Source organism: Amblyomma mixtum, chromosome 10 (assembly GCF_055824585.1).
Source record: "Amblyomma mixtum isolate Tamu chromosome 10, ASM5582458v1, whole genome shotgun sequence".
NCBI classification, from domain to species: domain Eukaryota; kingdom Metazoa; phylum Arthropoda; class Arachnida; order Ixodida; family Ixodidae; genus Amblyomma; species Amblyomma mixtum.
The window spans coordinates 13744024-13816112 of NC_143021.1; the positions used below are offsets into that span (position 1 = coordinate 13744024).

Below are 72089 nucleotides of genomic sequence, written 5' to 3' on the forward strand. Positions count from 1 at the left end.
TCTCTTCATTTAGGGCACTCAGTAATCTGCCGGAAACAAACAATCCGTATACTCGGTATGCTTATTGACGAGGATGGAGGAGCCAAAAGCTGGCTTCATAACACGATGCATAGCTGTCATCAGGCTTTACACCTTATGCGTCGCGTCTCTGCGCGTGGATGGGGAATCAAGGAGGTGGGGCTCCGTCAGATTACCCTGGCACTCATAACATCAAAAATCCTGTACGCATATTCGTACAAGCGGCTTAACGCAACCCAACGCCTTCAGCTTGAGCGAATCAATCGCAAGGCGATGTGCCTGGTTACTGGCCTGCCGCAGTACTGCCCAGTAGTGAACCTACACGCATGCAGCAAAATCAATGCCCTACATGATCTGGCAGAGCAGCAATCGCTAGCCCAGCGAGTCCGTCTCTCCACAACGGCGGCTGGCCGACAGATCCTGCGGGCATTAGGCTACAACGCTGACAACTTAGAGCCACTTTCGTCCGGTGCCCCGCCATGGGAATTGATCGACTTAGTAGATGGTATGCCATTACCAAAGATTATGAGTTCGGCTAATCCTCAAAGGCGCAAAGCTGCCGCCAAACGGCACGAGAAGACATACAAGTTAGCCCAGGAAGGAGCCATTCAACTATACACAGACGCCGCTCAGTTTCAACATTGCGCCGCTCTAGCTTGTCACGATTCTGTGTCAGATACCTCTGTAGTTCAACGTCTTTCCGAGGAACACACCGTCACCAATCTCGAACTCATGGCCATACGACTTGCCATTACTCGAATAGTAGAAAGACAAGATCCGGCTCCTTGCACCTACCATGTTTACACAGATTCACAAGCAGCGTACACCGCCTGCCGTGCAGGGTGAGCTGACTATGCCGTTCTCAACACTATTCGAACCGAAGCCCGTCGCCTGCGAGAGGAGGGCTACACTGTCATTATCAAATGGATTCCTGCACACGTAAGAATCACTGGAAACGAAAAGGCACACCAGGCAGCGCGCGCAGCAGCTCTTTCCGCACCTTTGCCTGGATCCACATTCGTTTCCGCTTCTTGGCCCCCTGATGACGTTGCGCACCCGTCGTCGCCCCATATGGATAGGGCGGAGACATGGCATCGCGCACAACGCTATCGTCGCAGCATACTCCAGCACTTGGCCAATCCTGAGCAACTATATCGCCGTCCACATAGCGCATTAAGGAGAGTGGAGGCAGTGCTCCTTCACCGAGCCCAGACTGGCCAACTTCTATCACCAGCGAAGTTGCACCTCATAAACCCGTGCTCATATCCGACTCCTCAGTGCCCGACGTGCCCTGCCAGAGGCACGGCCGAACATCTCCTGTGGAGCTGCCCTACCTTTGACGCAGTACGGGAAAGAGCACTCAAGTCCCTGGGCGGGCTTCGACCTGGAACCCTGCAGGAATGGGTCGATCCGCCATCGCACATCGGGCCATCAGACGCACTCCGGCTCTGGCGAACTTTTCTTTCCTACTTCAAGGAAGATGAAGGGCCAGGCCATCACTTCGCGGAGCCGACCTCGGGACGACACTACCTCGAGGAAGAAGCGGACACCGGGCCCCAACCCGCACTCCGACCTTCACCCTCACCCCCATCCTCACCCCCACCCTTAACCACTCCCCCACCCCAACCTCCATGAAGCACCTTAGTTCTGCCGCAAGGTATCGGCCTACTAAATGCAGAAATAAAGACGTTTAAAAAAAAAAACTTCAGAATATTTTAAGGCAAAGCCTTTAATGCGTCCTCGCTGTCGACAGAAGACAGTCAGCAGAGGTGTCACGCTTTTCTAGTTGGACCAGAAAAGAAATCTTTGTGCACGATAAGATTCGAATCACCATCCTTTCGTTCCGCAGGTGAGCATACTAATGTCTACGCTACTTCCTCTCAACGCATATGCAGTTCTCTTTGTCTAGAACGCTCGAGAGTGTTTGCAGAAAGGCGTCGAATCAGACGGATGCCTCCCAAACGCAAAAGGCTTTTTTGCCTCACCGCACTTTAGGTCAACAAAGTGCCCCCTGAATTTTTTCTCCAGCGCCCCAGCTGCAGACGACGGACGCAACGCATTTTGATTGCGTGCTGATCTGCCACACTTGGATCCGTGCTTTACTGTTAAGCAGTTTTAAAGGCGCTGGTTTTTGTTTATTATTTAAAACCTGGAGGGTGCATATCTTGCTCGCCGCACGTGTCAGCCTATATTACCATTATCTTTCTTTCTGTATGACCTGCTGTACTACGTGCATATTTTGTTATTATTTTTATTCAACGACGTTGTGACCGGAGGCACCCGTCTGTGTCATGCTTTTGGAATTAACCCATCTGGATGCCCTATCAACTGCTATGTCACGCATATTTTATTATGTACAAATTAGGTGAGAGTGGCTGGTCACATGACCTTGCGCAATATGGTTATTAGAAAGCAAGCGTACGTTGATTTTCGCATTTCCAAGCTGCGACCAAAACTTCCGGAACAAATCACCATTTTAGTTCGTGCTGCCCTCTGCTGTGTCTATGTATATATAGCGAAGTATGCGCTTCGCTAAAGATAACCTTTTTATTTGACTCCACGTTTCGATCGTAGGACTATCTTTTTCGAGAGAGATTTAACTTCGCTGGTGTTTCCCCTTTTATAGGGGTTAAACAGTGAACAGGTGAGCGAGATACGAATAGAGGGTGCAGAAATAATCACATAGAAAAAAAATAGAAGTAACAATAAAGATATAAGATGGAGAGGAAAAAGGGGAGTAGGACGCGCAGGAAAAAAACCGAGAATGCGCTGAACATATAAGGAGTCAACATCGTCTACCGATCCTGAAGACGTGGCTGAAGGGAACGAAAAACTTGCGAATAAGTGACGCATACGTCAGGCCAAGTTAGCGGTCAAACACCGAAACAGCCAGCCGTTCGCCTTGAGGAACAACGAAACAGTAAACAAAAGTTAGAGCAAACCAAAGACAAGCCAAAAGAACCAAGCCAAACCTTGCTCTCGCAAGTCTAACTCGCTTTAGCCTTAGTTGAAAGAAATGAAATCCTCTGATGAGGGAGACATAAAGTTATCCGAGTGAGTGGCGTGACTTGTACTTTCAGGTTTTTTGTTTCAAAGTAAGGATTCTTCCATAATTTTTATTATTTCTTGTGGGCGTGGAAGGAAGAAAGCAACCATAGTTGGCTCGTTCGAAGTGAATTAAAATAAAACTGGTATGCTTAAGAAGTTGCGCACACGACGGAACCATGAATGTGTCCTTCGAAGCTGGATTAACAGATGGTACATGAAATAGGGACCCTTGTGTACTGAAAAAGCCTCACCTTGAGGACGTCCACAGGCTCACAAGTTTGTGTTGAAACCATGGCAAGGAATAAAAGCAGCACGGGACAAACGGCACACCGAAAACGGACTCCCATAGCGAAAGTGGAAGTGCGTCCTATGCTCTCGAACGTTCAGTCAGAATGCTCGCCAGGCAGTGCAGCGCGTACGCCAATGCAGCTGCGACACACATGCTTTTACGTGATCAAAACGGCGCTTACGACCCACCGCACCCACTCTCACGGCCGCGGCGTTTCCGTCGGTATCAACGACGAAGCGGTTTGAAGGAAACAGCATACCGCTACACTGATCGTCCCTCTTAATCAATATCAGTATCTATATATTCAGAAAGAAAACGCTGACAAAACATGAATTTAAAAGAAGCATAGGAAGAACAGCAATTTTTGTATCAAATTGATGATGACTCCTACTTTCGCGGCTCTCCAACAGGAGTAGTTAATTGGTAACATTCGACATTTCAATCACGAGGAATAAAAAGCAAAATAAGGTGTAAAATCGAAGCACGCATGTGTAAGCGAACTACCGAAACTTCAAGCGCACAAACTTCCAGGCCCAAAAGAGCTGTAAGAATATTAAGTGAGCTACGCACAAAGCAGTTTTGATAGAAGACCACTGGAGAAATGCAAAAGAACATTTTAAAAATCGCGACCGGCTTAGCATGGTTAGGCCAAATCAGAATCGGTTGTTCTAGCACATCGGTTCTCACTTCGGTTTCACTTCGAAGCTCGGTTTTCTAGGTCAATCCGGCTTCAGACAAAGATAGACGAAATCGGACTTCCTTTGCGTTAAGAGTATGACGCGTTAATCGGTTAATCCTCGTATATGCGGAATGGGTTATTCCCTACTGCAATAATGAGTGTTGTTGGGCTAGTTGATGCATAACATACTTGGAAAACGAGTCCTTGTTTTTTGTGCGCTGTTTCCCACCTGAGTTCTTCACAGATAGCTGGGCGCCCTTGTACCACTCCTGGCGCTCTGATGAAGCGGCTAGGCGACGCGCCACAGCCCAGTGATGGGAGCTGCTGCCACCAGTGGGTACCTGTGACAGGTAAGCGCTGCCTCTAAGGCTATGGCGCGATAGTGTTAATTGGAGGTCTAGGGTAGCGTGTCTTTAAGGTTAAGGAGTTCGACTTCCCACTAATTGTCGCAGTTTTGTTTTGAGCCCAGAGCATTTATTCTCACACTTGTCTGTACTTTGTCCTGCAGTGGGTGAGGTCAAGCTGATGATGATAACGTCCACATGAGTTTTTAGTCATGTTGTGACGTTAAACTCATTTTTGTAATGTTTTCATCACTTATCATTGCACAGCTCCGCGTGTCACGACCATCTCGACCAATCCGGCTCTCCCGCACACATCGGAGATGATTCCAGCTACGCGAGCTTCTCTACTGAACGACACCTTTAACGATACCGCGTTAAAACATCATCACAACTGCCATGAGGTTCTGCTTTGTTCTTAAAATTATTTGCTTTGCTAGGGCGTGTTCAGTGCGATCACAAACGTACACTAGACCCAACGGACATGGCAGATTTCTTGTTAGAAACGCCAGCTGTTCGCTGCAGAAAAGAAACAAGCACACTTAAAAGTGCGCAGTCCACTCTCTCTCTCTCAATCGTGAGACATGTGAAGTGCCTTCCCGCTGCGAGCACAGCTGGAGCTTATGTACCGTGATCTATGTAATCGTCCTGGGCGAACAGTGCGTTTTGTCCAATCCTGCAGTAATAGTAAAAAAAAAATGGGTTGTGACGTTTTAGGGCAGGGGTAGCGAGCTGGAAGCGGGCACAGGCCGGTTTTCTCAGTGTTTCTGCGATCACGTGGACCTCCCGCTTGAGCCAGGAAAACAACTTCTAGTTCATTCTAAATAGCAGTGTCTTTACTTTTCAGCGATATGCGCTTCTAACAACGCTTAAAGTTTCTTCTTGTAGAGTGGTGAAAATGCCATGTGTAAATTGTCACAAAAGGATGATGGGAGTCCAGGAGTGAGGAAGAGAGGAAAAGGGCTTCAAAAAAAAATAGCGGTAACACTTAACCTCCACCTTAAGTGCCGCGATAAATGTTATTTGCTGTATATTTTCTTAATTAGTACCTATTTCTAATCGCGCAGACTCATAACCATACAACAGTAGTCATATTAGACGACAAGATGCGCCACAAGACGCAAATGTCTCTCTAACAATGGCGCGGTGGTTTGGGCGAATTGGCTGGTATCTATAACGCAGAAAAGATTCACAGCACAAATAAAACGCACACAGGAACAAACAAGACAGGACGATGCAGCACCGTCCTGTCTTTTTTGTCTGGTATTCTGTGTGCGTTTCATTTGTGCTGAGAATCTTTTCTCCTTTAACCAATTCGAACGAACGTATTTCAATGGCCTAGAGGCAGCCTGTCTGGCTCACAGCTGAAGGGCCATGGGCTCGACTCCGAACTGATTGGACCAGTTTCTTTTCAGCGTACTTAACTTAATTTAGATCCGTATATGTCATGATAATTTACTTATTCTACGACCCCATATCAACAATCCCTCATGCGCACACAACCCCTCATCACCAACCAGAGCTACGCAATGTGATATATCCTAACAATTAACAAGAGGTATGGGCGAGATTTCTGTGAATTCATTCATCCCAGTTATCTTTACAAACATCCTTAGCGCCATGAAGATGCGAGGACAAATAAACTCGGTTACCTGCACAACTGGAGCTGAAATCGGTGTTGTTAATTTGAAGTTGCTTAGCGCAAAAGTTTGCGGCACGATAATTTTATCCTGATCAATGAAAATAATGTATAACGCAGAAATCAAAAGTCCCGACACTGCTGCGTCACAGTATTAGCAGTATCGAGAAATATTCCCCCTTTTCTAATTTTTACAATCTGTGATCTCCAAATAGTCTGGGTGTGTATTACTGTATAGAATGTCCTAGTAATTCTGGGTTCCTGCTACCGTCTTCTGTACGCTCCTGAAGCTTGTGTTGACAACTTTCACGACGGCGCGAATACAGTGGTCTCTAGATATCCCTCACCCACATTGGACTTCTCGGCGGTTTTAACTTGCCTAGCATCACCTGATTTGGTCCTTATCCTTTTGTTAAAAGAACGTCTTCGTAGTGTCAAAATTTTTTGATTGCATATTCAGCTTTTCACCTTCTCCAGGTCATATCGTACCGAGCCAGATATAATACGCAGTCACGTAACACTCTGAATTTAATCCTTTCTGTACGCCCGGGATTAGTATTTCTATAACTTGCCTACCTGAGAAGACGAGCTGAGGGGATTGATGGTGTTGAATTTTTTATAGAGGAGTAATTGAGCGCTGCTTATCTCCGCCGCGTAGACAGACATGGCAGCACCAATCCTGTCACATCTGTCTCTGTGCTTGTCCCTGAATAAGAAGCGCTCAATTACCCTTTCAGAAACGTGCCGACCTTGTTTCTGTGATCACAAACTGCTGAATTTCGATCTTACCATTTCTGCCGGACGTGTCATTTCAGTGGTGAAACCAATTCAAGATTACAGAAGGGGAGATTTTTATGCCGTAAACTCCAAACTTGACAATTATTTTATTTGATACTTTGCAGCATTGAACGAGCAGAGTGTTCAAGAAAACTGCGCCTTTTTGCCGCAAAGTAAACGAACCAATGTTTGGATATGTACTGTTCAAACATATCCCATACAACTTAAATGCACCATGGCACACTAACACACTAAGACGCTAACTAAAAAAGAAAGAATTTTTGGCTCAGTGAAGCATCTTAACAGCGCAGATCGCTGGGAAGCGCACTCGACGGCTGGATGCTGTTTCGCACCACAGTTTTTCTCCGACGCCTCCCATTGTCATTGGTACTGCTGGAGTTGTGAACTCAATTGATTTAATAAAACGTGCTTTATCGTGTGGCATTAACAAATTCAAGCAAAATTTCTAGAAAGAAACGATAATGTATTCAACAATTTTTCTTATAAAACTTCTCCAGCAACAGCTCGTTGAAAAGATTTTCTCGAGAGGATGGAAAACCAGGAAGGTAATTTTTCTTATTTTTGACCCATATCGTTTGCCAGTATCTCGTGGAAATTATAGCACCATAAATTGCATTCCCATATCTATCACTTTTCTTCTTCTTCTTCTTCCTCTCCTCAGTAAACATGGCACATACCCCCGCTGGGGCATTGACCTGTTTAAACTCTTGACTTCTTTTTTCTCTCGGTTTAGCATAGTCTTCAGTCTTTCTTCACGTGCCAAAGTCAGGGCCTTTGGTTCGCACACTCGTTACACGACATACGTGACCAGAATTCCCGAGAAAACTGCATATTACTAGACTTTTACAAGGCTTTTGATAGGGTTCATCATAAGTTACTAATGAATAAATTCTGCACTGCATCTTGATCCCGCTTTACTAAACTGGCTCGAATATTGTCTCATTATTCGCTTCCAGTTCTCCTGTATCAACGGTTACAATTATCCCTTAAGCTAAAGAAGATCATCCGTGCCCCCAAGGCTCTGTTTTAAAGCCACTTTTGTTTTGCTGTTGTACATTAACAATTTGAGAGTTCGATCTCTTCTTGCATGCGCTTATGCGGTGACGACTGTATCATTTATCGTGAAGCTTGTAATAATGATAACACACTCATACTTCAGATCGATATAATGAACGCTCCTCTCTGGTGCGTGAAATGACATACAAAACTAAACAATAATAAACTTAAAACAATGCCTGCCTCTCGACGAGGTGAAAGTGCCTCGGTGTACTCAATGACACTCTGCTTCTGCCCGTGTGCTCAAGAAGATTCCTTGGCATAACTATTTCTTTTTCATTGAATTCGAAATCTCACTCTAACGAAATTGCTAGCAACACCAATCACACGTTACGATACTTACGACGTATTTTCATCAAAGCCCCTATTTCATTAAAATAAATTTTACAACGCTTATCCGGCCACGCGGACAGGCACGCGGACAGCACGGCAACGAACATGATTTTCAAGCTCCCGTTTTCGCTGCTACAGGTTCTCCTCCCGTTCCTGACTTTCGGTGCCAGTCAACCTACCAGCTTCATCGACGGCCCTACACCTGCGGTGCGTCCTGTACAGCTCAAGGCCGATGCCCCACAGCTACCAGGGGACGGGCGAGTGGCCCCGGAAATTCTTGGCTGCTCCTTCTTCACGAGCCAAGCCGCATCGTCATCGACAGGCTCAGCTGCACCGGATATAAGCCTTCGGCAACGCCCCACCCGCTTCAGTGGGCACGCGGACAGCACGGCAACGAACATGGTTCTCAAGCTCCCGCTTTCGCTGCTACAGGTGCGTAACTGTGTTTCTTTACATGCAAAAAAGAGCGACAATCGTTGCCTACTGCTGTTCCCGTGCCCACGGGTTTACTTCGATATTATGTCTGAGTGCCTCAACAATTGCCTTTTGCTACTGATGTCTGGGGATGTCGAATTGAACCCCGGCCCCACTACGCGCGATGATAAAACTGCCAAACCCGGAAATCCTCCGCCTGCGGCAGAATTTTCCGCGGCTAACACAGCTCAAGAAGATTCAAGTAATGGCGGAATCTTGCGCATCCTTCGCGAATTACAGGCCCAGTCAGTTGCAGCCGCTACCAGCAATCAGGAATTGAAAAAGGGTATCGATGAAGTCCGCCAAGGTCAGCAAAAAATTGAACTTGTTCTAGAGAATTTAGGCTGCAGGCTTGCTGACATTGAACGTAAAGTCGAAACTATAGACACGTTTAAAGAAGAAATGCAATGCACTATCGATAATCTACAGAAACAAAATGAGCGCTTACAAACACGCCTGGTTGAGGATAGGAGCTGGCAAGATAACTTGCTACTCCACGGTATCCCAGACGACCAAGAAACGTGGGCACAGACGGAAACGAAAGTGATAAACTTGTTATCCACATGGCTCGACGGCAAGATATCTGCAGCTGATGTTGTACGTGCGCACAGGATAGGACAACAACCGTCCAAGAACCATCCCGTTATTGTTAAATTCAAAAGCTTTAAAATAAAACAAAAAGTACTGCAAAAACAATATAAACTTAAAGAAAGCGACGTTAGTGTAACTGAGGACTTCTCACCGGATACACGCCAACTGAATTTGCCAAATCCCAACCACACACTTCTCCCTTCCAGATTAAATATAATACGTTAATCATCAACAACAGATGTTACATGCATAGTTCCGTCACTGACAGGACATTTGAGGTAACACGCGCTGGCTCCAAAGCCCCACTCGCAGACCATTTGCGCAATACCCACACATCTGAGCCAGCCACTCCTGTAGAAGAAACCGCGTTACCATCTAATTAACAATCACAGAGGGGTTGTGACTATAAGTCTTCCCAAGAACATGTATCCGTCTTATTCACGAACATAAGAAGTGTAGTCAAAAAGCGTACAGAACTGTCATCTGTTGTAGATTCATGCTCCGCTGATATTATTGTACTAACCGAAACATGGCTACATAGGAACATTCACGATTGTGATATTCTTGATTCACCTAAACAGTTCCAATTCTATCGATGCGACAGAGATGCGAGGCAAGGCGGTGGCGTTCTTGTAGCTGTTAGCGAACACCTGGAATCATTCGCCCTTAACATTGCAACCGACCTGGAAGTTATATGGGTATCTGTCAAACTAACCCACCGCCAAGTCATACTAGGTGCTTGTTATCGCGCTCCTAATGCATCATCTACATTTATCTCCGATCTTCATGACGCCGTTAATTTCGTAACGGCACGTTACCCGTCAGCACATGTGTTCTTACTCGGAGACTTTAATTTTCCCGGCATTGATTGGCCCTACTCTGTTAATCCTATAAATTCCAATTCCTCTACTTGCCAAGAATTTCGAGATTTATGTTCGCGCTTTAACTTCACACATATTGTCACTGAACCTACACGAATAACTGACACTACCGCAAACGTACTAGATTTAATTCTCTGTTCTAGCCCTGAACTGTGTTCACAAATATCATACTTGCCAGGACTAAGCGATCACCTAGGAAGACTAAAACTTTGCGCAACTATCATCGTTCTGATTTTAACAAAAACAACAGTGAGCTTGGCTGCTTTCTCACGGCGCTTTTACAAAATTATGATTCGCGCCTCGTTGAAACTAACTGGTCATTGTTCAAGCATAAGATTATTACTCTCACTAACCGCTTTATACCAACCCGGACCATCTCGTATAATTCAAAAACCCCTTGGTATAACACCTGCATTAGGCGCCTCGGAAAAAACGGAAAAAAATCGGAAAAAACGCTTGTATCGTCAAGCAAAAACAGCGCATAGTCAGTTTCGCTGGTCATTATATTGCTCTGCAAATGAAGCCTATATTTCAGGTGTTAAAAACGCTAAGAAACTGTTCCTTACTAAGACTTTACCCCATATGTTGTTAGAAAATCCTAGAAAATTTTGGAAAGCTATTAATCCTTCGGACACAACTAGGATTGTTCTAACAGACTCCAATGATGAAGTTGTTTCTGACAATGAATGTTCAACAGTGTTAAACAATGTATTCTCCAGTCACTTTACAAAAGACTTGACCACTGACTCACCAGAATTTCGCGCCCATAATTATTTTCCAATGTATCCTGTTGTAGTAAATCCGGAAGGAATCTCTAGAATTATTGACAACTTGAAATCCTTTTCAGCCGCCGGCACTGACGCAATTAACGCAAAATTTTTAAAAAGCACTGAAATATACTCATCGATTATTCTGACTAAAATATTCTAGCAATCCTTAGATAATGGCACGATGCCGGAGGATTGGAAGACCGGGAAAGTGGTTCCAGCACATAAATCTGGAAATAAGCACTCGCCTCATAACTATCGCCCTATTTCAATCACTAGCTTCCCCTGTAAGATATTCGAACACGTCCTTTCTTCACAAATAGTAAATTTCATAGAATCAAACTCATTTTTTCACCCTGTACAACATGGTTTTCGCAAGTCATACTCATGCGAGACGCAACTTCTTTTATTTACTCATAGGTTACATACAATTCTTGATCACCGCTCTATCGCTGACTGCATCTTTTTAGACTTCGCCAAGGCATTTGATAAGGTGTGTCATCGGCTTTTACTGCTAAAATTGCGCATGATTGGGCTCGATACTAACGTACTAAGGTGGCTAGAGTGTTTTCTAACCGGCCGTCAACAATTTGTAACTGCCAATAGCGTTAACTCGTGTCCACATCCCGTTTTCTCCGGCGTTCCGCAAGGAACCGTTCTCGGCCCTTTGCTTTTCTTAATGTTCATTAACGACCTACCTAACTGCGTTACCTCATCCATTCAGTTATTTGCAGATGACTGTGTTCTTTATCGCGAAATAATAAGCGAAGACGACATACAGGCAATTCAAGCTGATATTAACAACATTTCCTCTTGGTGTGAGACATGGAAAATGACGCTTAACGTAAACAACTTCTCGAACAACATCTCGAACAACTTGCGACTTACCTACGTATCACCTCAACAATATTGCTCTTGAATCTGTCACGACATATAATTATCTGGGCATTCACATCACTTCTAACCTCAGCTGGAAAACGCATGTCGAATTCATCATTCGCAAAGCTAATCGCATGCTAGGGTACTTAAAACGCAACTTTCATGCAGCGCCTACTGACACTATTCTATAAAACACTTGTTCGTTCACAACTCGAGTATGGATCATCAATTTGGGACCCAGGTATTAAAATCTTCATTAACCAGATCGAAATGATCCAAAACAATGCAGCTCGCTTAATCTTTTATAACTATAATCGCACATCCAGCATATCTACAATGAAATCTAACCTAAACCTTTTATCACTGGCATCCCGGCGTAATATTGCACGGCTATATATGTTTCATAAGATCTTTCACCATAATATTCTGCATGATCAATTATTGATTCCACCTTCATATGTGTCATCACGTTTAGACCACATTCACAAAGTTGGCGCATTTATATGCAATACTAAAACATTTTCCGATTCATTCCTTCCGCGCACATCAGTAGACTGGAATCGCCTTCCCTCCTCTGTTGCAATGATCACCCAGCCTTCATTATTTCAGTCAGCCATACGCAATATGTAGCTACTAACAAGTTTTGTACTGTATAACAGATCACCTTCCTAGTTTCTTTCATTCGAAGTTTTGCTGTTTTTCGTGTACTGACCTGTGATATTACAATTAGAAACTGTCTCTTAGGTTGTAATCATTCATCCTGTTGTATGCCCGCACACTTAACACTGTTCCAGTTATATTCCAGACATTCACGTTATTTGTTACTTGTATTGTGAAATTTTTGCTGTGTTCGTATATATCGTTGTATTAACCCACTCCCCTCTGTAATGTTCCCACCCTGAGGGTATCAATAAATAAAAATAAATAAAATAGAAACATGAATACGCTGCTGCCATCTGCAATTTTCATTATAAAATTTTAAATAATCCTGTTGTAATGGTGGAAAAGCACGCATTTTGATTTGTATTTCCGAAATGGAACCGAAAAGTGAGCACAACGTAGTGATGTTAAGCGTAGGTTTACCGTGTCGCTGCGCCGCAAAACATTTCGAATTTTTTGGTTTCATACAGTATAGTACCGCGGGCCTCTACACAGAAAATAATAACGTTGCATAGGTACCGCCCCTCATGTATCGACCATTGGCACGAACTTTCTCCTCGTCACTGTCACACAAACAACAATTATTAATTCTAAGCAAACATATCTGAAGACTCGATGCATATTCCCGCAGATATCGAATCTACAGGTTGTTTCACCTAAGTCCTTAAAAAATCTTTAAGAATAGGGTTTTTCAGTTAGCAAAACGCTTTTTCTTCATAACATTGTCAGTGATGTAGTACATCGGAATACAGCTAAGACGTGCTGACTACCAGGCTGGTTAGCTAATACTCAACCATTAACTTTTTATCTTTTACAGTTAGGTTTCTTAATTATTGAAAGACGTGGAACCCATCATAAGATCTGTCTATATCAGCTTTTCTCTTGATCATGTCTGCTAGTTTTAGCAGTCACTTGTGCTTTTATATTTTTGCTAGAGCTATGAGTTTATGCTAAAAGTCGCTGAACGAAAACTTTAGTTGTCAGTCCTATGCATAGCCTTGTATGACGTCTTTCTTCACTCTGCAACATGCATTATGCTTCATGAAGTACTTTGAACTTTTGTTTTCTATGAATGTTCTTTCCCATTATTCTGTCTATTCTTGTTAATTCTGGCTTCAGCTGCACTAAAGTTATTCAGATTCCTGATGGGGAAGCAAACATCGCTGCAATACATCATACACATTAACTGCCCGGATACTTCGTTATGTTTGCATTGTTTAGATAAGTGCTGTAGATACTGTGATGGAGAATTCATTAACACTATCACGTTATTCTGTGTCAGCGTGGCACCAATGGCATTACACTACGCATGCAAGAAATGTTTACCCAGCGCACCTGAATGAGAACGTGCCATGTTCTGTGGAGGTTTATCATCCGCAAGCAGCACTGTGGCTACTAGAGGTGATGTAGTGGAAAGAAAATTTACTTCAACCACCTCTGGCCTTTACTGTTCACAGGATGAGTTTACATCCCTCTGCCGCTGTAGTACGGTTGCGATGAAAGGGGTCAGATGCGCAACGAATGCTGTGCAAACGAATGCGTTCGCCTCTTTCTCGCCATGGGCTATGAATACCCATGAGTGACGAGTGCGTAAAACGTGCTCGACACATACTTTTGTCACGGTAGCCCATTATTTTACTACAGCACTGATATATGCCACTGACGGAACGGGAAAATGTTGGGTATTTTCCTTTACATCGTGGGAACAAAGAAAGGGTTAATCTCATGGGACTTTCACGAACCGAGGAAAATAGTGTGAGTGGTAGGAAACTTCATTCTATTTTTATTGAAAAAGAAAAGTACAATCTGCTTTATAATGTTGTCGCTTACGCAAGTTTTCGGTTATGTTTCGTAGAGATGACTTCCAAGGTAGAGTTTGCAAACCAACTCGTAAATAGCTAATCTAAGCTACAAATTTTCTCACGCTTTTTATTTAAACAGTTTGCATAGCTTTCTACCTTCCAATATAGAAAATATGGAGTTAAAACACGTAGCCTATCACCCGTATTGTAAACTTTGATCCCTGTTGGCTCTTTTAAACAGTTTAATAATTGTGCTGCCCAAGTAAAGAAGTCTGGCCATTTACTTCATCAACAGTTAGTGTAGTTGCTCATTGAGCGAGACGTTGCTGGCAGAAAAAAATCTCCTGCGTCACAAAATTCAGTAGCGAAGACGAGGCATGCATTCCTCTTGGCAGTGTTCCTTTGAGTAAAATCTGTTCGTGACGGGCCAAAAAGTCTTCTTTCGTAGGAATGTCTCGGTTTTCTTGCATTCATCTTCATCGGCGTCATAAAAATAGGACGTGTAGAATCGAAAACTATGCAGTTGTGTTTCCTTCAAGCACGATGATTTACCTGGAGAAAAAAAATCATGTACAGAGTGTGATCTCATACTCACGGAATGTACGAGCAGTCACTTCATTTCATGACAAGAATCACGGTTAGTGACAGCTGCGCTCCCACGAGCAGCTCCAACCTACTTAAGGTGTTAACAGCCTAGACACTTCCACAGCACTTTTTGCATTGAAAAAATTTTGCATTAATCGTAAAGATCAATTTACGATGAAATAAAAAATTGGGAAGAAATATTAGCGTTTTTATTCCCTGTTCCTAAGCAGTAAGGTTTGGGAAAAAGCATGCAAATAATTCCTCACGATAAATCGACCACTGAGGTCGATTTTAGCATATTTGCAAATCTGAGTTTTATCCCTTTAAATGCATGTAATTTTTATTTCGTGATTGAAATTTCATTTTTGTTTAGAAATTGCGAAGGAGAGAATCCCGGGTTATTTTATAAAAAATGCACGAAACATTAGGTGGTTTATCATCCATAAAGCTCTTTCCCAGATATGAGCTCAACGAAGGGCCCAGTTTAAAAACTACATTTTTGCTCTACACTCGGCATAGATGCATAGGTTGTCGCTTAAATCATCCCTACTGATTTAATGCTCCGCGTGGACATTGCAAGAAGCACAAAGGTGGTAGAGATTTAGCTGCACTGTTTCTTTAGGGTATTTTTTTAGCAATAGAGGAGTGAATATTCGGCATTGTGGAACATTGGAGGGTTCCTTTAAAATTTGCCTGACGGTCTGTCGGATCATCTGTGTCGACTGTCTTTCTTCTTGGCACACACCAAACAAAAAAATAGAAAACTTACTATTGCAGGTGAGAAGGCATTCTTTTCGAGTAAGAAAGCTGTTTCCATTTCCGCCAGGACAGGACATAAACTTTTCGCATTTTCCACTGGAGGAGTTGAAACCGTACCGGGCTTGGGAATAACTTCCGTTGCATTTGAGTACAGGATCTATTCTGTTTTCGCAGGCATCGAGACTGAGTTCTGTAAAATTGAACGGTTCTTCATCACGATTGGGGCCTTCTATTCTTTAAAGGTCCCCGTATTGGGAGTACTAAAAGAGGGGTGCGTAACACGTGTAAAACACCTTACGCACAGAACAAACATTTCAGCTACAGGTATGAACAGTCTTTCTCAAAAGTTTGGAGCCCAGGCGTTTTCTTCTGAAGCACACTGTCTGGTTCGTAATACATCGCCAGTGCTCCAAATTTGCTGAAAGTAAGAAGATTTCTGTTCCTGCCTGCTCCAATGGGTAGGACTACCACGAATGTTACAGGAGTCCCACTGCGAGGCTTAGAAGCATACCCCCGGGCTATAAACTTTTGACAAAGACTGTACGTTCGCTGTTACATATGAGTGCTATAGATTTCGAAAATGTGGCTGCGGCTTAGCCCGGTTATGCAAGCGAAAGCTTTGCTATGCGTGGTTATGCTGTGTTGCTCAGCCAGGTTAGACTCAACCTCTTCGTCCGCCGCCGAAATCATTGCGGAGGCAGAAACAGCGGCTGCAGCCTCGAAAGCGCTTCGCTGCCGCCCTTCGGCATCCTTCAAACGCCGCTGAGCCAGTCGACGCTCCCGTTCAACGTCGGTCTCTGCCGCTAGCTTCGCAGGTTTACCTTCCCTACCTGTAGCTAAATATTTCGCATGATTGGCAATGTAAGCCGGATGATCATACTCAGCCCGTCGTATATGAGACCGTCCCGACTGCGTGGACGTTTCCGGCCGACTCGCTTCATTCATATCGTGAAACTGCGAGGCGGCAGTGTGTATGCACGCGAGAGCGGCGCTGCCTCCCTTTCAAGCGAACGGTGAGTCACGTGGTTAGTCACGTGGACACAGCTGGCGAGGCTGCGGCGAGTCACGCATTACGTCACGCGGCTGACACCCCTCCACTCCTCCACTTGAAGGTCAAATGCACCGCGTCGATGGCCTTGGCTCGGCGAGGCTATTAAAGTTTTCCCTTGAAAAATGTGGATGGGCTAGTGTTATAAGTTGTACATAAAACAATGCTGCCAGATATTTCATCCTCTCAAGAGCAAAATATAGGAACAGAAGCTATTCCTGCATCACTATCTGGCATTTTTAATACCGACGGTTCCATAACCATTGTAACATATAAGAAATAGCAGATACTGGATTGCCGCCGCGGTGGCTCAGTGGTTATGGTGCTCGGCTGCTGACCCGAAAGACGCGGGTTCGATCCCGACCGCGGCGGTTGAATTTCTTTGGAGGAGAAATACTAGAGGCCCGTGTACTGTGCGATGTCAGTGCACGTTAAAGAACCCCAGGTGGTCGAAATTTCCGCAGCCCTCCACTACGGCGTCTCTCGTAGCCTTAGTCGCTTTGGGACGTTAAACCCCATAAACCAACCAATCAACCAGATACTGGATTGAGCCCACATCGCGGCCAGAGTTACTTGATTCTGAGACTCGCCGGGAAGGTATACTGATTTTGTAGAGCACATGCTGGCTCCAGTTTCAGGTCATGACATGTCATGAAGCTAATATGTTTACTGCGATATTATTTCTTATTAAGTTCTCATTGAAAAACTTTGATACCTTGATACTTCGAGACATCGAGGTTGAAAAACGTGATAGCTTGCTGCCCAAAAGAGGAATATTATACTGTTCTTCATGAGCAGTATAAGATACTTATTTGCCTGGAAAAATGATGTTCTTTAGGATGAGCAAGCTACTAACACGTGACTGATCTGGGGACCTGACAATGGGCGTGCTTCAAAAAGATAGATGGGGCGACGGAGCGGAAGGTTCGCGCTGACACATCTTGCCCTCAGGTTAGGAAGAAAAGTCTAAGAGTACTCCTGTTAACCTCCTTGCTGACGACGTAAACGAAGGCGCCCCTGCCGGCTACCAGCTTTACGTGAAATACAACGGTACCCGTATAATAAAGACAACCGCGCACATTATCACAGCGGCATGCAGAGTGTGTAGTACTGTTGCAGCTGCAGACTAGATGCGCTACATATAAACTAAGCCGGATCGACCCTGCTAGATTCGCTACTGTCGCCCTCATATAAACACGGCTTACGAGCCTTCAATGGCGCGTTTTAGGTGTCTACCGAGAAATGAGACAGTTATTAAGCCATTTCCTTCGCTCAAACCCCACTTTTTTCATCGGATTTGATTCATAGAAAGTTATGGAAATGTCAAAAAACTAAACCTAGTCAAGAAGATCATCTGCGCAAAAGTGCAACTGAGAATGAATAGACCAATATTGTTTTGCACTGCGCTTGCTGAAATTTTGCCGATACCTTCATTCGCATTAACCAATACAACTCATACGGTTCGAAGACCTAATCAGGAGGGGTGCAGAACACCAGTTCAAGCGTCGATATATTATTCAATTTAAAAATCGAGAAAGCGAAAGCTCCCTCATACATACAGAATTACTTTTTAACAGCACTCATCTCAACCAGCCAAACTCGCAATCTCTGGGAATGAGATCGCGAAATAAAGGGAGCCTTATACAACGAACTCAATAACGTATGTAGTAATGCACCACCAATGCAGTTATAGCGGAGCCAAAAAGCAATAAAAGGCCCAGAGCTAGGTTACATACCACTCACTACATACGATAACAACCTTAGAAGTGTTCTTATATCTGCAGATTTAAAAACTTCCAACCGGTTATTCTTCGCAGGGACCTAGAAGTCAGCGTCACGATGTCGCGTGCGGTGGAGACACTAGTGTTGAATAATTTGCCAGCCTAACGGACAGATAAATATTTTACAGAGAAGTTCCCATCTCTCAGATTATGAATTTCTTTCTAATTTTCAGCCTGGGAATACTATCCGCTCTCCTTAGCGCGGTTAGACTGTTATGCTGGTTAGAAGGGGTCAGCCACTCGTGTTGTTTCACCCCCCAATAAAAGCAAAAACGCAATAAAGTACTCGTTGAATTACGCAGGAATTTACTAGTTGTACACGGGGATAACTGAAAGAAAGAAGCGAAGGCAAGCTTTCCAGTCTTCTTGGCACATTCTTACCTTCGCTCGAGGACTCCAGTTCATCCGCTTCAATATCTCTTTTCTCTAGAAACACAAAACATTTTGGTTCAGCACTGGAATACGGATATACCACCATTGTTCGCTTTGTATTAGGTCGTTTGCGGTCATAATAATAATAATAATAATAATAATAATAATAATAATAATAATAATAATAATAATAATAATAATAATAATAATAATAATAATAATAATAATAATAATAATAATAATAATATTCGGTCCGATTCGATCCTGGCCGCAGCGGCTGAATTTCAATGGAGGCGAAATTCTAGAGGCCCGTCTATTGTGCGATGTCAGTGAATGTTAAAAATCCCGAGGTGGTCGAAATTTCCGGAGCCCTTCACTTCGGCGTCCTTCATAGACTGAGTTGCTTTAGGACGTTAAACCCTAATAAACCAATAAACCAATAATCATTTTCCAAAAGCTCCGCAGACAAACAGATGCAGTGGCAGTGTTTATAGAGTGTAGGCATTTTAAATGACACTATAACTTTGGATAAAGGTTTCGATCTACATACTACCTAATATCTAGGTGTTCTCAACATGTTCATTACGGCACTTCTAAGCTTATTATTGTCCGCTGTCTATTGATGTATTGCTTCCCGTCAGAGCTTTTTGAGTCATGTAGATGGACTAAAATTTCTTGGTAAGGTTTTAATCATGTACTTGAGACTTGCGTTCGCAGTAACTGTATACGTTTAATACTATTCTTCTTCATGATCGTGAAACTATGTATTTTAATGCTGCAACAGCGTCATTCACCGGAAAGCGGCATTCCATTTGACGTTTTCCTACACACAATGCGGTGGCCTATGACCCATGTCGCATGCATTCAACTCGGAGGAGCCCCAGTACATATCGAGGAGAGAGCACGGACCTGTGGTAAAGAGGCTGGCAGCCACCGGAATCGGACCCTGCACCTTCCAAATATGAGGTATGCGCTCAAACCACGAGGCCACTGTTGTGCTAGTTATCGCCTGAACTAGTAGGCATCCTCAGAAGCCATGTAACCACAATGCCTAAACCAACGCTGCGTGCATGAAACTCAAACAAGGGAGGCTCAGTAAAGAGATGCAAATTCATTGTTTGCATGAATCGTGGGTCATCGGTGGGTCACGTCGTGTAGTCACGCTGTGCGGTCACGAATACTGAGTCGCGAGATGAAACCATGGGACAGCCAAGATTTTGAAAAAAGCTTGTGAAAAGCATATGTGCGTAAGGTTGCTATCGCTGCCCTTTAACGGTTTCAAGAAGTTGGCTTCTCTGGTTGCTCATTGAGAGGTCAAGCCGCACCCATGAAAATTTAAAATTCGCCGACTAGTCGCCCATAAAGAAACAGAAATGAGGCTTCCGAAAATTGCAGCCGCAGTGAACGTGTTAAAGAATACACGGGAATTGGGAAAATTGAATATTCATCAAGACCACATAATATTAGACAACATAGTCGTCATTGTTAGTTTATTGCGTCTCAGGAAATCGGAGAAAGCGCAGCTGATTTTTCACCGTAAGAACGCCTGCATTACAACAAATTTTTAACCAGCCGACAATGATAATCTCTATTTTGGAGTCTGGTTGCATGCGCATTCCTTCAGGGGAGGACCCTTGTGATCTCAGCTTGGCACTAGGAAACAGCCTATAGAAATACCAAAGTCTAAGAGCAAGCATTGTACACTGCCAAGAAATATCTGTTTTTATAAGGACTGCGATTGTCTGGAATCAGGGAATAATACAAAGACCGGTCTACATTCTTTCGTGAAGTGGTACTGATGTGTACTGCCCAGGAAGTATACGTCTAGAGTTGTGCGCCAGTCATTGAAATCTATGAAGTACGTGAGCTTTAGTTCATGCAGAAGGGCTCATTGCCAAGAGGCCAAAATAGTATTCAAAAATAATGCCTTGTTTAAAAAAGTATTACATACCCAGAACGTCTGTACCAGCACACTTTATCAACCGGAAAATGTTTGTAAGCCCGATTTATTTTTGCATATTGTAAGATTACATCACCATCCGCAGATCGCTACTCCGGATGATTGCAGTTTGTAGCTACTTATTGAAAAAAATAGATACCATTCCTTTTTTTACGGGAGTCTAAACTACTGGGCTCGAGCTGAGGACAAATTTTCAAAGCAACATTTCGTTACGTCTCGTAAGAATGCATATTTGTCCCTAGAAATTTCATAACGGTATCTTATAACATTCAACTGCTGGCTCAATACTAAAACTGATGTCGAAGACCTTGAAAGCGGGCTCATAAAATCGTGTAATGTTTCGCTCTGAAATTTTCTTATCTCATTCGCGGTATTATCAACGTCCATAGCGGCTTTCAAATGAATGCGCCTAAAGCTGTCGTACCTCTTGATGAGACTTGATTCCAGGATTCAAATTGTGATGCCTCGTTCTCTGTTTCCCCTATCGTACCTGAAATGAAAAAAAGCAGAACATTTTGTGCCACTTGATGTATCCTAAAAAAAGGAAGGATGTTCCGAAGACGGCTTCCGTTCCCTTTACTACGATAGTTTCAAAGCATGTTAAGACATAGGTTTTCAGAACAGGGACGTTTCTCAATGCATTTCAAGCGATCGAGTGTGGATTCAGGCCCTCCAGACGACAGCGATGACCGCCAGCACCTTCGGTGGGTTATTGCTGCATCTTCGAGTTAAATTCCACGGTAGTGTATTGATAGTGTAGTTGTGAATTCAAAATTCTAGTTTTTTTTTTCTTGAAAAGCAGTAAATGTCCTTGCTAATACAAATTTTCTTGAGGAGCGTATATTAGTGTAGGCATGCATATAAAGAAGGAACGACAGTTGGGCAAGTTGGTATCAGTTCAATTTGGAAGCTACAGTGAAAAAGACACGCAAGACGTACAGAAAGAGGACAGAGACAAGCGCTGAGTCGCAGCTAATTTTTTAGTATAAAAAAACGCAACACATTTTGTACAACTCAGCCATGTCAAAACAAGTGGAGAGCACTTGTGCCAGCACATTGCAGGGGAAAAAGGACTAACACAGCACTATACCTTACAGAAGAGAATCCCGCCCCCTCTCTTGGACTTAAAGGCAAGATTAAGAATTATCAAGGAAGGAGGCCTCCTTTTCGACTAGCATAACAGAAGACTGGCTTACACATTGAGGTTGTCTTTTTCACATACACTTTAACATGCTTTGTTGATAAATATAATATAGTGAGTGCTGCTCACAATGTATTTCAAAAACACAAGTCGTCTGAGTATGCACTACTGAATATCAAACATGAAATATTACAAAATATTTATTTATTTTATTTATACAGATTACCCCTAAAGGCCCTCGAGAGGGTATTACATAGGGGGGGGGGGCACAGGCAATTCAACAGAATAAAAAAACCACAAATATAAAACAAACAACAAAAGCACAAATAAGACACTTTGTATGAAATATGTAAGCAAAAGAATCAATCAAAAGCACAAATAAGACACTTTGCATGACATATGAAACTTGAAGGTTCAATTACTGACATTGAAGCGGATGTCGTGCTACTTACTGAAACCTGGCTGAACGAAGATATTAGAGACAGTGAAATATTTTGCCCCTCCCTTAACTTCACAATATACCGGCATGACAGGAAAACCAAAAAAGGCGGAGGCGTCCTCATAGCTATCAAGAACACCTTTTCATCTTCTCACATCTCTAATGACGACACTCTTGAACTCACGTGGGCATCCGTGAATGACAGGGCAAAGAAAGTCGTTTTTGGTATTTGCTATCGACCACCTGATAGTGATTCATCCTTCTGCGACGCGCTGTGCCTTGCTTTGAACAACATCAAAGATAAATTTCCAAATTCTCCCATCTATTTATTCGGCGATTTCAACTTCCCTAACATCAGCTGGCCCTTACTCTCAGTGCTTAATAGATCACCTTCCCACGAATCAAAACGCTTCCTTGATCTAACACTTGACTTCAACCTACACCAAGTCATTACATGCCCCACAAGAGGAAGTAACATTCTTGACCTACTTCTGACAACCTCCCCCGATGACGTTAAAGGCATCACCATGTTACCAGCCATTAGCGATCACAAACTAATTCACATCCGCCTATCATTGCCCATCACAAAGCGGTCCCCAACGAAAAAGATAATAACCGACTACAAAAGGGCTAATTTCAATGCCATCAACCACGCACTATCAGAATTTTATAACTCTTTTGTGAAATCTTATAATGCTCACTCGGTCAGTGCCAACTGGGAACTTTTTAAATCTACAATGCTAACACTGAAAAACCTACACATTCCGTCCTTCCTTGTAAAATCCGATTGTAACAACGAATGGTTCAATAGAGACTTGAAAAGAATTCTTAATCGGAAAAAGCGTCTTTACCGTAAAGCTAACTTGCATAACCTGCCTGAAACATGGGAACGATACCATGTATGCGCAAAAGAATATAATGAAAAATTGGTCTCCGCTAAACTGAAGTTTTTTTCTTCCGACTTACATTCTATCCTTCAAACAAACCCTAATAAATTCTGGCGTATTCTCTCCCCTAAACTCCGATCCTCTAGAATTGAGCTTCTTGACGCTGACCGTGAGCCCATAGACAGCAATGAGTGCGCGGAAATTCTAAATAAATACTTCTGTTCAGTGTTCTTCTCAGCAACTAGCAGTCCAAGTTTTTTGCCAGCCACCTCAGCATTACCCATGTCCCAAATCACAATCACACCGGCAGGAATAGCAACCTTAATCAGTTCTCTCAAAACTTCATCATCGGCTGGCTGTGACAATATCAACAGCAAACTCCTGAAAAATACTAGTTCAGTCTCAAGCTTAATCCTGCATCTAATTTTTACCCAATCGTTGGAATCCGGCGAAGTCCCCGACGACTGGAAGATAGCTGAAATCATTCCGATATTCAAGAAAGGTGACCGCACAAATCCGTCCAACTATCGCCCCATTTCCTTGACCAGCATTCCTTCAAAATTACTCGAACATGTTATATCGTCTAACTTAATGAGCCATCTAGACTCAATTAACTTCTTTTATCCCCACCAACACGGTTTTCGAAAACACTATTCCTGTGAAACCCAATTGGCCGAATTCACTCATGACATCCTACACTTTATGGACAATAACCTTCAAATAGACGCCGTTTTTTTAGATTTTTCGAAAGCATTCGACCGTGTTCCTCACTCGCACCTGCTCGCAAAACTCTCCTCCCTAGGCATTCCTGGTAACCTAATAACCTGGATCGATCATTTCTTAAATGGGCGCATGCAATTCACTTCATGCAATGGTTACCGCTCACCCCTTACCGATGTATCATCAGGTGTCCCCCAGGGCGCTGGATTATCACCACTGCTATTCCTCATTTACATCAACGATCTTTCAGTAAACACAAACGCCAAATTAAGACTGTTCGCGGACGACTGCGTAATTTACAGCCCCATTCGTGATCCCACCGATTGTCACCTACTACAAAAAGATATTGACATAATAGCCACATGGTGCGACCGATGGCTCATGCCTTTAAACCTAGATAAATGCCAACTGTTGTCATTCTCTCGCAAACGCGCAGTTATTCATCATTCATACAATATTAACTCAGTCCCGATTGCCTCAACAACGTCATATAAGTATCTTGGATTACATCTGACATCTTCACTATCTTGGGTGAACCATGTCCAAAGAATATGTTCTGATGCCTCCCGTGTCTTGGGTTATCTCCGACGTAACCTCAAGTCAGCATCTCCCGAAGTAAGAAAGCTTGCTTACCTAACATTTGTTCGTCCCAAACTTGAATTTGCATCATCCATCTGGCATCCCTCTCAAGCGTACCTTAGCACCGAACTTGAGGCCATCCAAAACCGCGCGACCCGTTTTATCACCTCTGAATACTCAAAAGAAAGTAGCATCACTGCACTCAAACATTCTATCTCCCTCCCCACACTTGAATCACGCCGCATCATCTCACGCCTTTGCCTACTACACAGCTTTTTCTACCATCCGATATCAAAACATCCCCTGCTGAAACCACCGATCCGAACTTCCAGTCGCCTCAGCCACAGCCACCCCATAGCCAGCATCAAGAGTCGTACTTTAGCAATGAGCAGTTCCTTTTTTCCTGACGCAATAAACCATTGGAATGCCCTGCCCAACGACATAGTATCATGCAACGATCGCAAATCATTTCGCGCGAAACTCACCAGTCATTTTCAGAACACGTGAATCATTTGCTGGCCTTTACTTTTTTTCTGTATTTTCCCTGAGTTTTTATTGTATTTTTCTGTGCTTTCTTGGCTTCTCTTGTTTTTTTTTTATATAACCACTTGATACTTTTTATCTTTATTTTTAGTGTTTGCAGTTGCAGTGTTTCTTTTATTGTCTATGTTTTCATCATGAGTGCGTTCACACAAAACAATTTGTAACCCCCTCCTTATGTAATGCCCTCGGGCCTTTAAGGACGAAATAAATGAAATGAAATATAAGTAAGCAAAAGAATCAAAAGAATGGCAGCGCGGCAAAGAACGAAGATTACTGCATTATTAAAATTATACAAACAGAACACTAATACAATGAATCTTTTTAGTAACAAACGCTGCAAAAAAAGGAAGCCATGAACAAATAAAATAACAATGTATGCGAAGAGTTAAGCAGTAGTTATTGAAGATATAAGTTTAAAATATTTATCAGGATCAGTGGTGGTTGCGATATGTGAAGGCAGAGTGTTCCAGTCAGATATTGTGCGTGGTTAGAATGAATGCGCATAGACAAATGTTCTGCACGTGAAACGTCTAATTTTAAAGGGATGATCGCGGCGGTCAAAAATCGAAGGAGGCAAAGAAAAAAAGTCGTTATGAAGTGATGGATGATGATAAAGTTTATGAAAAAGTGACAGTCGTGCAATTTTACGGCGGAGACATAAATCCTGGAGACCTGCGCGTTTCTTTAAGGTTGTGACGCTGGTGTTACGTGAATAATCGGAGTAAATAAAACGAACGGCGCGGTTCTGCAATGATTCAATGTTATTTATTAGGTAAGATTGGTAAGGATCCCAAATAGCCGAGGCATATTCAATTTTAGGTCGAATTAGAGTGGTATAGGCATGAGCACGGAGGTGAGGAGGAGCATGCTTTAGGTTATGTTTTAAGAGACCTAATGACCGATTAGCAGATGCAAGCATAAGGTTAATATGGTGGTTTCATGCTAAATCTGAATGAAGGTGAAGTCCTAAGTACTTATACGTGGTGACTAGCTCGAGTGAGCTATTATTTAAGGAGTATGCTGTTTGAATTCGAGACATTCGGTTAGTAAAAGACATCAATTTAGTTTTTGAATGATTAAGTTGCATAAGCCAGGTTGAGCACCATGCTGTTACTGAATCCAGGTCAGATTGAAGGGATTGGCAATCGGTGTTAGAATAAATTTTGCGATAAATTACACAATCATCAGCAAAAAGTCTGATATGGGAAGAAATGGAATCCGGTAAATCGTTGATAAATATTAGGAAAAGTAAGGGGCCAAGCACACTTCCTTGTGGGACGCCAGAGTGTACTTGGCTGAAAGACGAATTGTGGTTATTGACAGTTGTAAATTGAGACCTGGAAAAGAGAACATCTTAAACCCATGCAATGACAAGAGGGTGAATATTAAGCAATGCTAGTTTCATTAATAACCGGTTGTGAGGTACTCTCTCGAAAGCTTTAGAAAAATCAAGAAATATGGAGTCTACTTGAATGCCAGCATCAATCGATGAATGTATGTCTTGAATGAATCCGGCAAGTTGCGTTTCGCATGAGTAGCCTTTACGGAACCCATGTTGATATTTAAAGATAATGTTATGTTCTTCAAGATAGTTGATCACCTGCGAGTGAATTACGTGTTCAAGAAGTTTGCAAACAGTGCTAGTTAATGAAATGGGTCGGTAATTTAGTGGTGAGGAACGATCGCCAGACTTGAAAATTGGCACAAATTTAGCTAGGCGCCAGTCCAGCGGAATCACGCCTGATGATAGAGATTGTGAAAAAATAGCGGACAAGATGCGATGAATACCATCAGACGAATTTTTGAGTATTTTGTTATTAAAGCCAAGGCGATCTGATGCTGATGTTGTTTTAAGCTTCCCTAGTAAGGATAAGATACCGGTCTCACTGATAAATATTTCGGACATTGATGTATTAGAAGTGCTGACAGAAATAGGAGGTAGAGGGAGATCTTCACGGGTAAAAACGGATGTGAATGCGTTATTGAAAAGTTCGGCGCATTCGGCCACTGGAACACTGCTGCCTTCCGCGTTGGTAAGAGTAATGTCAGGATGATTAGCGGGGTTTATTATCTGCCAGAACTTCCGTGGATTGTTTGTTAGCATTGCCGGTAGATCGTGTGTGAAGAAGTGCCTACGTGCAGATATCAACTCAGACTGATATTCCTTATCACATAGTTTGTACCGTTGCCAAGATTCGGAATGTCTGTTCTTGTCGCCTTGTCTGTAAAGGCGCTTTTTCTTGTCAGTAAGGCGACGTAGATGCCTATTAAACCAAGGCGCTGTGTTAGTGCAAGGGGTACTGATGACGGGTATGAATCTGTCAATGAGAGTAGCAAGTTTCACGCTGAACAGGTTCCAGTTCGTTTCCACGGAGCGTGACGAAACATCGTGAAGAAAATGATCAGCAAAGACTGACAACTGAGCCTATGTATATATTGAAAAGCCTATGTATACAATAGTTCTATTTTTGTATCTGAGGAAAGCTTTGGACTCCGTTATTCATGACGACCTTCTCTGTAAGCTTTACGGCTATGGAATACGTGGAAACGTCCACAAACCTTTAAAGAATTACCTGACTAATCAATATCAGTATGTATCTTCTCACAATCAGTCGTCGTCAAGAATAAAAATTTTAAACAGTGCTCCACAGGGATAAATATTGGGACCTTTATTGTTCAACCTATATATTAATGATCTTCCCTCCATAACTTCGACACCCCAAATCATTATGTGTACAGACGATACAAACATATTCTTCTCGAATACATAATTATCAGTCTTAGAAGAAGACTAGCGAATACCTAAGGCATCTATCTGATTGGCTGCACATAAATAACATGCAACTAAACGTTAATAAAACAAAGTATGTTATATTTAGGATAATAAACAAGCCACTGTGTGGTGGATGGATGGATGGAAACAACTTTATTATACAAAAAAAAAATCTTCCAGGGTGATCCCCTACTGGTCCAGGAGCCCACGGGTTTGTGCTTCACGTAAAGCCCGATCCACCAGCCATTTCTGGCCGGCGGGCTGAGCGGTCCGTAAAGCAGCCTCCCAGGAAGAATGAGCGGGATTGGGAATGGGGGGTACTGCCTTTGGGGAAGGACATTCCCAAAGGTAGTGGAAAAGTGTGGATCTGGGCACGCCACAGGTGGTACAATCAGGAGGAAAGGTGGGGTGAAAGCATGAGAGACGATGGGGGGGAAATAAAACAGCCTGTCTCTAATTGTCGCCATGTGACGCTTGATGAGGGCGACAAGGTACTGTGGGGTGGTGGCAGTGTTATGCGGCTGAGTTTGTAGAATGTTGTGATTTGATGATATGTAGAGAGGACCGATGGGGCATCTTTCGCAGGGTTGGGTGCCTGATCATCCGGGGTCCGGAGGAGAGTTCTCGGGCCAGCGCATGAACGCGCTCATTACCGGGGATCGAGGCATGCCCAGGGACCCACGACAAAGTAACCATTCGGTCGAAAGAGGTGACTGTGGCAAGAATACGATCTGTTGCCGGCGTCGCCACGCCCTTTCGGTAGTGGCGGTACGTGCACTGGGAATGTGTGCAAATTTCGGTTGCGTTTTTGTCAATGGGGGAGTGGGCTAGAGCAAGTGCGATAGCGGCTCCTTCCGCTTCTGCACGCGAATTCGTCCGGATAGTGGCGGCGGCCCCCACTCTCTGGTGATATTACAGTCATGTTTTACTGCAAAATATTACAAGAGGTAAAAGAGCGAAAATTCTTAGTCGTTTCGTTTCGAAATGACATGTCATGGAATACACATGTCCCTAAACTAGCTTTTTAATTAGGTAAAACTATTGGACGCATATAGAGAATTAATTAACTTAATCTTCTATGGTTGAAAAAACAATGTACAACACACTTCTCCTTTGTAAACTATCATAATGCACACTAGTATGGGGAACAACTACTGCTAATAATTATAACCTGCGTTTAGTATTGCAAAAAGCTATTAAGAATATTTGATAACTATCACGGTAAGCTACACGATCTTCCTACTGAAAAGCTATTTATTAAGCACACAATGCTTCTAGGCACACAGATATCCTACCACAAATTATCGCAACACGTAAACAACAGTAAGCTATGCCTGACCAGTTTAGGTCAGACTATGCGAAAGTACTACCTTCGTAAACAGCATAGAAGAATATCAGTGACTAGCACCTACTACGGCCGACAGACCTTAAAATTTACAAATACGACATTTTTTAAATAATATTTCAGGAAAGCGCGAATTTCAACATCCCAGATTTAAACTAAAAGTGAAATTATATTTCGTAAACCGCGCCATTTCTTTTTCTTAATAGTGGCATCCACCATTACTTTCATATAGAATGTATATACGTATATTTAATATTTTCTGTGCTATATGAGATGCCATGTTGTGTAATCTTTGTATGTATGTATGTATGTATGTATTTATGTATGTATGTATGTATGTATGTATGTATGTATGTATGTATGTATGTATGTATGTATGTATGTATGTATGTATGTATGTATGTATGTATGTATGTATGTATGTATGTATGTATGTATGTATGTATGTATGTATGTATGTATGTATGTATGTATGTATGTATGTATGTATGTATGTATGTATGTATGTATGTATGTATGTATGTATGTATGTATGTATGTATGTATGTATGTATGTGTGTATGTGTGTATGTGTGTATGTGTGTGTGTATGTGTGTATGTATGTATGTATGTATGTATGTATGTATGTATGTATGTATGTATGTATGTATGTATGTATGTATGTATGTATGTATACATATACATATTTCCTCTTAAGTGCTACTACATTCATTTGAACGTATGTAAGTAATGTACAGATAACATCTTTTGTTAATAATTTGACGACTTTTCATGCAATTTCCACATGGAACGAACATTATTTTCCTATCTGTACACATTTATACTATATATATCCACTGTAATGAGAACGACCGGCAGCCGTTCACGCGGTGTGACGAAGAGGTGAACAAAGTGCTGTGCTGGTTCCTGAGTGACTCGTGGGGGATTTTCTTTTGCCTTTACTATCTACAGGTGAATACCAACCTTTACCTCCCGATTCTTGGCCGATCCCCCAGTGTGGGTATGTGCCATCCTGTCAAAGGCTACAACAACAACAACAACAACGACTAATGGGTGTGCGCCTGCCGTGACGCGTCCTCTCTCAACGGCCTCCGACCTGAGCTTCGAAGACGCACCCGTACACCATTGGATGACCACGTATTGGATGACCAGGTGGGAACGTCGGCTTCATGGTTAAGAAACCATAACTTGGCAACGTCTGTGAGATAGAAGAGGACGTTGCTCAACTTGACAGAGTCGTCCCACCGATTGTAAGTGCTGACGCGCTCTTATGTGGCCAGCCAGTCGTCGACGTCCTGGTCGTCCGTACCACTAAATGGGGAAGGTTCGCGCTGGCGTTGGACCCCGGAACAGAGGACGGTGGCAGGGATGGACAGCGATGACTCAGTCGGAGCGTTTGGCATTGTTGGCGGTGCGAGTAACGTTCCGCTCCTAAGTCCAGGTTGAGCACCGGGACGTTGATCGAAGCACCTCCACCAAGTGTACAGGTGCGTCTTCGAAGCTCAGGTCGGAGGCCGTTGAGAGAAGACGCGTCACGGCAGGAGCACACCGAGGAGTCGATCAGGAACCAGCACAACACTTCGTTCACCTCTTCGTCGCACCGCGTGAACGGCTGCCGGTCGTTCCCAATACACCACAATGTATTTTTAGTATTACTACCGGGATGTATTTTGTGCGCTCTGCTGAAACTGCTACCTGGAGCAGGAGCCTGTGTCAGGATTTGTGCCCCTAGCTCCGGCTTCATTTGCACTGTAGAAAGCAATTAATTAAATATCTTTGTGCCCAAATAAAACTTTTGCGTTAGCAACCAAAGTGTGACAGGTCTTTCTTATTTTTCTTGTCATGTTATCAACATTCGCGATAGTGCTCTTTCAAATGAGAGCAGTTAGTGCCGGAGAGAGATCTGAGATGTTCGTGAAGACGGATGTTTATGCGTCTTCCAGTTTGCCCTGTGCATACTTCGTTGCGTGAGAGTGGAAATTGGTATACCTCGGTTAACCCGGAGTCCACCATCCTTGACCTGTACGACCCCTGGCATTTAAAGGGGCTAAATGTTGTCCTCCTCTCATGTCGGTCCTTGATCACACGGCACGGCCCACTCAACTTATACGGCGCTGAAGAAATGACGCCAACCTCGAAACGCCCTGCCACGTTTTCAAAATTGTGGGCTAGTTTGTGAACATGTTGAACCACAGCCAATTTGCTATCAGCCTTATTCCTTTCTTTTACGATTCGGAAGCCCCTCCATTCCATGTGCGCAAAAGGTTTTGCGCATGTTGCCGAGATGAGAAACTCTGGAAAACGCGCATTTATCAGCAGGCAAACCTGTAGCTGCACACTGTCTGCTATGTTCTGGTGACATGTGTTTAGTTGGCCTGAGCGGATGCAAGAATAAGCGAAAGCGTTTTTTACAATCCTAGAGCGCATTTTAAGATGAAACTGCCCTTGAATTATTTCCGACAGTTTCTTCACGTGTCATAGTGCCCCATTTCACAACTATCGCAATAACAGTGATTGGTGTATCCCCAGCAATCGATAGATTGCCGGTGAGCACACGCCCAGGCCCTAACAATAGTAGCGCTAAACATCTAAAATTTACATGTGAGCTCATTTACTTGTGTGGCATTATTATATCGGCAGTAGCTTGAATTCCAAGCAATAAGTCACGCAACAATACTGATTACTATAAATATTGTTCAATATCTCTGACCTCCATTCCCTGCAAATTATTCGAGCACATCTTGTTTGCCCATGTCATGAATCATCCGAATAGGAATAATCAGCATGGCTCCAAAATAAACAATCGCGGCAAACTCACATTTTGTAAGTTGTTACAGACCTCCACTATTCCTCATTGATGTCGAATGACACAGATGTAATTCTCATAGACTTTTCTAATGCCTAAAGGCTGGGTGTCACATAAACATTTCATATTAAAGACTCGAAATCTTCAGTCTAACCATAAAACACCTAATTTAATTCAAGAATAAATCGTTCTTAGGCAGGAAACTTCATCAGTGCTTCTGAAACTGCATCACAGTCACCTTTGCATAGGATGCGCGGTGTGTGCCTTTTCGAGCCCACGTACTTTCATAGTCATGTAATCAAGACAAGCCACCACAGAGTTTGCAGCTCTCTACCCAATCGCAGTGGGAGGCCGCGCTCCTCAGCTCGGACCCGGAGGTACAACTCCCAGTAACGGAGTGGACCGAAGAGGTCGCCGAACGGCATCCTTGGTCGGCCACGTGGCAACCGGCCTAGAAGAGGAGCCCAGCGCCGGAAGGCGAAAATCGCCCCAACCCGCGCCTATGACCTTTTCTGTAATAAAGTAATAAAGTTTGCCTCTTCGTCCTCCACAGTAAACTTAGGTGTCCTTTAAAGGGACTGTGAAACACTGCTTGAAAGAATGGCAGCTATACTTCAGGTGATTATTTTGTCACACACATGCTGGCGAAAATGACAGGAATCGGCGCTTACGAACGGGATTTATTCAATGAACAAATTTCAAAACACAAGCAAAAAATGCTGCCCTCAACTCGAGTTTCGCGGTGTTTCCCATTCTGATTTAAATTTTCCAATGCCGCCACTGGGTGGCATCAATCAAAACAGCCTATCCGAGCATGACGCGAAAGTTTATACGCCTTAATTGCGTGTTCGCTGTAGCTCGTTCTTGCCAAGGCTGGCAGCGTTGTTCCATGGATACAGTAACCACGTGGACGCACAGTTGGCCCAGCGATGCTTCACCGTCAGGTCGATGGCACAGAAGAGATAGGGTGAGGACCTGCGCGAGTTACTGGGTACCACTAGCATAACGCGTACCGCTGCAGCGTCTCGCGTCTGCCAGACGTGTGGCGCTTCGGCTCCGTCATTTTTTGACAGGAACCACGAATAAATTCTTCGGACCCCATCAATTTTGCTGCCTTTGGATTGGGCAAGCTCATCGGCATCCATGGACTTCAATTTAATTTAGGTGGGCCCACATTTCCAAATTTTAAAGCGTGTTTTACTTCCCACCTCCGGCGCCGACGCTAAGCCTAACGGCTCCGCCGGCATTCGGCTGCGAGGGAGCCGCTTCTTTCGGAAAGGTGGAAGGAACGCTTTTTTCAACGCGGTTATGACCCTGATGCCATGTCTTGGTCGACCGTTCCCGTCACTGCGGTACCGAAATCGGCGCCAGCGAACTCAATCCGCAGTGAAACTCTTCCCCGTCTGCTTGAGCGCCGCTCCAGACGAGAGGCCAAGAAGGCGGCTAACGCCACGCCAACCACCGACAACGCTGCTGCTGCCACCCGCCAAGCTCGCACGCAGCGAACGACTCCGGCCCTAAGGGCCGCAACCCCGTGAGCAAGTGGGAGCCCAAGCCTTTACCCAAGTTCCACCAGGACGACTTTGCCATCGTTATCAAGCCCCGGAAATCATTGAACATTCGGGATGCCTTTCAATATGGCGAGCTCAGTGCCGCGTTCGGCGCTTTCCTCGGGACGCCGAACCTGCTTTTGAACCTCCATGAACCTCCTTTTCTGCAAGGAGCAAAACTTGATTCTCGCAAGCACCCGGAACGCCCACATCGCACACCGTCTGCTAGGTGACTTCTGCATCAAATGGCCAAAGGAGATGTGCCTCTCGCCGGCCATGTCAAACAACGTGAAGAGGACGTCTGCTATAGGGTCATTTTCGGTGGCCAACCAAGAGACGTCTGAACCATTTAAAACTCGCGTGCAATGGAGGAACAGGATCCGTAAGTTCGGCATTTCTAAAAAGGCCCGGCTCACCTTTGCAGGCACGGTGCAGCCAAGGTTCGTCCATAACAACTCTGTGATCGTCTCAGTGCAGCCACATTTTCGCGCTATTCCGGCATGCAGCTTCTGTGTAACTGCCGGCTATAGTTCGGACTTTTGCCCCAGCCCAACTCAAGATAAATGTGGCCTGTGTTTACACCAAGCGCCCATAGAAGAGGGGGTGCAGGCACCTCACAAGTGTATACCCAAGTGTGCGGTTTGTGACGGTGGCCATGCCACGAACTTGCAGGACTGCACTGCAGAGTATCTTCGCAGCAAGCCAGCCGCCCCAAAGGGCGGAAAATCCAGCGTGACGGGCAGGCAGCCACGTCACCCCGGCAGCGTCGGCAGCGATGCTTCAACACAATGCGGCGACGTCACCTGCTCAAAGTAACGGACTCCTCCTAGCGGGAATGACGTCAAGAGCGGTCAAGTGCCATCACCGCCTCCACACGGCGGCCAGGAAAAACAAGCCCGCTCCCAAGACAAGAATGGCGCGGCCGGTGCTCTGGCCAATGCCGTCAAAAATGGTAAACACCTGTGCGGTTCGCGCAGGATGGCCTCCTCCTTCCCCTCTCCCCTTCCCTTCACTCGGCGGCTGATGTTGAGCTCCACAACCTTGTAGCTTCCCTCCGGCACAAAAAGAGATGTATATGCCAAAATTGAAGCCTTAGAGGCTAAAAGAATTCCCCCTCCATCTAGTACCCCCGTCGCAGAGGCTAAGGAAAGCGAGACGGGGGCGGCGCCAGCTCTGGAACCTCCCCTGGCCGAAGCCCATCTTAATGCCAAATTTGACACCCTGTTGGAGACAGCGATGGAACGCCTGTTCGCTCGAGTCATGGAGGCTACCCCTCTATGATCGCTCAACACGTCGGGACTACCCCCGCCTTTCTCGCAGCGCCGGTCCCCTTAAGGACGTATCGGGTCGACCGTCCAGATTGTCCCGTCGAGTCAGTGCCCTCGACGATGACGAAGACAGCTGCCCCCCTCTAGGTGCTCAGCTTCAGCCCCCGGTATCTGGCTCGGGGCAGCCTCGCTTCAACCTCTCAGCTCTAAATCTGAGCATGGCAGTACAGCCACGGTGTAGGCGCTCCCCCGTTCCAAATCGGCTTCCCCCATTGCAATTACTTAATGGAACTGTCGGGGGCTCCGGTCTCGTTCCAAGCGGGCCGAGCTCCGCCTTTTCCTTTCAACCTTGGAGCATTTGCCAGCCGTGGTTGCCCTCCAAGAGCCAGGGAAAAGCGCCACACTAACAAATTATACGACATTAAAGCAGGACCCCCTGTTTCGTCTATGCGTCCATAACAATTATACAGCCAAACAGGTCGACTTAGACATGCAATTTGGATGCTCCTATGTAATGGTGATCCTCTTCCCACTCCGCAACCAGGACCCACCGTTACACATACTCAATTTATACTGGAATCCGAAATTGCCGAATGCATCATTCGCGAACCTGTTTAGCCGCGCGCTAAAAGTTGCGGGTCGGGATCCCTTCCTGACTGTCGACGATTTCAACGCTAACGCTCGGATGTGGCGTTACTACCGTGAAGAAAAGCGGGGACGCAAGTTGGCGCAGCTTCCATCATTGCTCGGCCTCACTTTTCACACTGACCCAGTCCACCCAGCTTGTATAGGCAACTCCGTGGCTAGAAATACATGTCCGGACTTTCAAGTGGTCGCTTATATCCGACGCTATAGTACCGGAATGGCAAACAGGTATTTCAATATCTGTAATTAGCAAATCAAGAATTATTGCAGTAGAATGTGTTATGCAGCTTCGTGTTGTGACCAAGTATATAAACCCAGAAGCATTTAGCTTGATATTAAGATCAGGAAGAGTACTGGTGCTTCCTAACATGTCTATGTTAAAATTACCACTACATATCAAGTGAAAGTTATTACTAGAGACATAACACAGGAGCACAGGCTGCAGGAGCACAGGCTGCAGGAGCACAACACAGGCTGCAGGAGCACAGGCTGCAGGAGCACAAGAATTCACTGGACTGCAGGAAACCGGTGTCTTCGAACCTTGTTTTGCACTGCCGTGAGTGCAAGGATCTCGGGACCAGCAAGTGCTCGCCGATCCTTGACAACACTACGATTGAGTACAAGAATGACAACGTGTTGTGTAGGGAAATTTACGAGGCATATAGTATCGCCAAGGCTCATAACACGTGCGTGGCCAAACCGTCCGTTACTATACGGGAAAAAGAGGTAGCTTATCTGGACAAGTGCTTTGCGTCTTGATAGCAGGAGCTGGCGGTGACTGTTGTGTTTAGTTTTCTTCTTTTGGTTTTTGACCAACGATTTTATCGCACTTTCTTCCTTTATAATTCTACGTGTTTTCGAATAAACTTCCAGTTGTTAGTCAGCGCTCGTGTCGTCTACTCTTTCGGTCCTTGTGTGTCGCGCTAAATTTTTCAAGACATAACACAGAACGCTATCAAAGAATGTTAGGAATAGTCTGAAATTTCCATGAGGCGGACAATATACTACAGCGATGGTTTTTAAATGCTGCTGTAGGGTTAAAATCTCATAATCAACAGTAACCTGACAGAAACTCGGCACCAAGGAGTAATTTTTACTTGCTGCAGTCTATGCGGCGACGCCACCTCCTCGCTCATTAGTGCGATTCAGAAAAATAGTTTTCTCTCCTTCAAGTTCAAGCATCTTACAACCATCGTTGTACCATGTTTCTGTAATCATTATAACATTGTATTTGAATGAAAACTGTCCTAAAAATTATGTACGTCATCTATTTTTCTAACAACCGAGCGAGCGTTTAGGGACAGTACTATCAGCAACGAATGAAACGCGAACAGGAAAACGTAGGTAGCAACACAATAACACCAAAGTATTAGCTCCTAGATGAAAAATACTAGCGAGGTTGAATAACACTTCTAAAGAAGAGCCTTCGCGCCTTCGAAAATAAAATAGTAGAAACCAGTAATCAGCTTCTCCTTGCTAAGAGCTGCGTATTTGGCTGTCCGTGGCTCAGTTGCATTGTTCGCGTTTCATTTCTTGCTGATGGTACGCGTGCTTAATATTACCGGGCTTGATGTATTGAGGCCCACTAAGGTCGTAGTAAGCCATCTCAACAAGAAATGTAGTGGCACAGAAGCATTAGGGTGATTATTAACATATTTTACCCAGATCGGTTTCGTCAGCGATATGCATCATTGGCGAGGTATCAGTTTTCGTTGCGTATATCTCACCATTGAAAGTCCATACTGCTTTCCGCTGAAACTCAAGCTTGTTTTTAATGGCCTTCCCCAGACGACGTTTCAGAGCTGGACAGAGATTCTCGTTTACATATACGGGGTTCTTGCTGTCTATCCCGGCGTCTTCGTTAGTTAGTCTAGGCTTCCTTGCCGTCTTCAGAACTAGGTCACGCTTCGCTCTGGACTTAAATTCGACAATGATCTTTGTTGCAGTGGAATTTCCTACAGGCACGCGATGGCAGGTTTCGATGTCAGTTTCACTGACTGGTTCCTTAATAGAGTGCCAATCTGAGAGATGATGTCGGTGACGTTTTCTTCCTCGTGTTTTTCAACACCTTTAATTTCAAGGTTCCAGCTTCTCCAATACTGCTCAAGATGTATTACCTGTTTTTGAAGCTCCGTGTTCTTCTTTTCCAGTGTTTCACATTTAACTTGGAGTGCACTGTTTTTATCTCTCAGCTTGGCATTCTTCGTAATATTCGGCGTCCAGCCTTTTTTTCAGGTCATCAATGTCGGCCTGCCTGTATTCAAGGCTCTCAATTATGCTTTTTTCTTGGCTGCGCACTTCACTAATTTCCGTTCGCATATCTCTTTCGAATACTTCACAGGATACCTTCATTTCTTGCCGAAGTTCCTCTTTAAATTTGGAAAATTCAAACTTGAGTTCCTTAGCCTTCTTTCGTACAGGACCGAATAAACCCAAAAATTGGCAGCAGCGACGACGTAAGTGCACGTAAGATGCTGCAAGTAGGGAGTTTGCTACTCAACTGCAGCAAAGAAAATGGATGGACTGAGGCGCAGTCCACTGCTGGTCGTCGCTCCGCATTCGTGACGAATAAGTCGATCGTTGCTGCAAAAAGCGAAGTCCACCGACGAGGAGGCTTCTGAGATAGCCGGGCTTGACTGGTCATGTGGCCGTCACTTGTAAACACTGGCCCCCTCCGGGTCAGCTCATGTATAACCTCCTTAAGTGTATCCGTACATAAATGTTTTCCACCACCACCTACCGCTCACCGCTTACTAACGAAAGCGCAGATTCGTCACGGCAAGGCGCGCGCGCTGTTGATGGAAATGTGGCGCCATCTGGCGTCGCCACGCTGGGATCCTCCATAAGGTGATTAAGTGCACTGGTAAATGTGAAACGAATGGGTTTTACGTGACATCGTATACAGCTCGTTTGGTCGAAAAGCTGACGGCGTCGAAGTAGTTGTGAGCACCGCCCGTCGAAAAAAATCGTATCATGCCAACCGTTTTCCGCAGAATGTTCCGTATGCTGTCACACGATTCAACGTTTTGTGCAGCATAAAATTACTGTGTGAGTTAGAGCCTAGCTCGCTGCAGGGATTCGGACCGACGACCTATAATCGGGGTAACCGGCGACGTTTATATAATGGCAGCTGCCTGTAATGGCGGTTCGGAAAGTTAGACTGTTTCCGCGTCATTACCTGTCCTCAAAAAAAAAAAAAACGATTCAACGGGCAAGGCGTCGCAGTGAACGGGCGACGGCGTTCCGTGGACTCCCTGGCAGCGCTGTAAGACACTGTGGTGTTCCACTCTTAAAGGCGGATCTTAAGCGTCCTCCAAAATTTATTTTCTTTCCGCCCTTCTTTGGGACAGAAACGAATACTTGCAGAATGCAATAGCTCGATCAGATCGATTCCAATAAGTCGTTCGCAGATATATAGAGATTAGGGATCAGTGCTGTTAGCTCTGTCCTGGATCTGCACAGAGGGATGCAGTTGTTCGGTGCAACACAATGGACACGGTGGAGTTTTTCTTTTTTTTTTTTTTGATGCCAAAGGATTACTAGGCTATATCGGCGGCGTCGTGTCCGCAAAATGTTTCGGCAGCAGTTGTGGGCAACTCAAATGCGGCAGCGCCAAACGAGTGGTTGTTATCGAAAGAGGATGATGTGAAGATGATGCGCAAAAAGAATCCAAATTGGATGAATAGTTAATTAATTAGAGCGAAATATTCAAAAAATGGGCGCGGCCAGGGCAAAAGTGGTGCCAAATTTTAAGATGCTTGAAGTGCGGGAACACGTGAGCGGATATGTGGGCGGAGCCAACGCATGGTGCCAAATTTGATAGTCCAGATTGAATAGTGAGACGGAACGAGAGATAATGCACAGTTAATCGTAATTCAATAAATAGCTAATGATTATAGAAAGTGGCAATAGTGAATTAAGGTGTATTAAGATGCATTAATTGTGTATAAAGGTGAATGAATTATGAATTAAGGTTAATTATTGTGTTCAAATGTGAATGAAGGGTACATTAGTGGGAATCAGGGATGAATTTAGTTTTTTAAATGTGAAATATTTGCGAATTACTAGTGACTTAAGGTGAATTGGAATCAATTAGTTGTAAAAGAAGATTGTAATTAAGGAACCAATTAAAAAAACAAAGCAACTTGAGCTGAGGAGGCATAATTGAGAGAGAGAGAAAGGAATTTTAATGAGGAAAAGGTGGAGAGGTCGGCCGGTGGTAACACAATTTGTAGTATATTTACTTTTTGTCCAGTCATCAAGGTGCCACCCGATATGTCATATACCCGGCTAGAAGCCGCCACTGGCGACACCTTCAGTGACTTGAAGTTGATTTTGCGAGATAATTAAAATAATAAAAACCGGAACCTACGTGGTACGACCGATACTTATAGCGTCACTATAACTGACACTACGCAACCAACAGGCAAAACACTGTACTGATGTTCTGTTTAACCGCTCCTTTAATAGTCTCTGCGTCGGGCCGTACTTTTTTTGTTCATATAAATGACGTAGCAATTTTACCATGAAGTATTTTTGCATATTATTTCGAAATTTGCAGGGAAATTGTTGGAAATTGTTGAAATTGCAGGGAATACTTCCGCATTCTTCAATCTGATTTAGTTAAATAAACAGAATGGTGCCTTATATAGCAGATGCAGATTAATGTCGACGAAACTAAATATTGAATATTTTCAATCACAGTCCCAGCGCCTCTCAGCCTCTACACAATCAATAACTACCCGACTGAAACAGTTTCTAGCACCTATGTGCTCATCTGCACCCAAGTCTAACCTGGGACACGCACATAAAACCCATAACTAACAAGGAGCAAGAGAAGGCGGAAAGGCGAAGAGGTTAACCAGTAGATGTAACCAGTTCGCTATCCTGCACTCGGGGAAATGGATGAGGAGATATAAAGGTGAAGGAGGAAAGGGAGAGATAATAAAAAGTACGAGGCGAAAAGGCTTAAGCAACGTGACAGCCTGTCGTGCAGGCCTGACACTCTTAAAAACCGCAGGAGGGCTTGGCAGGCCTTCACCGCCCATTTTCGCTAAGGGTTCAAAAAACTTGGTCTTCTGAAACAGCACCTGCTTCTTGCTAACACCGATACCAGACATGCAGCGTACGCAACTCTTATCAGAACTTTGCTTTATGGCACCCTGATTCACTGATATGACACGCTAACCAGGATAATCTTACTAGTATTCTCGAGTCGTTCAACAACAAAGCAGCAAGGGTATCATTAAAGGGTATCTGCCTTAAATAATATTCCAGGGCTTCAAACATTAGCACCGCGAAAAAAAACAAGCAAGTATATTGCTCTCTTTTTTGTCTTGTGTCATACTAACCTTCCCTTCTATCGATTCAATAGCAGACCTGTCCCCAACGTTTCGTCTCGCCTCTGTCATGCTCGTGAAGTCTGTCCAGTGTTTGCGCGCACAAAAAAGTACCAAATATCACCTTTCGTCCTGGCCGTGAAGGAATGGTGTTTTCTGCTGTTCAGCATCGTGTCATTTATGAACTTGTCGCATTTTAAGTCGGCATTACAAACCCTTATTTACACAGATAACACTTCGTAATGTTTTGTGATTTCATATTGTGCTATTTTCCTTCTCGTTGCTCACTGCCCACTATAATATTGTTTGCTCCTGTGTTCTATGTAATATTTTGAAATTTGTTTGCCTGTTTAGATCTAGCATTGTTTCATTTCATCATTGGCAAAAAATTCGGTGCACCTTTATTCTGGTTTATTATTCCCTATGCTACTTTTTTTTTCTTCAATCTCTCGCTGTGTGATGCCCTGCTTGGCCCTTAAGAAGCTCCTGAATATACAATTAAATAAGTAAGTAAACAAGTAATTGTAACTGAGATGGCCGCGTCGACAGAACAAGATGCTTCTGAGCTGATTTCGCCTGGTGCCACTAACAACAGAACCAAGCAACAGAGGGCCAGACCTTCGGCTGCGGTGAATCATCGCAAGCCCTGAGGGTAATGAAATAAACAAATAAATAAGAAACCTTGACCGGAGGGCGAGGCTGCCCTTCAAGTAGCTGTCAATCAATTGGTCGCCGTCCTGGCGTACAGCACCAAATTCAATGCAAACGCGATGAAACAATCGCGCAGACGTTTTTACGGACGATGCTCGATCGAGATCTAAGCTGAGCATGAAAACACGGTACCGCAGGCGTGCATTCCACTGGTACGGTGGTGGTCCAAGCGTAACGCAGATATGACTAGAGATATTTTCTTTAGTAGAGGTAGCACAGTGAACTGCGTTTTTCATTTGTTGCTTAGCCTCACAAGCGCTCTCTTACTGTCTTCACAGCACTGGCGTGAATTCTTTCCGCGCTGCACTGGCGCCTCAAAACGCGTTTTCCTCTCATGCAATATATGTAGTCCGCACTTTTTGTAGTTCTTCAATACATTTGCTGCGGAAATGCTTTGCAAAAAGTGTGCAATAGCGGAAGAGAGATAGATGTGTGTCTCATAACGAAAATAAAATGTGATCTCATATACAGCTATTTTCACATGCCTTTGAAGAACACTTTTTGAGGACACTTGATAAAAAAACACCAGAAAAAAGAACGAAGCAGTCAAGGTAGCAAAAGAATAAATGTAAACAAGACTGAAGGTCAGTTACTGAAATTAAACAACAAAGGATTGGAGAGTTACGAGTATTGTGCCAGTACTTACACAAGATGTGGTCTCATCTGTTGAAAATTTTCGCCCAAGATCTCTGCCATCTTCTTGTAAATTTATTGAGCATATTGCAGCCACTTATATTACTATCTGCTTCAGTGACAGAGCCATTCTATCTTCATTTCAACATTAATTTAGGAAGAGATTTTAGAGGGTCACTCAAGTAAATATCTGCAGTACATAGTATTTCTCCTTTTCTGAGCAGAACTTGGCAGATTACCACTGTTTTTCAGGATACCAGGAAAACGTCTGACATTATTTCAAGTGTCCAACTTTTACCTGAGCGTGAATCTAGAGGGCACCCCTTTTTTAAGGATAAACTGGCTTTCTGTTTGCATTTCTAACAGCGCTCAGTGCGTTAGCACTGATTTAAAATGTTCAAACTACCTCTCAGGTACTTCTAGCGTACCACAAGGAAGTGTACTGGGAGTATTCCTCTTTTTGGTTTTCATAAAAGACATTTCTTATGTAATTGGTCAATGAGAGAAAATTACGCTCTTTGCCGATGATTATGTTTAGTTTAATGAAATAGAAAGCCGGATTCTGGAGTGGATGGCTTTCTCTACCAGTTGTCTTCGGCTGATTTTATTGGCCAGTGGGTCGGCTCGATGACGACATTCGGCGCTGCGGCCAATCGCACCAGCCGAAGCTTGTGTTCTGAAAGCCACCATGCGTGAATCCGGCCCCAAGTCCTGCCAATACCATGCCATTTCTCTATTTCAGTCCATCCCAGTTTGGTACAGTCGATGGGAGAAGAAATTTTTCTATGACAAAACAGTCTTCATGCAAGTGACCAATACAAAAAATAGTCTATCATATCTATATAACAGTCCATATATCTCGGTGGACCAAGTTAGCGAATAAATATCTAGGTGTTACTGTGGCAAATAATCTTACCTTGAATCAGTATATATCAAAGGAATGTACAGTCTTGGTCAGAGGTCATAAGGCCAAAGGCTTTTAGCTTCAGCTCTATAAAAATTCAGGGGGCACTTTGGCTGCCTAAAGTGGTGCGAGGCAAAAGCGTTTCCTGGCGCACTGTTTGTTTTTATTTACTTTTTATTTTTCGTATTTGGTTTCTTTTTTAATTTTTTTTATTTTTGCTCCTTTTCTTACTTTTATTGTTTTTATTTTTATTTCAATATCTTATCTTCGTTTTGTTTTTATTTACTTATGATTTCATTTTCTTATTTTATTTTCTTAATTTTCTTTCTTTTATTTTTCCTTTTCTTGAGTTTATTCCTTTCATATTATTTATGAAACCCATGCATTCACTAGCTGCGCCTTTATTCATGCTCCAACCTTGAGCCTTCGTGGCGAAAGTACATATAAACAGCGCTAAACGACAGGACTAGAAGAGGAGTAGACAAACACGGCGCTGAACTTAGAACTGAATTTATTGAAAATTTTTCCTTCCAATAAATTCAGTTGTAAGTTCAGCGCCGTGTTTGTCTACTCCTCTTCTAGTCCTGTCGTTTAGCGCTGTTTATATGTACTTTCGCCATGGAACACCAACTCGCCCAATCTACCGTTCTTCTTGAGCCTTCGTGGCGGAGTGGTAGCGTCACCGCTTCAAAGGCCTTGATTCGATTCCCACCCTCGGCGCAGTTTCTTTTTAAGCAGTGACGCCGAAAGGCGGACAAATCTGCCGACACGTCTGCTAACGACAGTATGAGGCATTAAAGGCTTCCGCCTTAATACAGCCATTACGGCGCTATAAAAGACCGAAGGGCCTTAAAATGCCAGCAGAAGGTTTCTTCTGGATGTAGAGAAGCTTCCTGCTTCACCGGTGTTTCGAATGATCCGCTGCACAGAGTGTTCTAGGGACATTCATTTCGCCGCAGGTGAGCGATGTGGCCTTAGGACTTTTGACCCACACTGTGCGTCATACTTTCGGAAAATTTCCTTCTTTATGCTTTCCTGCCTTCAATAGGAGTAAATAAAAGCTGCCCCACTTGGGCAAAACTCTTAGACCACAGGACCATCATAAGTCATAAACTTGAGTACGCGTACACTGCCTGGGGCCCTTGCACAAAAATTAACAGCGAGGTGCTGGAAATGATCCAGCCAAAATTGTTCGATTCACCTTGAACAATCGTCGTTTCGCTGACTTTCTATCATACAAACACGGCAAACACGAAGATGAATTGTAAAAATGAAGCGCCTCTTCTTAGAACTATCAAATCCTCTTCGAGCTCTGATTCCTTTATTATGCTTAATCATTTCCACCGTACAGCTATAGAATCAATGCTTTTAGATACTAATTTCTCCGCGCACAATAAATGCGTAGATTGAATTTCACTTTTAAGTACCAAACAGCTTCAATATATATATATATATATATATATATATATATATATATATATATATATATATATAAAGTTTCTTGCGATTATTATTGTTTTAATTTTCTACAATATTATTTGCTGTGTTATCGAATACGGCTTTTTGTTCCTTCGTCTAGGATCGATTTCAATGTCTGCAACGTAATGTAAATAAAAGTGAGAAATTTGGCACCGATTTTCCGCAACTGTGAATAGAAAGACAATACCTTCCCTTTTATTCAAGTCTTCAGGAAGAGATAGGAATATTGCCGTGGAAAAAGTTCATGATGATGCATTTTTTATGGCGCAAGGGTATCTGTGGCCAAAGAGTGCCATGGCACAGGGTGTTTTCATCTACTCAAGGTGGCGTCAAAGACCCGGTTCCCAAGCATTTTACCCTACAGAAGCCGAGCACCGTACCAGGGCAACGCTTGTACCCATTTTGTCACCGGTCGGCACCCGGCTGCACTGGGAATCGAACCACGCACCTCGCGCATGAGAGACGGATGCTCAGACACTTAGGCCACCGCTGTGTTGCCGTAGAGGGTTAATAGATGAGAATGCAGTGTATGTTGATATTATGTGATATCATTCAGAAGAATATGTTTACCACTATTGCAGGATCAGAAGGCAAAAAAATTTCTTAAAGAGGCGTTTTGCTAACGATGTATTTTACAACGTGGCCTAGATCTCATCGACTCCTTTCTCACCACTGCTGGCAGCTGGCCTCTCTCCTGCTCTAGAGATATCCGAGCTTCACCTTCTCAACCATTCCTCCTACCAGCACTCACACAACCACTTCGTCTCTCTCCACCTTTCTGGCTCTCCCATTCCTGTCGTCACACAGTGCAAAGTTCTTGGCTTCCCTTTGTATGCGGCTAAGAATGTGCAATCCCTTCACCGCGCTGTCACCACCTGCCACTCTGTAACTCACCTCCTGCGGCGCGTGGTCACTCGACGCTCAGGTCTCCACGAGGCTTACGCGTGCCGAGTTGCCCACGCGCTGGCCCTCAACAAGGTCTTGTACTTTGCACCCTACGCTTCCTTCACTCAGACTGAACTTAACGCTCTCGAGACTGCCCTTGTGGGCCTCTACAAGCAGCTCTCAACCTCCCTATCACTACCTCTACCACTAAGCTCTTTGCCACAGGCCTCTTCCATCCTCTTCGTTCTCTTCTCAGTCTCCATCGTGACTCGCAGCTTGCCCGGCTTTCCCTTACCCGTCAGGGTCAGTGGTTATTGACTCAAGCGGGTATCTCGCCCATTCCAATCTCCCCGTTTACCTCTCCTATTCCCATCCCCGCCCCCAATCTTCGTATCCTTCCCCTCCCGATCAACATGTCCCCCGTCCTGCACGCCGGACGTCGTCATGCGGCCGCACAGCACCTTTCCCCTCTCTTTGATACCCAGGGTGTAGCTTACACGGATGCCTCCTTCGTGGCTCCTCGAGGTTCCTGTGGCTACGCCCTGTATCATCCACACCTCCATGCTCCAGAAACCCACACCAGCGGGCCGTATCTACACCCTCCAGACGCATTGTCCCTCGAGGTCTTCGCCATTGCGCATGCCCTCCAGTCATTTTCCCTCCTTCCCTCTCTCCAAGAGTACACAGTCTATTCGGACTCACAAGCCGCTATACACCACATACAGAAACGCACCCTGACCCCTTCTCTCCAACAGGAGGTCGAACGAGCGGTCTCCGCACTGCAGCCTTCCATCGTTGTCCTCCGCTGGGTCCCTGGGCATTCAGGGATTGACGGCAATGAGCTGGCCCATCAGCTCGCCCGCGACACACTTTTCCGGGCACCGTTGATCCCCTGGCCCAAGCCCTCGGAGGACGGCGGGAGACTCACCCTTCGCCGCACCATAAAAGAGGTCTACCTTGAGCTCCGCCTCGACAAACGCCTTTACCCTCCCCCTCATCCTTCACTGACGGTGCCGGAGTCTCGCCTTCTTCGGCACATTCAGATGAATGCAGTTATCACCCCGTCCCGCCTCTTCCTCTATCGCTATCGATCGGACCCTTCCTGTCCCAACTGCCCCTGTATCTATGCGGACCTGGCCCATTGCCTCTTCTATTGCCCGGCTGCTCAGCAGTCGGGTTCCTTCCCCCCACCCTCTCTATCCATCACCACCTGGCTCGACTGGCTTGGCGCTGAAGGGGAAGAAGAACAGCGGCTTCTGGTCGCTCAGGCGGTCGAAATGCTCGGCCTGTAAATTATGGTCGATTAAAAGTCTTTTACTACTATACTACTATTTTAAACTGTGCAATTAAACAAAATAACAGCAAGAGATAGCGGAGAAAAATGCGATGGAGAGCACACGGTGTCATTATTTGCCCTGTTTTCCATGTCCTTTCCTTTCTTTCAAGCTATCTGTGGGTTAAAGATTCACTACCGACTGCCGCAAGCCTCGAGGCTCAGTAATCCTGCTAACATGGTACGCAAGATTTCGTACCCTAACAGACTTATGTTAGTATTTCTTTTCACCCGCCACGTTTTTGCTCCAAAAAGAGGTGTTGCCCGGGTAATCAGGGACATGTGTTTAGATACATAGTCAAAATAGAGATTTCGATGTGGATATAGCATCGCTATGGGTCCCACTGTCTGCAGATTTTTCTGCACATAAGTGATAATGTTCCTGCGGTGTTCAGTTATTCATCGAATCAAAATTTATTTTATAACTTCCCTGTCTAGCTTTACTGTTCCGCACGAATATATGCTGCGCAAATTGTATGCATTGTTTGATATTGTATGCATAGTTTGTGTGCACAGCATTATGCATATATTAAGCAATGACTTACGATTGTATATTCAGTATTCAAGGTCACGCACTCTTCTACTCCTTAGGCTCGTTCATTTCTTTTTATCGCCTTAAAGACCAGGCGAGGGGTAATAGAACAGATGTACATATATATAATATGGTTACACAGAAATATGCACTCACTGGAATATGCAGACAATTGTCCAGGCCAGACATAGAAGAACGCAGATTTAGAAGCACGTGACCGTACGTTGCACAATAATTTTTTTTCTATACTCGGAGACATGTGACCACAGGATTGAATTTGGCGCAGCCATTGTGATAGAGGCCGAACCACTACAGCGCAGAAGGCCCCCACGTGGGTCATGGTACATTCAGCAGATGCGGGGGAATGTTTATTGTGGCCTCGGGAATCTTTCCTCAACCCGTACACAAAGTGTACGTTCACTGGCGCGGCGGTTGACCCTGCGTGTGCTTAAGAAGACCGTTTGCAACTCACCCGTCGTCGCTCCTGATGAAGGAAGCGAGTAGGTTACGAAACGTCGTGTTATCTTTACTTGGATGGCGTTCTTATTATTAGTTAAACTAAGTTTGCTTTACCAACCAGACAGACCTCTGTCGAATGTCATGTTTTCAGGTGCTTAGTATGAATATCTTACCGGTAACAATGTGAAAACCGGCGAAGAGGCATAAATAGGTGTTACGGAAAATCACTGACGTCTTTGAAAGTGAAGCACACTAGTAGTCGCTCATGTACCAAACGAGCACTTTGCTCTCGCTTAGTGCTCAAGTTTGAGAACAGATAAGAACTATATTAATTGTACGGCTCATAGTGTTACAGCATCATAACGAGGTGAAATCGATGAGTGCGCTACAGTGCAATTAGCGCGCTCTGCGTGGGGTTTGAAGCATTCTAGCAATCGCTGATACCAGTCAGTACCAAGGAGAAAATTTCTGCCAGTACTACTTTTTGTCGGATTTTTTTTTTCCCAGCGGTGGCATTTGGGTATGATTCCAGAAAGTGCCGTCTATTAATAACACGCAACGGTTCGATCAACATTAAGAAAAAAAAAGAAAGCAGCACTAATTCAACCACACGAAAATGCAGTAATACATTCCCTTTTATAGGAAGGAAAACAGCATCAAGAGCAATTTAGGGCGGAAAAGGCTTACCTACAATTTTATCCCCAAAAACAAAAGATATTTAGGAACAGAGGTGAAATATGGCATATGGTGGTGTTACGCGAAAATGTTATGATGGGGATAATGGTTTTAACGCGAGAGGAGGAGGTTTTAACCATCCCCAGTTTCATAGCGCAGCAGCACGCGGGGTCGACCTCCAGTTCTCAACGCAGTGCCCACAGCCGCGTCTCCGCAGCGTTCATCACGACACCTGATCCAGTGACTCAGCCCAGCTGGTAAGTCACAATCCTTTTCAGCTGGCCTCCCAGCGCGGAAATGACTTTCCACAGCATTTCCGCCATGGAAATGCCATGGCATTTGGCAGAGCATAGCTCTTGACAAAAATTTCCACAAACATAGGTCCTTTCGTGTAGTTAGGGTCGATTCTTTCAAGATTTCAAGCAATCAGTGAACTCACCCATGGAAAATACTGACAGCAAGATCAGTCCAGTGGCAAAGGTCAAGGCTCTCATTTCTTCCGTCCTTTCTGCCAGATGTTCTCACTCTGTCCGTAGAAACGAGCCGACTGAGATCCCTCCGACGCGTCCTTGGTTTTAAGCCGGCAGCCTATCTCTCGAGGAGTGTTTTTTTTTTTTGTGTGTGGAATATTGCCCTTCCGACTGAGAGATTGCAGCCTGTGGGAAAGTCGGCGTTATCTGAAAGGAAGTCGTCTTTCACCCTAGCTATGGTTCCGTTTTCTTGCTCCTGACTTTTCTTATACTTGGCTGAAGTTGCTCCTTCGGTGTTAGTGTTGTAATTCGGTTTCTGGCCATTTCCTCTTTCCGACTTTGCAAACCATGGTGTGTTATGCGAAAAGTTTCAATTGCGAGCTCATGAGCACCAAGTTTTGTTCGTATTTGTAAGCAGCGAGTTTACTGAGTGCCCGTTCAACCCTTTCTCAGCACTTTATGTTTCCAGCCTAAGTGAATGTGTCAACTATGTGCTTATTCCCTCCTGGATACACTGAGAAGACTCTAATACTAATATCCATTATGCATTTAAACTCAAAATTTACCCTGTACACCGCAGCCGCCGCCATGGCGTTGCGGCAAAATTACGCGTTTCGCTAGTGAGCATGAGCCAAAGGGATGTAGATCGTGGTTCGCCGCAGGCATCTACACGATGACAACTCATAAACATTCCCGCATATTGCGGGATGTCAGTGCAACCTAAGCAGCCACAGTTGGCTGAAGTTCTTCCTGAGCCGTGGACAACGCTATCTCTCACAGCGGACGGGTAGCTTTGCCACAGGGAAAGGTTCGAAATACACAATGTCATGAATAAGCTTTTTTACAAGATTTTCCTTATTGCGGGTATATTTTTCTGTTGATCAGTTCTCAACAGTCGGTACATGTAAGCAGAATACATTCCAGTGATCTTTCAAAATATTGTTACACACGTGACGACGACGACGAAAAAAAAAGCCAAAAAATGTACTCTTGTCTAACATACTTCCTACACAAAACAGTACATCTTCCGTGAAACTTGTGTATGATGACTATTTCCCCGCAGAATACTGAGCCTTTACTATCCAGCATTTTAACTGGATTATTAGAAGATGATTTACAAAGCCTACCTGTTACCATCACGGTTGCTACTGACGCCTCCCAATGCCATGAAAAGACAGGGGTGGGATTATATTGCCCGCTTCTAGATTGGTGTTATTCTGTGCGCCCTCAGGATTTCACCCCAATTCTTCAAGTGTAGTTCCTGGCGATGCTGCTTGCTCTTCTCAAACAGGACTCATCTTTCTCTGCTGTCGCTGTCATTACAGACACCTTTTATTTGCGCTCGTCCCTTGCTTAGGCTATAGATTCCCCAATCCTAAACACCTTCTTATCATTACTCCCTCCACATTTGAGCATTTTACTCATGATATGGGTATCAGGTCATAGCAGTGTGACAGTCAATGAAGTGCTGATAGCCTGGCAAAGCCGTCTCTTAGTGGCCCCGTGCTACCTATCCTACCGGCTACAGCGTACATCACAGCAGCGAGGTTTCGGAGAAATAGTTTGGTAAGCATGATATCTGGGCCTATTTTAATATCTGATGATATCCTGCACTTTAGGTATTCGTGGAGGAGGAAATCATGTCATTCACGACAGCTTGAGGTCTCTCTATTTAGGATGCGCTGCCGGAACCTACCATTAAATATTTATTTGCACAGATCCGGTTTGACGCTTTCTCCTGTCTGCGCATTCTGTGGTGAACAAGAATCAATAGACAATCTGTTGTTGTTTCGTCGACGCTTCTCCATGATGAGACAAAGGTTTTTAGAAAAACCGCTGCAAAAGCTTGGCCTTAGTTTGAGCAGCCCGATCATACTGTCGTCTGGCGCCACCATACTTGGATACAGCCACATGTCTCTTTTGTTTATTTGTTTATTGTTTATTGTAATACCCAGAGCGCCACAAGTGGCATTACAGTGGGGGGGAATAACACATCATACAAACGAAAAAAAAGGTAACAAAGTGCAGCACATACAATGCAACCATGATGCAACATTAATACAGCTAAAAACAGCATTCACAGAGATGAAGAGAATAAATCACCTGACGTAATTAATACCACCTCTTCAGAGAGCTGGTTCCAATCTCTTATAGACCTAGGGAAAAAAGCATATTTGTACATCTCTGATTTACAGTTAATTTCCTTAACTTTTAATCGATGGTCACGACATAGCAAAATATAGTTTGGTGAATGGATGTACAGGTCACGGTTTATGCCAGTATTTTAATAGTAAATTCTATGAAAAAATTTTAACCTCGAACAATATCTACGTTTTTCAAGCGTCTTCCATCCCAGCGAGTTTTTCGCACGTGAAACGTTAAAGCTTATGGTATAGTTGTTAAAGACGTATCGGATACCGAAGTTTTGTACTCTCAAGTTTATCTATATTCGTTTTATGCCAAGGGTCCCATACTGCGCAGGCATATTCGAGAACCGAGCGAACGTTTGTCATGAAAAGTAACTCTTGTTTCTAAAGGGAATTGCTTGGTGTTACGCCTTAAAAAATCAAGAACGCGACACGCCTTTCCTGTTACATAGTCGACATGTCGTCTCCAGCTTAGGTTGGAGGTTATGAATACGCCGAGATATTTGTATTCTTATACTGAGGAAAGTTTTGTCCCATTAATTGTATAAGAGAATTCATGGGGCTTTTTCTTTTTTGTGACTCGCATACACACAGATTTTTGCAAGTTAATAACCATACCCCATTTCTTACACCAATCAGACACCCTGTTCAAATGATTCTGTAACTGCACACAATCATTCGTACTATCAACGACCCTATAGAATGCGCAGTCATCTGCAAACAGACGAATATGAGAAGAGATATTAGAGCAAAAGTCATTCATAAAGATAAAAAATAACAAAGGTCCGGGCACTGATCCTTGAGGTACACCTGAAGATACAATGCATTCGCTTGATAATTTTCCATTAATAACTACTCTTTGTTTCCTTTAGTGCAAGTAATCTTGTATGCAGTCAATCATTCTCTCATCAGTGTTATACCAAGACAATTTTTCAAGCAAAAACTGCCTTCTTGAAATCCAAGAAGACGCAATCTACAGGCAACCCTTCATCAAGTACACTTGTCAGATCATGAATTAGTTCCGTCAACTGTGTTACACAAGAAAGGCCTTTACGAAAACCATGCTGCTGATTGCTTAATAAGGAATGCGTATTCATATGATTAATAATGCTAGTGAAAAACACATGCTCCGAAACTTTACAAGCAATACTCGTCAAAGAGATGGGACGACAGTTAGAAACAACAATTCGGGGGCCAGATTTTTGCACAGGAACTACATTGGCTAACTTCCAGTCAGAAGGCAGTGCACCTTCCTCTAAGGATTTTGTGTAAATGACTCTCAGATATGCAGACAACTCACACGCATATGCACGGAAAAGAGCAGTTGGTAGATCGTCAGGACCAGGAGCACTGGCAGCATTCAGCCCTTTGAGTATCGACTCAATTCCTCTTTGATTAAACTCGACACAAAGCATGTGATCAGAATTAACTCGACCAAAATTGAGTTCAACGTGAGAGGTGTTCGAAGGAGCAGAGAATACAGAAGAAAAAACCTCATTAAAGCACCCTGCTTTATCGATACTCTCGTCGATAATGGAACCTTCATGTACAAGAGATGGAATCGATACTTGATCCTTGCCGTTTCTTTTCATGAACTGCCAAAATTCTTTAGGGCGCTCTTTTATGCGCAAATGAAAAGAAGAAGAAAATAAGTCTTTTGCTTGTTTAACGGCTACCTTCGCTGCGTTTGTTGTATATTTTAATTTTTCATTGTTCTGTATAGAACGATTCCTTCTATACGCCCTGTAAGCAGCCTGTTTTTTGTATATGAACCTGCGCACAGTTTTGTTAAACCAAGGCTTGCTTTTGCTTCGTCGTGACGTCAAGGTCCAACTAGGAACGTACATTTCAGGTAACTCTGAATTTTTTTCTTTGAAAATTTTCCACAACTGGTGAACTGACATCGTTTCAGATAGTGTTTCAAACACATGAAAGTAGGATTCGAGAGCAGCGCAGATATCACTAACACATGCTTCACCATAGCTGTATATGCGACGCCGCCCGCCATCACTAACTCTGACGTAATCCAGCTTTATTTCGCACAGGACTGAACTGTGATCACTGATCGCGGGCGAGATTACAGGAGGGTGCACAGCCTCAGGAATGTTAGTCAAGAAAAGATCTAGAACGTTGTTCCCACGAGTTGGTTGAGTCACGATTTGCGTCAAAGCGAAAGAGGCGCAAATATTGAGCATTGCTTTAGTCTCCTTATTACCGCTACTTGATGCCATGCCTAAATAGGACCAATCAATTTCAGGTAGAATAAAGTCACCTCCGATGGTCATGTAGTCATGCTTAACTGATTCGACAGCATTCGAAAAGTCGCTTAAGGGGTCGGATGCACTTCCCGGTGGTCGGTAAAATGAACACACAGCGATAGATTTACCATTTCCTAAACGTATTTTGACCCAAACAGCCTCACTGGTTCCAACGTCAATATCAAGTTTCAGGGAATTAACTGTTTCGTCTACCAGGATGAAAACACCCCCACCATGCTTGTCGCGATCTTTCCTATAGCTGCAGTAATTACTTGGAAACACTTTACTATCAGCAATATCACCATGCAGCCATGACTCACATCCAAGAACGACGGACGGCTTCGTCAGTTCAACAAGACCCAGTAATTCATCTTTTGTGTTTTTAATGCTACGGCAAATTACTACCAAAAAAGACAAGCGACAGTTATCGGCTTTAAGTCACGTGACCCGCTTCACACTCTCTTGATTTTCAGCGTATACATACTTTCCATCCTTCAGGCATAAAGTATCATATCTGATGACCGGACGATCTGATTCATCACAATGTGCTTTCGCGTATTCCCGCAGTAATCATCAGATATACTGACAGAAGTACCCTTGAGTGTTTTTGCTTTTGCAAAGACTGCTAACTTTTCCTTATGTGTCGCAAACTTTACAATGATGGGTCGCTTTTTACTTGGGCTAAATTTGGCAAATCGGTGGGCTTTTTCGAATTTTAAATCTTCAATTCCCATATGCTCCCTGCAGACTTCTTTCACATGATTTTCACTTGTTGCATTTGATTCTTGCTGATCTGTATCTTTACTGCCAAAGAAAAGCAAGTTGCAACGCCGACTCCTGTTCTCTAGCTGATCTAATTTGGCCCTCAGGCTCTGCAGCTCGGCATGTTGCAATTGATTATTCTCCTGGCATTTCGCAACAGTGCTCTTCAGTTCATCAAGATGGCCTATCTGCATCTCTAGTTTTGTCAACCTCGTGTTAAGAGTATACATGGCAGCCTTGTTCTACGCCTACAAACGGCTTACGATACCGTTTTAGACAAATGGACAGTCCGCACTGTGACAACTGTGCTGCGATAGAAACTGTGGAGCATATCTTGCTTGAGTGCCCTGCATATGCTAACGAGCGTGCGTACTATGAACATTGCATGCAGAAGCTCTGCTCAGTGCCCCTTACAATGGACAAAGTTTTAGGTCCCTTAGCCTGCCTTAGGCAACAGAGACTTGCAATGACTTTTCTATTCACATATTTAAAAGACATTGGACATCTCGATAAGCTTTAAATTCACTTGCACGTCACCTTCATGCATTCTTCATGCAGTGAACTTCGTCAGCCCATTTGACGGACTATGCACTCCATCACTCCATAGGTTACATCAATACTCGCCATTGCATCCTTAGTACCCATTTCATGGCCGCATTTTATCTTCGTTTTTTTTTTTTACCTCTTTCACTCTGCTCTCCTTCTGTCTTTATCTCCCAAATTCCCCTCCCTACGCAGAGTAGCATGCCAGCGATTTTTAAACGCCGGCTAAATTCTCTGCTCTTCATTAAAGAGTCTCTCTCTCTCTCTCTCTCTCTCTTTGTTCTACGCCTGGTATTCCTCAATGGATAACAATTTCTGGTTAATATCAGCCTGGCCATCTAGAAGCTGATGAAGAGGAGAGTCGTTATCAGGCCCTGGATTCAGTCCAACGTCTCCGCACAATAACAGCAGCAGCATGATAAACATAGCCCTACGCTTTAACAAATAGCGTCGTCTTCGACACTACTTTGCATTCTCAATAAAAGAAGAGCGTGAACACACTTGTGCAAAAATCACATGGGGCGGAACCGGCAAAACGTACAAAACATCGGTGCCGTAAGGAGGCATTCCACCAACCTGCATGAAGAGCCATAACGTGAGCGGCGGTGTCATGGTAGCGCCGGAATCACGCCCCAGAGGAAGACTGCTGTGACGCCCCCTTTGTAGCAGGAGATGATGTTCGTCGACGGTCCAATGTTGGGTGACTGGCAGCGGACATTGCCCAAATTCAGCGGCACCACACGCTTCAGTGACGAGGAAGGCATCGGCGTTGAAAGGTTCCACGAAACTACTTAGAACTTTGCCCGGTGGTGAGGATTCGTTGACGCTGGGCAGAAGGCAGTAACGATCGCATTGTAACGAGACAGCCACGTTGAAAACCTGCATGAAGAGCCATAACGTGAGCGGCGGTGTCATGGAAGCGCCGGAATCGCTGCCATTCAAAATTTCCTTTCTAACATTTTTTCTAACATTCTAACCTTTCTAACATTTTTTAATCATCACAATCACCTTTTTTGTTATTCCTATTATTATTATTTTTTTAATCCGTCGGCTACAAATCACACAGAGTCGACCTCCTGTGTTCGTTATCCATTTCCCGTTTCTTTTTAGTATGTTTGCTTTATGTTTACTTTTCGCTTCCCCAGCAATCCTTTGTTGTTTGTCCGTGGAAAAAAAATCCATGAAAAATCTCTCCGTGCACCCAACTTCTTGGCTGATGCCTCTGCGTGGGTATCCGCCTTTGTACGAGGTTAATAACTACGACATAGAAGCGCATGTTGGTTTTGGTGGACTAGTGTTGTCCAGCTAGCATCCTTCATGGCACCGCCACATCCACTGGAGCTTTGTCAGAGCCGTCGCATCTCCGGACACCACTGCCCGTTACCACGCTGCACGGGGATGAGCCTGGCTGAGCGCTTCACGGTCCTTTAAGCCCGGCTGCCGACCGGCCTTCGTCGACTCCCAGCGGACCTTATCAATCATAACGTGAGCCGCGCCCTTTTGCTGGCGCAGCGCGCAAGGAGGTTGCCGATTAGTTTACCCACTACCAACGGGTGAGCCGACAGAACCGGTGGGACTCCGCCGCTCAACTTTCCAACGTGGTATTCTTCCCAACAATGACCGCCTTAATCTGGTACGAAAATCATGACGACTCGCTCTCTACGTAGGAGCGCTTTGTTACCGAATTTAAGCAGTGTTTCGGCGACTCCGTCGCGCGGAAGAAGCGCGCAGAGCAAACCCTGCCTCATAGGGCAATGCTACCAGGCGAGACGTGCACTACATATACGAAGGAAGTCCTCAGACTGTGCAAAAACATCAACTCCTGAGTGCCTGAAGAAGATACGGTCGGTGATTTCTTGAAGGGCATTGCGGATGATGCTTGTGATTTGCTTATCTCCAAAGACGACCTGGCGACTGTCTCTGATGTCTTACATCCCATCCGCACTACTGAAGCACTGAAGACACACCGCATAGTACCAAAGTCTGGGCGGCTGCAGAATGTCACCACCGTAGCCAATGTTGGAGATAACTTTTGCTTGGACCTTGCCACGATTATTCGATTTTTCGTGCACTTCTACGACTGCATTCCCACGCCCGTCATACACCACCCGTCTGCTGTGACCCCTATCTTTCACAAAGGGCCACCTCCACACCGACTTCGCAGCCCGGGATTCCCTCCGATAATTCACCTAACGTCGCCGCTTCGACCGATTGCCATCAATCGAATTTCGATGGCCCTCTTTCGTCGGTGTGGCCCGATATAGACTACGACCATCGTCCGCGAGCTCCCTGATTTTCTAGACGTCCCCCTCGGATGGTTGATCAGCTCGAGTATGAATGCATTTCTTCTATGCCTACTGACATTTTCGAACCCTTTCAGGACGAACGTTTTCTTCGCCTTCGGCCCGTTCCCGTTCGCTACCGATGCGGCGTTCCGGGACATATTACGGATACTGTCGCAGTCGCCCATCTTCACGGTACGGACGCCGCATAAATCCTGTCGCACCCAGTGATCGCCACTTCGACAGCCGCCTCCATCGCGTGACTATTACCAGTCCTACGACATCCGGCATCACTTCCCTCCTACCCCCCACCCCTTCCCCCCGGCCCGTTTCTCATGCGCGCCGCCGTTCACCGTCACCACGGCGCAGCTCTGTATCGGCACAGCTGGAAAACTAGTCCCTACGACAGATGGAGGTGAGGTCGTTGGACACCATTTACTGCTCTCAGACACCCCTCCTTCAGTTATTATGTTCAAAAACAAGATTCATGTGTTTGTAGATGGTGTTTCAACTATGGCCTTAGTGGAAACAAGTGCAACTATTTCTCTTATGAGTTTATCTCTTAACATGTTGGGCTTCAAAGTGTTGCTCATGTGGGACCGAAGCGCGACTTTTTATGCATTGAACGGCGCCTTCTTACGTCCTGTGGAAGTGAGCAGGGCCAAGATGTATCAGGGTCGAACAGTGTTATCGGATGAATCTGCAGTGCTACCTCACTCAACGCATTATGTTATTTTAGGCATTGTTGTACGTGGGGTTTGGTGTCGCGGCTCGATAGAACCACTGTCACGACGGCGCCCGTTCCGACCCCGACAGGAGTGTCGCTGAGCGGAGGAGTTATGATTGACGAAGGAGGAGTTAGTGTATTTACGTTTTACAAGCGTAAGAGCCAATTGGAGAATCTCTCGGCCACACGCATAGCCGACTTACATAGGCCTTTATTTCCCTGAAGAACCTAGGTAGAGGGCGGCCTCGCCCAGGAGGTTAGTCTCAACGTTCACTTTCGTGCACAATCTCACACTTTATCTTACTTGTGGACGCTCTCCTGCCACGGGTTTCAGCTTGAGAGTGAAGGGAATGCCGTCAAGGTCCCGTTGGCTGCAGTAGGTGATGGTCTCTGGCCAGCTGGCGGTTCCCCCGTACTGCCGACACCTGTTTTAAGGCGAAAGCCTTTATTGGCTCATATTGTCATGACTGGTCGGAATGGTCGTGACGTCACTGCGCACAAATTTTGACGGGTGTCCACCGAAATATCGGAGACAGTTACTGCGCAATTTCCTTTCCTCAAATACAATTTTCATTTTCTTCATTACGGCCCCTCTTTCTCTTTCTTCTTTCACTCCCACTACCTCCCTTCCTGTACGGTGCGGTTCAGGTGTCCACCGAGATGAGAGAGAATTACAGCACCATTTCCTTTCCTCAAAAAGCGTTGCGTTCAAAGGGCAACGCATCGCGACGAACGGGTGGTGGCGTTCCGTGGACTCCCTGGCTACAACACGCTGCCGCGTTCCACTCCTAAAGGAAAAGATTAAGCGTCATTAATTGGCATTTAATTAATGCACCAACAGAATGTGAAGTGAACAATCGCGGAGTAGAATGCAGCACTCAGGCTTTCGCCTTTCACCACTTTAGCCGCTAAAGTTCGTAATATTTTTCTTCAGATGACACCCGGCCCGCAAGGCCGGAACGCGAGATCGCGAAAAGGGCAGAAAGTGGTCCTTTGTCCTTAGAGGTTCGCGGTGGTTGGGGAAGATGCCTGTCAGCCCGCCGTGGTGCTCGGCGCACGGAGGTGGGAACGAGGGCCTTTGTTCCCCGACATGGTCGCGCAATTAGAGAAGATAGCGTTCGCCTGCTCGCCGCGATGTTTCTCCGCACAACAGCCGACATCGGAAATTGCGCGCTTTGTGTCCTAACTTCAGATAACTGTTCTTTTGAGTCCCACACTCCGACTCAACAAAGTACATTGCCCTCTCCTGGTGATCCATTACGGTAGGCCTGGAAGCAATCGTCAAGTTGACAGGAGGTACTCGCAGCCACCCAGAAGAAATATATGTGCTGGCTATTCCAAGCGAGACCTGCTGACGCCGTTCTTAGCAGCAGAGACTTTCTGCGCATGTTTGGCGCTACTGTCGACGGTCATACGGGCGAAATGAGCGTTGATGGTGCCCCTTAATCGAGCTTCTTGGAGGCGTCCCCTATTTGTGCTGATGTTCGTTGTGTTCATGGATACCTGCGTGCCTCCGTTGTCTGCTGTGCGCCCCGGTTTCGCGCTGCCACCGTATGAACAAGCCTTTTCAGGTTATCGTCACACGGAACTATTCGAACGGTACCAAGAAATCGCTTCTCGTTCCTCATTGTTTGGCGCCTGTGAGCTAGGGCTGCGCACGATTTTGGACTAGTAATTGCTCTCTGCAGCCCACGCTTTTGCCGACTGGGGCGAAGCTTGCCAAATTTAGTGAAAATGCCCACCATCAGTGATTTTGGAGACGGATGCGCAGGATGACAGTGTTGCTGCAACTTCGGTCGGCTAGCAACTGCATATCATGGTTAGCGAGTCGCTGAACACCTCGAGCATGATGCTTTGGTGGACTGTCGAAGTATTCCTCCATGTTTAACTTCTTGTAGCCCAACAGTGCACGCCCTATTACCGTGTCCCGCACCACTCATCGCACTTACACTGGATGTGCACACTCGAATCGCCAGAAACCGTATCGAGTGACCCCGTCCGAGCGAAAAGACATAAAGGAACTAGCCCGCGTAATGTTAAGAAAAGAGTTTATTCAGGAGTCCTCCAGACCTTGGGCGGCTTCTTTGGTTCTAGCGGAAAAGGAGGATGGGACATCGCGATTCTGTGTAGATTACTGCCGCCTCAATGCAGTCACCAAAAAAAGTCGTCTACCCCCTTCCCTGCATCAATGATGCCATATACTGCTTGTTCTCCGCCTAGTACTTTTCATCTGTCGATCTGCGGTTGGGCTACTAGCAGATACCAATCTACCCAGCGGACAAGGAAGAGACTGCCTTGAGTGCACCAAACGGTTTCCTTGAATTCAGTGTTATGCCATTCGGACTTTGCAATGCGCCCGCAGCGTTTGAGTGATTCATAGATGCCATACTACGGGCCCTCAAATGGCAAATCTGCATATGTTATTTAGATTATGTTTTCTTTGGCCGGACATTCGGAGCGCACAACGAGCACTTTTAGCTGGTCCTGAACTTCTTGCACTAAGTTGGCCTTGTTCTAAATTCTAAGAAATGCCGTTTTGGCGGGCGTGAAGCATTGGTGCTCGATCACGTCGTCGACCTAGACGGCGCGTGGCCGGATACTCGGAAGACTGCGGCCGTTGCAGCGTTTTCACAACCCTGGATTGTGAACGAGCTTCGCCGTTTCATTGGACTGGGCTGATATTTCCGTTGGTTTGTCCGTCTTTTTCCTGCCGTACCCCGCTCACGCACCTGCTGCAGAAAAACGCTGCCTACGAGTGGACATCAGCGTGCGACTCGCCATTCCACCACTCTAATTCCCGCTAACGTCGCATCTCATTCTCCGGCATTACAACCCGTGAGCTCCGACGGAGGTCAACACTGACGCAAGTGGTGTTCGCATCGGTGCGGTGCTGGTCTAGTGATGTGATCAGCGAGAACATGTATTTCCTTACGTCAGTCGGAGTCTGAGCAAGGCTGAACAAAACTGCACTATTACCGAGCAAGAATGCCCAGTGGTTATTTTTGCCCTGCAGCGCTTTCGCTCTTACCTGTACGGACGGCCATTCAAAATCATAACCGACCATGCCCTATGGTAGCTGCTCAATCTTCGTGATCCATCGTCTTGCTCACTGGGCCCTCCGTCTGCAAGAATACGACTACACCATCTCGTCTGGTCGACGAGATGCCGATGCCGACTGCCTCTCCTGGTTTCGACTTCCTACGACACAATGTGAAGGTGCGAGCATCGGGAAACTCGGTGGTACAGGTTCGTTGGTTTCTTGGGGTTTAACGTCCCAAAGCAACTCACCCTATGAGGGACGCCGTAGTAAAGGGCTCCGGAAATTTTGACCACCTGGGGTTCTTTAACGTGCACTGACATCGCACAGTACACGGGCCTCTAGAATTTCGCCTTCATCGAAATTCAGCCACCGCGGCCGGGACCGAACACGCGCATTTCGGGTCAGCAGCCGAGCGCCGTAACCACTGTGCCACCGCGGCGGGGCTCAGTGGTACAGAAGTAATGTAATGGTAAGGCTATGAGGGACGCCGTAGTGAAGGGATCCGGAAATTTCGACTACCTGGGGTTCTTTAACGTGCACTGACATCGCACAGTACACGGGCCTCTAGAATTTCGATGGAGGCAAAATTCTAGAGGCCCGTGTACTGTGCGATGTCTGTACAGCAGCCCCTGACTACGGCTCCTCATAGCCTGAGTCGCTTTGGGACATTAAACCCCATAAACCAAACCAAACAATGTGATGCCGATGATTTCGGCCATTACATTACTTCTGTACCAACGAGTTTCCCGATGCTCGCACTTTCCACACTGAGCAGCACATGACCGTCGCCACGAGCAGTTCCTTACCACTGCGCAGGACTCTATACCGCTGCCAGCACTTAATGTCTACTTGGTGGTCTCCTACACAAGAAGACCTACCCGGCCACCGGTCTTCGCTTTGTCGTGGTGGTCCCCGAGAGTCTCAGCTCCTCCACACCGTATTTTGCATGATGACCCAACTGCTGGACATCTAGAATCCGCGAGGACACTTCACCGCACTCAGGCACCTTTGTATGGCCGCGGATCCGCGCAAATATGAGGAAGTATGTAGCCAATTATACCCAATGTTAGAGTCACAAACATCCGAGAGGTGCTACAGCTTGTACGAGGTCTGTTAGAAAAGTATCCCACTTTATTTTTTTTTGCGAACACCTGATGGATATGAAACAAGCGCGCTTACATCAGTCAACCCTGAACCCTCGGGCGCATGCACGAATTTTTTCCCGCCTGCCGATAGCGTCAGTCGCTGGCAAGCAGCGTTTGAGTGAGGCAGTGCGCAGTGCTCTCGTCGGTTTTTTGTTGCAAGGAAAATGGCGGAGCGAGAGGAGCAGCGCTACTACCTCAAATTTTGCCAGAAACTTGGCGATAGCCAAGTGGAAACCATTCGAAATGTTCAGACGGCTTTCGGTGATGATGCTATGAGCAGCACACAGATTAAGCAGTGGAGCAACTGGTTTAATGACGGCCGCACATCCGTGGAGAGAGAGCCACGCTCCGGTCGGCCATCAACATGCCGAAATGACCAGGTAATTGCCGAAGTGAACGCTGCGGTGATGCGGGACTGTTGTGTGACTATCCGAGAAATTGCGGGAGAGGTGGACATCAGCAAGTTTTCTGCACATTCCATTATCACCGAAGATTTGGCCATGGAGAGAGTGGCAGCGAAATTCGTGCCGAAGCTGCTGACAGTGGAGAAAAAGCAGCTTCGTGTTGAAGTCTCAAAGGAGATGCTGGATTCCACAAACAGTTACCCTGACTTCACCGACGCCGTAATCACTAGTGACGAGTCTTGGGTGTACGGGTACGACCCGGAAACCAAATCACAGTCGTCACAGAGGACGCATTCCACGTCATCAAGACCAAAGAAGGCCCGCCAAGTGCGCAGCAATGTCAAAGTGATGCTGACTGCTTTTTTGACTCCCTCTGTGTGGTACACCACTAGTACGCACCCCACAGGGTCAAAGAATGACTAAAGAGTAACAGAGATGTCCTCCATCGCCTACGTGGCGCTGTGCGGCGCAAGAGACTGGCATTGAGGTCAACAAGAAATTGGCGCATCCCTCGCGGCATTGCTCCTGCACATTCCTCGCATTTGATTCAGACTTTTCTGGCGAAAAACCAGACTCCTGTAGTTCAACAGGCTCCTTACTCTCCTGATATGTCCCCCTACGACTTCTGGCTGTTTCCTAAAATCAAGAGGCCATTGAAAGGAGCGCGATTTCAGAAAAGAAAGGACATTATGGCTGCAACGACAGCAGAGCTAAATTCCATTCCGAAAAGGGACTTTTCGGAATACTTCCAACAATGGCAGCACCGCTGGGAGATGTATATGGAGCCCCAAGGAGACTAATTTGAAGGTTGTTAGGTTTCTAACACTCCAGTTATGCCAGTTTTTTTTCTTCGGCCAAAGGTCGGATACTTTTTTAACAGACCTCGTATGCCTTAGTGTCCCTGTACATGCCACCGCAGGGAGCAGAGTTGCGCGTCTGTTTTCCCTCGCCGCTCCGACCGCCGTTCGCTGAGAGACGATCACGTGGTTTTCATGACGTCAAGTTTTGGACACTCCGCGGAGAAGCTGACTTCACAGGCGCAGTGCCGAGCAAACCCTTGTCAGCTCGACGCCGCATGCGAGTCAGCGCTGTCGGCTACACTTCATACGTTTTCCATGCACACCTGTGGCGTCAGCGCCACGGTGGCTCAGTGGTTATGGCGCTCGGCTGCTGACCCTAAAGACGTGGGTTCGATTCCGGCTGCGGCAGTCGCATTTCGATGGAGGCGAAATTCTTGAGGCCCGTGTAGTGTGCAATGTCAGTGCGTGTTAAGTGGTCGAAAGTTCCAGAGCCCTTCACTATGGCGTCCGTCATAGCTTGAGTCGCAGTGGGACATTAAACCACCCTAAACCATTAGTTTGCCTATGCTGTGACGTTCCGGCCTATCGGGGGTCTGTCACAAAGCAACCCAACCTGTTCCTGTCTACGGGCCCTGCTGAGGCGAATAGAATTGAGCCCACAAGGTGGTATCGTGGCAAAACATTATTTATTTCTCTGCCTGAATGCGAAACTGGGAGTCCGCTCACTGCTGGCTTCTAGCAGAACTGCTTGTCCGTCCGGCAGGTCGGGGCTTCACTCCGCTAATCTTGCTTCAGCGGGCCACGGCTTCTTCAGCGCTCCCATGGTCACCTCTCTTCAAGGCGCCCGGCTCTCATCTCTCCTCTGTCCGTTGTCTTCTGCCCGCGACCACCGCATCTCTCCGGCTTCTCGTATTCTCCTTCTCTCTCGGTGTCCTCCTCTCCCAATGGGCTTTCGCCTTCGTTGCTCCTACAGCCGGCCAGGGGCGTGCGCCGAATTTCCACGAAGCCGCCGCCATTACGACGGGAAAGACGACGGCCTGTTGGGGATGTGTCGGGGGATCAGGTGTGCCACGTAGGGGTGCGCTCTCCTGCAGCCAACGCTTCCTCTGCTGGCAGCCCTTCCTCTGCCAGCCGCCGAATTCCTTCGCCACTTCGAGCCGTTACGCAGTCTGTTGAGTCTGCTGCAGGTAAAGCCACTTGCCGGCCGCACGCACACACAAATGCGCTTGTCTGCCCGCGCCCGAAAGAGGGGGTCCGGGAGGGGGGGGGGGGGGGGGTGAGGGCAGCACAACCACCCAACAAACCTCAGAGAATTGTGGTGAGCGTCTAGCACCAGACGTGGGCTCTCGTCTTCTCTCCTCTGGCTGTTTGTGGTCGTCTGTCCTCTGTAGCGCCCGTCGCATTCCACAGCGACGCCTTCGAAAACATGTCTTCGCCGGTAATTCTGGAGATAGGCACAATGTCTCTGGCACTAGGCAATGGAGTAAGTTCATTTGAGCAATGCATAGGCCTCACGTATGCAGTCCTTCACAATGCTATAAAGTATTGTTCTTAGTAAAAGTGCCCTTAAGAACAACGTGACAGATGCTGTCTGATCCGGAACGGGACTTCTTGTTCTTCTCAAATTGCTTATTCTAGAAAGAAAAAAAAAACTCGCAGGCCTTTTCTAGTCTTTTTTCGTCAGTTTATCATGATTACGATTTGCTGTTTATCTTTGGCGATATTTTTTCATGCTGTATGCAAACCCTCGGCACAGCACAGATTAGTTTTCAGCGTTACGTGTAGAAACTTGGTATCGAGTACAATTTTTGCGCAATTAAATGAAAAAAAAACGCAAGCGCTCAACACAGCGACCTCATGAACACAGCCCCTGTACGCGCGAGTAGTGGCTTTCTGGCACAGCTTGGAACATGATGGCACACCTTCGCGCAACTAAGCGCCCTGCGGGAGCATATACAGGTACACTAGTAAGCTTCGCCCTGTGGCGCCTCCGAAAATTGCGTGGACCCTTTGGCGACTAAAGTGTTGATAGACAAAAGCCGAGAACACTATGCCCTGACGATTTCCGGTGGATGCGACGTCACGCCGTTCCCGTGTCTATATCGATACCGAAAGTGTACATCTTTCGGGGATCTTAAGTGTTAATTGCGCTTAATTACACGTTTCTCCATCTAATTTGACACAAATGCGATGTTTTTCCGGCCATTCTGTGACAATTTTCACTATGCCGTTGCGACTTCTGGGGGATGGGACGTCACACCATTTCCGTAGTTATATCGACGTACGCGCTATTTCGACGCAATTTCGCCATTTTTTCCTATAATTATTCAACTAATTAACCTAGAGCCATCAAACTTGGGTTCCAGGTTTATTTTTTCCTCTTCTATCTCATGAAACCATTGGTTGTCTTTTATCTTTTTTATTTACCGAGTTAAACGCGTCTGACTCGCTTTGTTAACGAATGACAGTATGAGCCACTAAAGGCTTCCGCCTTAAAATCGTGTTAAGAAAGTCGGAATCGACCCGCTGAACCCTTTTCCCAAGTCGCACTATAGGAACCGCTGGATCATCGTCTGCGTGGATTTCCTCACGCGTTACTGTGAGACGGCTGCCCTCGCCGCGCCTACAGCGTACCGTGTGTCTTTTGTCATGCTGCATTCTATCATATTGCAACATGGACCACCAGAAGTGGTGGTAAGTGATAGAGGCCGCCTGTTCACCGCCGACGTCATCAAGTAACTCATCCACTTGTGCGCACTTTACTTCCCCCCTTCGACCTCTTGCTATCCTCAAACAAACTGGTTAACGGAGCGCACCAACAGAGCAATAACCAATATGCTTTCAGCGTACGTCGCTTGGAATCCCAACAACTGGGACTCTACGTTACCGTTAACCACCTGCTCTTTCAACACTGCCAGACATGAAACAACACTCTACAATCCACTGTTCCTCTTTTATGCGTGTTCCCCCCGTCAGACCTTCGACAGCGTCCTCCCTTTCTTCACCGATGACGATCCGTGCTTAGTGGAGACTCTCTGCCTGGCTGAAGATGCTCGCCGAATTGCCCGCCTGCAGACTCTGGCATCCCAACACTGCTCGAAGCTCGCTACGATGGCCACCATCGCCATATCACCTGCACTCCTGGCGAATTCGTCTGGTTTCAGCGAACCATAATAGAATGCGGGTTGCATCAGAATATGCTGCCACACTACACTGGTCGTTCTGTCATCGTGAACTAACCCAGTGATCTAAACTACCGCATTGCGCGCCTTACTGCCAGTGGTCTCAGTTCCGAAACAACTGAAGTCACGCATGTTGCACGGTTGAAGCCCTGCCATTCTTTTGAGTGTGCCTGGCTCTCTCATAGGCATTTGCCTGCGGGGGCGGAAAGTGGGAGATATGACGGCGACGACTCCGCGAGCTGGGATGAATACAAGGACTAGAAGCGCATTTTGGTTTTGGTGGCCTAGTGTCATCAAGCTAACGGCTTCCTGTCTCTGTGTGCCTGTGTCTCTCTAACTTTTTGGGTGTTACAATCTTGCCCTACGTGACCGCTCACTTAACGGTACAAGATATTCTTCGATCAAGTCTTCGAAACGAATTAGCGATGCACGCGAAAGGAAGTTGGTAACGGATGTGCCGTAAGTGAGAAATATTTTTGCTACTATTCTTGATTTAATACCGGTTTGAATACAATTTATATTAAGTAATATTTGGTATTAATAGGTCTTGCCGTCGGAAAGGAAATGCTAAGATTTTTTTCTCAGGCTACATTTCCTGACACAGGTAATGAAATGTAGATTATTTACATCAAATAAAGTCGCCGCAAAAGAGTTTTAAAACACAGCATGTGATCACGCAGTTAAACCGGCGTGTCACGGTAAAGTTTGAGTGAAAAAGCTGCTCTGCCATTTAATATGTTTGCTGTTTTTTCCTCTGTGTCAATATATTACGGTTTTTTTAAGTACGGTATAATAACTGTTTGCAGTCCAATGTATTTAATATTGTTTACTTTTGTTCTTTCCACTTTGTACCATCTTTTGTCTGCTAAATATTGTAACCCCTCCCCTCACACAATGTTCCAAGTGTGGAACCTGTGAGGTATTTGTATAAATAAATAAATAAATATCTACCGTGTAATGAGTGGTGTTTTTGGAGACGCCGGCACTGCCCTTACGGCGACAGGAATGTGGGCACAGTTGCAACGCTGGCTGCTTAGGTCCTGCTAGAAGAAATAGGAGTGCCGTAGTGGGCGCGCTGTCTCGGCATTGGCTCCACAAGTCGTGGCACGAACGTTTCTTCCACTCAAGGTGTGGCCAACGTCTATTTCCCTAGCATTTCACCATCAAGAAGCCGGACACCAGGCAGGGGAAAGCTTGCACCTATTTTATCACCGATGGGTACCTGGCGACGCTGGGGTACGAACTCCGCAGCTCCCGCGTGTGAGGCGAGTGCTCGAACGACTAGGCCCCAGCTGCGGCGCTGTCAATAGGTTGTTTTGAATGTCAACTGACGCAAGTATTAAGTTTCCGGAATTTTGTGGCCCTCTTTTTTTAAATTTGTGTAAATGCATATCTCACTCTAGATATTGTTTGACCTGATTAGTAGTTGTTGAAATGCGATGGTAGTACTTTCTTCTGGGGTTCGTACATCAGGGTTTGGTCTGGGTAGTGCACACAGCTCTGTTTTTGCGATTACATTTAGTTTGCCGACAATATTTTCCTTACGTAAAGAACTGCGATGATTCGGCTTTTCTCTAGTTTTATTCGATTATTTAATATTCACACCTTTTCACGGGTCACCTGTATGTTCCCTGGTACATCTCGGAAAATGTCAAAAAGAGAAACTCCAGATTGCAGGTTTGCAGGCACCTTTTCCGTGTAGCAAAGCTATTCGCATTGCCACCAGGCCAGGACATGAATTAGTAGTTGTTGAAATGCGATGGTAGTACTTTCATTTGTGGTTCGTGTGCAGGTTAAATATCACTTTTAAGGCACACTTGTATAAAAAAGTGAAAAGGAACCAGTTATTTATTTATGTGTGCAAAATTTCTTTAAAGCGCTGTTATTGCATTCTTACGCTGGACTGCCGTGACCAAAGTTGAATCATTCATTACTTCTGCTGGACAGAAGATCCGAAGTAAAGTGCAAAAAAAAGAATTTACAAATACAATTACAAATTTGCTCGAATAACTACGCTGCCTTGGCAAATAAGAACACAAGCCATTATCACTTCATTTTACAGGCTTTTATTATACCAGAATTAGGAAATATATCATGAGTTATGTAGAGAGAATCTCCCCAAATGCGTGTGAGTCGGTGGTAGTAAAATACGCAATATGATTTAGTTGATTTCACGGTAAATTTTCTACCTTTATGTACTCTGGCATGTATCCTCAATTCAAAGATCTCTAGAGCAAGTTCTCGAGAGGAAGTTTGTTCTATGGCTCAATAATTAGGCCGCTGCAATCGCAGTAAGATTTTATTTTTTAAAAATGTTTAGCGAATCTGCTGTCAGTAATAAAATCTACGACCAAACGACGCATAGTTCCGCAAACGAGGCATGCATTCCTCTTCGCAATGCTGTTGAGAGTAAAATCTGTTCTTGAAGGGCCAAAAAGTCTTCTTTCGAAAAAATGTTTCCGTTCTCTTGCAGTCATCTTCGTCGGCGTCATAAAAGAAGGAAATGTGGATCCTGAATCGGTGGTGTTCTGTTTCCTTCAAGCATGCTGACCTCGCTGGAAGAGAAAAACAATAATAAATGCAGCGAAATCCATGTATAAATTCCGTTTTCCTCGGAACAACCGGGTCTAAATTACTACGGTAAGAAATGGTAAACCATGACACTGCAGAAGCACTCAAAATTACTCAAGCTCAAAATTACGCTCGCGCAATGTTTTGCATTCTGCCTTAATTTCACAGCCAATATTCTCCTCCAATAAAACGGAGAGGTGAGCTACGTACGTCAGAACAAGCTAGCGGAAGCTTCTGCTGCAAAATACTTCAAAACGTGCAGCGCGAACATCAAATGAAGTCTGTGGCACGGTGCACAGCACTCGTATTTTTCCGTGTCATTTCGAAACACTGATGTCTCTTTTGTGCCAAAACGAGAGAAAACACCAGAGGGAAAACGAGGTCCAATGGCCCAATCAATGCCTACATTTTTTCATCGGTTGGTGTTACGCGTGCTCATTCAATTACTCATTGGAAAAACAGCTGCTTGGCATATGTGACGGTGATCATTTTCAGAAGATGTCGAGACGGAACGAACTGCTTCTTCATGTAGCCACCTTCCCTTTCAAGGAGCTGTAAACTTTAGTATCTTTTCTTGCTCAGATGTGTTTAGAATTATGAACACAAATTCCATGCGTCTATCCCCATTAGCCGCGGCTGCATTTTATCGGGCACCCTCTGCACGAACTCTCAAAGGCTGCCTGTGTTCTTTATACTACTGGCTCTGGCCTGCATTCTGTGGCGTAATGCAGTCTCCATTATGGCCAGTTTTAGGTAGAGATAAAACAAGAAGGTACATATATAATATTCTGCCTAGCATCACCTTTATCAATGAACAATACTTATAATTACCACTGTCGAGGTTTCGAGAATTACTAGCCAATACACGCACAGCTTGAAGACTAACCGTACATCAGTGCTTGGTCTGCGCAGTGCACACAGTTGCCTTTTTGAAATTGTGTTTAATTTCCTGACAATACTTGTTATGTAGAGAACTGGGAATGATTCTGATTTCTCCAGTGTTATTTGATTATTTGATATTCAGAGCTTCTCTCTGGTCACCTGATGTTCCCTGGTAGTTCTCGGAAAATGTCACAAAGAGAAACTCACGATTGCAGGTTTGCAGGCAGCTTTTCCGTGTAGCAAAGCTATTCGCATTGCCACCAGGACACGACATGAATTTCTCACACTTCTGTGTGTTGGCGTTGTAGCCGAATCGTGGTACCGCAAATGCTCCGTTGCATTCACGAACAGGGACGATGTCGTTGTGACACGCATCATTGTTGAACGCTGCAAAACGAAACAATACCGATTCAACTGTGTTTTATTAGCGACAGAAAGTAGAAATGGGCTTTCTGCTCCTTTCCTGAGCCCTTCAATTTTTCTTCAACCCTTGTCATTCTGTTTCTTTACAGTGCATTCGAGACCCCTTTTTATAAGAAAAATTGTGCGCACCGCTGCATTCCATATAGTTTATTTCAATAGTCACATTTCTAAAAAGCCAGCAATAAACATATGGTGCACTCAGGTAACTAAATAACTAAACCATCATCATCAACAAGCAGAACCTCAGGTGAGATACTTTTTTTACCGTAGCGATGCGCTTTGTCGGCATGAAAGGCTGGGATGTAAGAACCACTTAAGTATAACTGTATATTTTGTACCAAGCATTTTTAAAATGACCAAACTCTTTGTGTTGTATGTTTTGGTAAATATCAGTTTGCAGGTATACAAGAGCCTTCAGTTACGCCTGCAAATATGTTCTCATTCATTGAGGGGCCTAATACAAATCTTGAACGAAATGGTTTGCAAACAGCGCTGCCGCAGTTGGTTTGCTTGCACTGCTCATCTATACTGATTTAAAAAACAATGGAATGCAATATATCTTGTTTTTTCAATCCAACACTACATTTAATTCACGCTTCCTATCAGCTTAATTACAACTAATACCGGACTAAGGCCTCTTTTTTCCAGCTGATTGCTTCACCTATATGCCTGATATCGACCATTGAGATACGATAATTATTAATTTTTGCGTAATCTGTGCTGTCCTTGCAATCTTCTTTGCAGTTCTGTACGCAATAAGTATGTAAAAATTTCGAGTGGGCGGCAAAACTGGATGCATTGGCGGCATCTTAAAAAGAGACATGCAGCGCAGCTTATTTTGTCGAATTCACTTTCGGATGGACTGGAAATATCAGGAAAAATGCGAAATTATGCGTGATATTTCCTTAAACTTAAGCCCGCATCACTTGTGTGAAACTAATATGAAAATACGACTTCATGGACCCACTCAATCCATAGCAAATCGCTAATATTGCTTACAATAAAAATATTTGATCAGAGTATCTCACAACTCTTAATCTGTGGCAAAATAATAGAAATTTACACAGAGCTTGAGAAGGAAATATCAGCTATTACAGGTGAAGAGAGAACTTAAAATTTCTATATAACATTGGGGCAGGAGCAACGTAAACAAGCAAAAAAGACGCAGGTGACCAATTTCTGATGATCATGAAGACTTGTGAAGATTATCAACAATAGATGGGCCGCTCAGGCTAAAACTATTTCCTTCCATTAGGCTCACATTTGGAAGGCTATGTTCGTATAGAGTGTTGTAATGACACTGGTGCGGATTTGGACGAAAGTAACCAAGGAAAATAAGGAAAAACATGCAAGACTAGAACACGTTTGTGTCGCGCATATTACTTTACCTTTGTCACAATTGCCGTAATCACAAGAATCTTGCATCCTGAATGCAAATGTTTTGTTTTTGGAAAAAGAAAGATTTTAGAGAGCGGAGTAGAACTCACCCATTGCGAATAGCGGCAGCAAAAAGAGCATTGTGTAACATGCGAGGCCCTTCATATCTGCTTGTCTTTTCTGTAGCGTGCTTGCACTGTGGCGAATGTGTAAGACGACTGCAATTTCTCGGCCGTACTCCAGCTTAAATAGAGAGGGCCTTTCGTTGGAAGTTTCGCTATTGCGCAGAGGTCAGGATCCCGTATCAGCCACTCTCTCCAAGAGCCCCGCCGGCGTTATCAATACCAGATGCAACTCTAAGTCTTATAGCTCCGCTTTGCTCCAGCCGCCATTGAATTTACAGAGCAGTTCTCGCTGCTCGCAGATGAATACAAAAGCTTACTCTTGGGGTTTTTACCTCTGTCACCATTGATTTACTTGAAGACAGAACTCAAACCGTAACTAGCTTACAGAACATCCTTCATTAAACATTTTCAGCGCAGTTGCGTTCCATACGGGTTACATGAACTAAATCTTGCTGAATAGGAATTTTCCAACGGATCTCCCACTGTGGTTAAAAAAAAGTTTATGGCAGACGACCATAAGGAAGAGGAACATCCTGTTAACACGA

At 45.0% G+C, this 72089-nt stretch overlaps 1 protein-coding gene across 1 annotated transcript; it reads right to left on the reverse strand.

Annotated features, from left to right (window-relative positions):
* Positions 1-14213: 14213 nt before the first annotated feature.
* LOC149325175 (hemaphysalin-like) lies at positions 14214-48944 on the reverse strand. Its single transcript, XM_089563481.1, has 5 exons — positions 48846-48944; positions 21185-21250; positions 18810-18854; positions 15610-15789; positions 14214-14807 (listed from the first exon to the last, which is right to left on the reverse strand). Exons 1-5 carry the CDS (start codon positions 48898-48900, stop codon positions 14614-14616), a joined length of 540 nt encoding a protein of 179 aa, XP_089419607.1. The 5' UTR covers positions 48901-48944; the 3' UTR covers positions 14214-14613.
* Positions 48945-72089: the final 23145 nt, after the last annotated feature.

Bases quoted from the DNA above. Each gene is read 5' to 3' on its own strand.
- LOC149325175 (XM_089563481.1), bottom strand. From the start codon at position 48,900: ATGAGAGCCTTGACCTTTGCCACTGGACTGATCTTGCTGTCAGTATTT. The intron at 21,251-48,845 runs GTGAGTTCACTG...TTTTCATTTCAG, and splicing joins GCTGTCAGTATTTTCCATGG to GTACGATAGGGGAAACAGAG. The intron at 14,808-15,609 runs GTAAGTTTTCTA...TTTTTTCTCCAG, and splicing joins ATGCCTTCTCACCTGCAATA to GTAAATCATCGTGCTTGAAG.